Below are 72,089 nucleotides of genomic sequence, written 5' to 3' on the forward strand. Positions count from 1 at the left end.
GCCACAGCGGTGAGCAGCGCTGGTGCCTGCTGGGGCTTGTGATTTTGGTGGTGGTGGGGCAGCCATCTTGTGCCCCCCTTCATGTGGCGCCCAGGGCACGTGCCCTGGCTGCCCCCCCCCCCCCGGTTACGCGTCTGCTGTAAATGGAACATAGGCGGCAATCCAGATTGGAACCAGAGCAAGGCATAGGGGACTTAAATCCCAGTCCTGCCATAGTCCCAATGTGAATTAGGCCTCATGCCACACTTGCTCTTTCCTAGAACAGCCTAACAGAACTTCCCAGCTAACTGCACTGGTGCAGTGGGGAAATGACAATTTTTATGCCCTTCCCAGGAAGCCCGCTGTGTCATCCAAAAAGTGTCCTGGAGGGTTGCACAGCCCCCAGGCAGAAGTGCACCTAGGTAATTTTAGATCCTGGACCTAAAGGCCTTTGGAGGCCCCCATGCTGCAAGTTGTTGTTGTTGTTGTTGTTGTTGCTGTTATTTATTTGATTTCTATACCGCCCTTCCAAAAATGGCACAGGGCAGTTTACAAAGAGAAATAATAAATAAATAAGATGGATCCCTGTCCCCAAAGGGCTCACAATTTAAAAAGAAATATAAGATAGACACCAGCAACAGTCACTGGCGGTACTGTGCTGGGAGTGGAGAGGGCCAGTTACTCTCCCCCTGCTAAATAAAGAGAATCGCCATGTTCAAAGGTGCCTCTTTGTCAAGTTAGCAGGAGCTAAGCATCATTTTTAACACGTAGGATCCTGAGGGCACAAACCACACCACCTAGGGCAGACTAAAGAGGATTGGGGCAGCCCAGGGGGGGTGGAGGCCCTGGACTTTGGCCCCAAAGTCCAGGGGAATAAAAATGGTCAGTTCCCCTTTCTGCACCAGTACAGTTAGTTGGGGAGTTCTGTTAGGCTGCTCTCTTGCTGCATCCTTGCTCTGTATGTCAGCCAGCTTCTTGGAAGAATATTCTGAATTTCATGTTGTAGAACTGTTGGTTCCAACCCTATCTCAAGATCACTCGCCACCCCGCAAATAACCAGGCCACCTCAAACCTCCATCCCTTATAAGATCCATTCTTAACTTGGCTGCCTGGAGTGATGTGTAAGCATAATCAGATATCCCCATAATGGTAGGATATGGCAATGAGTTACATTTATTACAGAAAAAGCTTTTGTGGTTTCATCATGATCAACAAGGGGTGCCATCATATCATCATGGGAAGTTCAAATTATGTTCACAAATCTGTCCAGGCAGTCAAGGTTAAGAATTACTGCCTCATTCTTTATATATATCATGGGGTATGATATGAAGTGGTCTGGTTATTTGGTGGGGCTGGTGGATAGAGGCAGAACGATATTGAGCTATGTACTGCAGAAATTGTCTTTCTTGGGTTATATATAGGTAATCCCAGGAAGGGATAAGGAAATGTTTAAAAACTATTCTACTACTGCATGGATAGTACTCTTGTAGTGCATCACAGCACTACAAGAGCAAAAATAAATGGAACATTGAACAAAGGATGAAAAAACCTTGGGGCCCTTCCAACATGGTATAACTGACTGGTGGACACCTAGGAGGATAACTTGGGCAGGGGGGTGTCTCATATGACTGGCACAGAACTCATTACTCTGGCATAAGTAATTAGTAGTAGTAGTAGTAGTAGTAGTGTGCAAACAAGAAATAATAATAACAGCAGCCTATATTCTGCGACGATATCTATAATAACAACAAGAACAATATTGATAACAATATTCTGACATCCCAGGTCCTTGGAAAAGACTCGATGTCTGGATAAAACAAATCAGTCAATAACACCTGCCTGACTGTGTAAACAAGAAATAATAATAATTAATACACTTTATTTTTTAGCCGCCCCATAACAAATCGTTCTCTGGGCAGCTCAAACAGAGGATTAAAACATACAATAAAAACACATAACACATTAAATCATAACAGAAAAAAAGATAAAAAGATAAAACAATACAAAACACCTTTAAAACTCATTTTAAAATTAGTTAAAAATCAGAACAAATCTGAAAACCCAAATTTAAAAACTCAAATTTAAGAGGCATCTTACACGGCATCTTTACAAAAAGCATCTTTACATGGCATCTAAAAGGGCAAAGTGATGAAGCCAGGTGAAGCTCACTGGGGAGGCTATTCCATAAATGGAGTGCAACCGGCGAAAAGACCTTCTCCCTAGTAGCCACCCCCAGTCACCTCATTTGGCAGGGGCACTTGGAGGAGGGCCTCCAAAGGAGATCTTAAGGTCCAGGCACTCTCTCAGGTATGCCGGTCCCAAGACATTTAGGGCTTCAAAGGTTAAAACCAGCACTTTGAATTGGGCCCAGAAACGGACTGGCTGCAGTGCACTGGCATAATATGATCAAAACGTCCAGCCCCAGTTAATAATCTTGCAGCCCTATTTTGCACCAGCTGCAGTTTCTGGACCATTTTCAAAGACAGCCCCACATACAATGCATTGCAGTAATCCAGGCAAGAGGTTACCAGAGTGTGAGTAACTGTGGCAAGCTATCTCTGTCCAAGTAAGATTGCAGTTGGCATACCAGCTGAAGCTGATAAAAGGCGCTCCACTCAGCTAAAAATTCCCTACTTACTAAATTTGATAAGCCATGAAGGGCAAGGGTTGAGCATGCACATGGTCGGCTGAACCTGACTAAACACCTTGTCCACATCCTCAAGGACCAATAATTGATAGTAGAGATGACACATCAAATGGGGCCATATAGCTCAGTGGTAGAGCATCTGCTTTTCATGCCGAAGGTCTCAGGTTCAGTCCCTGGCAGCATCTTGTAAGGCTTTGAAAGACTCCTCTCAGAAACCTTGGAGAGCCAAGGCCAAACAGTGTTGACTATATTGACCTATATAGACCAATAATTTGATTCAGTGTAAGGCAGCTTCCTATATTCTTATGATACGGTTTTAAAAATTGTGTTTGGGAATATACTGCTTGATCCTGTAGCATTCTGGACACAGAACTCTGAGAATGAATTTTGCTCCATCATTTCCAACTGATTGCTCGATTTGCTACTGTTTGATGATCATGATGGGTTTTCTTAATTGTATAGTGCTGATCCCTGCCTTATCTTCCAACAAAGGCCTGAGAGATTCTGTTAATCTTTCAGTATCTGACTTATCCATGTTACTCCACTGTAGCCAACATACTAGGAAGGTGCATGGAATCCAATTTGCATTCCATTCCTAGCTCAGAATGGAACACAAATGTCCAGAACATTCTGTCAGAAAAACTGGTTGAGCCTGTTGTTCCGACGGAAGGAGCTCGGAACATTTCGAGTGTTCCCAGCACCATTTTGGCGGGCTGTTTTTTCCTTGCTAACTTGTGTGTATACATACTGTGTGTATACACACACACACACACACACACACACGACAATGCAAGTCATTTACTGGTACTAGAGAAAGACAAGTATTTATCCCTGCTAGATTTGAATTGGCATTTTGTGTAAATAAGAACATAAGAATAGCCCCGCTGGATCAGGGCCAAGGCCCATCTAGTCCAGCATCCTGTTTCACACAGTGGCCCACCAGATGCTGCTGGAAGCTACAGGCAGGAGTTGAGGGCATGCCCTCTCTCCTGCTGTTACTCCCCTGCAACTGGTACTCAGAGGCATCATGCCTGAGGCTGGAGGTGGCCTGTAGCCCTCTGACTAGTAGCCATTGATAGACCTCTCCTCCATGAAGTTATCCAAACCCCTCTTAAAGCCATCCAGGTTGTTGGCTTTCACCACATCCTGTGGCAGAGTTCCACAAGTGGATCACGCATTGTGTGAAACAATACTTCTGTTTGTTGGTCCTAGACCTCCTGGCAATCAGTGTGTGTGTGTCTCTCTCTGTGTGTGTGTGTGTGTGTGTGTGTGTGTGTGTGTATGCAGAGATTCCCACAGAAAAAGAAATATGTTAGTCCTCTAATATTTCAGATAAAGCCTGTCCCTTTTAGAATTATAAATATTACTAGCCAACTGGCTGTTCCCTTCTCCCTCCTGCCCCACTCTCCATCCCTCCCTTCTGCCCTACACTCTTGCCTCTCTTCCCCTCTCTCTCACCCCACTCTCTCTTGCCCTCCCTTCCCCTCCCTTCCGCCCCACTCTCTCTTGCCCTCCATCCCCCTCCCACCCCTCTCTCTCACCCTCCCATCCCTCTCACCCTCCTGCTCCAGTCTCTCCTGCCCTCCCTCCCCTCCCCCTGCTCCTCTCTCCTGCTCTTACCCTCCCCCTGCTCCTCTCTCCTGCCCTCCCGCAGCTCCTCTCTCCTGCCCTCCCCCTGCCCCACTCCCTCTTGCCCTCCCCTCCCCCTGCCCCACTCCCTCTTGCCCTCCACCCCCTCCCCCACTCTCTCTTGCCCTCCCCCCTCCCCCACTCCTTCTTGCTCTCCTTCCTCCCCCGACCCACTCCCTCTTGCCCTCCCCCCTCTTCCCTTCCCCTGCATTTTTAAAAATTCTACTTACTGGGCCGCCGCTCCTCCTCCCAGGTGGCGAACAGGAAAGTCCCGCCACCCAGTTCCCTCCCACCCCAGTCTCCCACGGGCCCCTCCTGGCCTAGGTGGCTGGTCCCGACGTCGCCTGGCCAAGAGTCACCTTCGCAGCCTGTCCCGCCAGCGGGCCCACCACGCCAAGTGCCACCTCCATGGCCTGTTGTGCCCACTGCCGCCACTTGCCAGTCTTTGTGGCTAGCCGCAGGCCAGCCACCTCTTCCCCCACCCCCACCTTCTGCCCCAGTATCGGGGCCCGCCACCTGGCTGGCCGCCGCCCACCACCTCACCGCCTCAGCCCTTGGCTGGGCCTGCCACCGCTTCGCCATGACCGGGCCGGGCCCGCAGCCACCACCCATTGCCAGGCTGGGCGATTCTCCTCCTCCTGGGTGTGCCAGCCAATCAGGCGCCTCCGCAGCCCAGCCAATCAGCTGGGCTGCCGGGATGCATTTTCCCTGGCACACCCAGGAGAAATATATAGATAGATAGATAAATGAAGTATTCTTTAAAAGGATGATTTCTATAGTCAGTATACATATTCCATAAATGTTTAAAAAGCAGAGATTCCCACAGAAAAAGAAACATGTTAGTCCTCTGTAATATTTCAGATAAAGCCTGTCCCTTTTAGAATTATAAATATTATTGGAAATTAAATACAAACTCATTAAGGTGAGAGAGAAGGGAACGGGAAGATACAATAAATGCCAACTGAACCATTGACCTGAGTTAGAAATGTGATGAAGTCTTCGCTTCTACCTTGGCGAGGTCAGAGAGGAAGTTGCTAATGCCCCAGTAACAGCTATAATACCCTGGATTTCCTAACTATTTCACATGAAAAGCCATTACTTTTTACCAACCTAACTCGGGGGCAGGGAGGGGGGGATATAGCATCAAAAATAACCCAGAAGTTCTGTCAGAAGACAAAAGAATAGGTCCTCTATTACCTTTAGAAGTCCACGCACCGCCACTTCTGTTAAAACCCCTAGAACAGCCATACACAGGCCATGTTGTTGCCTCTCCCCTCACACACACCCCTACAAATTATCCACTTGCTTATTAGGATGAAATGCAAATAAACTGGAGGCTCTCTTGCATGCAGTTATGGTTTTTGTTAAAGCATAGTTCCGGGAGTCCCTTTCGGCTGTGGTGGCAGCACCAAGCCCCCTCAACTCTCCCACCGCCCTGAGAAAAATGAGGAAGGAGCCCGTCGGAGCCAGCGCTCACCTGAGGAGACAGGCTCCATGTCTCTCCTCCTCCTCAGCACACAAACACACAGCAGCCAGACGCCCTCCCTTCCTATGAACGAAACAGTGGCCAGAAAATTAAACCTACAGCAAGGCGGGAAGCCGGGAACAGAAGCCTCGATAATAGGGTGTGGGTATCCCTCACACACAGCAATCTCTCTTGCTTACTCTTTCTGCGTCCACATGCGGAGAGCTCCAACACATCATGCGTCCACCCACCAACCAATGAGAGCCCTGACCAACACCAGAGAAGGCAGGCTGGACAGGGCCAGGATGGGGTCGGGAAGGAGGAGGAAATGGAGATGGGGAAAGGAGGGAGGGGTCTCGAGAGAGAGACAGAGAGTGAAGGAATACCTCCGGAACACCGAAGGAAGTGCAAGGGCTGGGGAGCCAGGACGATGATCACGTGACTTGCCTCGGGGGGGAGTTCGAGGCAGTGGGCCCAGAGACAAATATCTCCCCTTGCCCAACGGTAGTTATGCCCTGACTCAAATGGGGTTAGGAGAGCGCTTACTCTCCTAAACCCGTTTTGAGAGGAGGCTTCATAGGCAGGTTTGCTGCCATGATGCCACTAGGAGCAGGTCAGATCTCAACAAGTTCACATGCACCTACAAAACCAGGCTGCCTCCCTTAGACTGTTTTTGCATGCACGTGTGAATAGCCTCATTATCTAAGGAAGATGGAAGGGAAGCATCCCAGAAACTGAAGCTCTTGAGCAATATAGTGTCTCAGGGAATGAATAATTCCCCATTCATGCTGCGCTCCCCTGGGGACGGGACGGATTCTGGCTAAAACATCATGTGACAGAATTCATCTCATGGCTTTTTTAATGAACAGATGGAAGAAGGAAACTACATGCTGGATGGGCAGATACATAGGAACGGAACATAGGAAGCTGTCATATACTGAGTCAGACGATTGCTCAACCTAGCTCAGTCTTGTCTGCACAGACTGGCAGTGGCTTTTCCAGGGTTGCAAGCAGGAATCTCTCTCAGCCCTGTCTTGGAGATGCTGCCAGGAAAGGAACTTGAATCCTTCTGCTCTTCCCAGAGCTTCAACATACCTGAAGGGGAATATCTCACAGTGCTCAAACATCATGAGGCTATTCACACGATTGTAGAAAATTGGACTAGCCTCCACTAGCCCAATTTTCTACAGTCGTGAGAACCACCAGGCTCAGCTGCGAGCCCGGTGGTTCTTGAATGGGTAACCCACTCAAGTAGCCCACCCCTTAAACCGGGTTTGCGGAGCGAGTGCTCTGCAAACCCAGTTTTGGGGATCGTGAGTAGCCGCAACGTGGCTCTGCGCTGTGGCTACACACAAGTAGGCCCCCGGCGGGAGGCTGAAAAGCAGCCTCCCAGCTCAGGGGTCTCCCCAGTATGCCCTGCGCACTCATGCAGGGCATACTGGAGTTTCCGGGGGCCACATGGCTCCCGATCTTCCCAGCCCCGCCCTGCTTGTCTGTGGAGAGAGCGGGCTTAGCCTTCCCAAACTTAGCCTTCCTGCTTATCTTCCCAAACCGGGTCTCACTGATTGTGAGACCCGCCTCCATGTCTCCCATTCATATGGAAGCAGGGCAGACCCTGCTTAGCTAAGGGGACAAGTCATGCTTGCTACCACAAGACCAGATCTCCTTTCCAAGCTCCAAGGCAAAGCAGTTGCCACTGACCTCAAGCTGCCTGAGTAGCTGATTTTCACAAAATGTGCACCTCTGCTACCAACACAATTAGAGGAGGATTTGTAAGAATTTCAAGGAAAAAGCTTCATAAGGCATTTCCTCCGTGATTTACACATCTTTAGATTAGCCACTCTGTTTTACATACAAAAAGGTTTGGGCTGATTTGTGGGTCCTGTTTAGGTAAGAATTCCAAAGACATGTAAAAGAATTTCTGTAGGATTAGCAAAATATCTCCGTGTGATCTTGCATAGTGAAGTGTGAACACTATTTATTATTTTATTATTTTTTACATTTATATCCCACTCTTCCTCCAAGGAGGCCAGAGCGGTGTGCTACATACTTGAGTTTCTCTTTCACAACAACCCTGTGTGGTAAGTTAGGCTGAGAGAGAAGTGACTGGCCCAGATTCACCCAGGTAGTTTCATAGCTGAATGCGGATCTGAACTCGGGTCTCCCCGGTCCTAGTCCAGGACTCTAACCACTACACCATGCTGGCTCAATTTGGGATCACCTCAGTATTTATGAGTCTTTCCAGCATTTTTTTTTTCCGGTGGGGGGAGATCATCTGTTTCTGATAGTTCTCATAAAGTTGATGTATTCAGATTGATGGTACCTGGTACATAGGGATGTGCGGTTCGGTTCGGATCCGGCGGCTCGATCCCGGACCGAATCGGGCCCTCCCGGGGACCGAGCCGGACCGAATTCGAGCCGGTTCGGTACCGAACCGGCTCGGGTTTCCCGAACCGGTTCGGGAATGAAATTGAGTCTCACTCAGTGTCTCTTTAAAGTGTGTCCTCCATTTTGTGTCTCCTTCCCGAAACTTTTGCTCCTCCTTGCATCCATTTTGTGATGCTATTTCCAGGCATTGTATTGGCTGCGCTATTGATCCTTGATTGGCCAGAATGAGTCCTTTGGTCTGGTAGGCTGCTTGGCTGTTGCACTGTTGAGAGCTGGCACCCTGTTGGCCGTGGGGGGAGTGCAAAGGTGGGGGCTCCCAAAGGAGGGAATTTCAAACCTATATAAACCCAAGCCTCTTCTCTGGAAACTTCTCTTGGCTGCAGTTGTGGGATCATCTCTGAGACCTGCTTGCCCTTTGCTGGCTGCTCTGGTGTCTCTGTGAGTCCTGACTGTGTCCTGTGTCTCTCTGTGTGTGCTCTGTCTAATCCTTTGTCCACCTGCCCTTTGTGACTCTCTGTGTGTCTCCTCTCTCTGTCTGTCTCTTGTCTGTATACTGTGTGTTACTTCACTTTACTTTCTTCTTAATTTCCCCCAATTTTCCCTGTTCCTTGTCTGTCTGCTTTTCTCCCCCCCCCTCCCCCATTTCCCTTCTCATCCTTTGGGCCTACCCTCCCCCTCCCCCACTCCCACCCACTGCATCCTCATTGCTTTAAATCTTCTTCCATTAGTTATTGCTCTTTGTCCTGCCTTGTTGTTGTCCAACTTTTTGATTTTCACATTGCATTCCATTGCTTTCAGTTATATATTGCTTGCTGGTTTTGCTTAAATTGTACCATTTTGTTTGTTTCTGCTGACTGCTGCTGCCCTGCGAGTTGGTTCCCTGAATCCCTCCCCCCCACCCCCAGAGGATTCTGTTGTTGTTTCTTGTTGTCCCATATAATCAGTTTTGGTTCCCTGCTCCCAACTTGCCCCTCCAAGTCCAACCACACCCCACCCCAACCCCACCCCATCCAGCCTTCTCCCAAGTTTGCTGCTGCCAAACCGAGTCCAGTTTTCTTTGCTTGGTTCCACTTATTCATTTGCTATTATTAATTTGCAGCAATTGTGGTTTCATTGTCTCTGTTCACTTAGTGGCCCCCCTCAGAGTCTGTGTTTGGTTCCCCCTCCCCACACCCCCACCCCCAAGTTTTTTCTGCTGGTTATAGTCTTTCTTTTAATTTTTTTTTTAAACTTCTGGCTTGTGTTCTCTTGATATATATTGCTTTATATATTTTGCTACCCTCCTCCTCCTCCTCCCCCCCCTGCCTGCCCCCCCACCCTCCCTCCTCCCAGACCCTACCCTAGCCCAGGCCCAGCTCCTCCCCCAACCACCCCATCCAGCCTAATCGCTGCTGCTGCCCGAGTTGTTCCAGTTTCTCCTTTGCTGTTTGTTGTTGCCCCCTCCCCTTCCCCCCAACACCCCTCTGCCACACACTAGCCCCCAACCACACACACCCTCTCTGCTCCCCCCACCCCACCTCTTTTTCTCCTTGCCCCTGACTCTCTCCACTCACCCCAGGCCCCCTGCCACACACTAGCCCCCAACGACACACACACCCTCTCTGCTCCCCCCACCCCACCTCTTTTCCTCCTTGCCCCCGACTCTCTCCACTTACCCCAGGCCCCCTGCCACACACTAGCCCCAACCACACACACCCTCTCTGCTCCCCCCACCCCACCTCTTTTTCTCCTTGCCCCCGACTCTCTCCACTTACCCCAGGCCCCCTGCCACACACTAGCCCCCAACCACACACAGCCTCTCTGCTCCCCCCACCCCACCTCTTTTCCTCCTTGCCCCCGACTCTCTCCACTTACCCCAGGCCCCCTGCCACACACTAGCCCCAACCACACACACCCTCTCTGCTCCCCCCACCCCACCTCTTTTTCTCCTTGCCCCCGACTCTCTCCACTTACCCCAGGCCCCCTGCCACACACTAGCCCCCAACCACACACACCCTCTCTGCTCCCCCCACCCCACCTCTTTTTCTCCTTGCCCCCGACTCTCTCCACTTACCCCAGGCCCCCTGCCACACACTAGCCCCCAACCACACACAGCCTCTCTGCTCCCCCCACCCCACCTCTTTTTCTCCTTGCCCCCGACTCTCTCCACTTACCCCAGGCCCCCTGCCACACAATAGCCCCAACCACACACACCCTCTCTGCTCCCCCCACCCCACCTCTTTTTCTCCTTGCCCCCGACTCTCTCCACTTACCCCAGGCCCCCTGCCACACACTAGCCCCAACCACACACAGCCTCTCTGCTCCCCCCACCCCACCTCTTTTCCTCCTTGCCCCTGACTCTCTCCACTTACCCCAGGCCCCCTACCACACACTAGCCCCAACCACACACACCCTCTCTGCTCCCCCCACCCCACCTCTTTTCCTCCTTGCCCCCGACTCTCTCCACTTACCCCAGGCCCCCTGCCACACACTAGCCCCCAACCACACACACCCTCTCTGCTCCCCCCACCTCTTTGGACCGCTGCTACTGCTGTGTCCTCCCCCCACACCTGAATCCCCCCTCCCTGCTGCGCTGCGCTTCTCCTCTCTCCTCTTTCTCTCTATCATCTCTCTTTCTCCTCTCTCTCTCTTTCTTTTCTCTCTCTCTCCTCTCTTTCTCTTTGTCCCTGCCCCCCCTCTCTTTTCTCTCTCTCTTAGTCTTTTCTCTCTCTGCTCCCCTTCACTTTCCACCTCCTCTCCCACAGCTGCAGCCGCACACAGTAGCCTACCCACCTGGCGGCTGCCATCGGTTTGTTTTTTTTTTTTATAGTTTTTGGTTGATTTTGTCTCTGCTTGGGGGTGAGTTGAGCGACACAAATAGTGTTGTCTCCTCACTTCTGCCCCTCCATCGTTGTTGAACTACCCTGGTTGCCTGTGTGCCTCGTGCGGCCGCCCTGCTGTGTCTCAGCCCAGGGTGGCTGGCTGGCGGCGGCGAATCCGTGACCAGCAGTGAGCGGCAGGAGAAGGACCGGAAGAAGAGGGGTTAGTGCGTGTGCGATTGTGCACCTTTTGTTGCCCCTTTCTCTCCCTAGCTGGCGGTTTTAAATAGGGACACCCCTATTCTGAAATGCATTTGGGTGTGGGGAGGAGGGAGGGAACCTTGGAGAGGAGATGTACTGTTGTAAAACTTGTGTCTTCATGCCCATGCCCAGTAAAGAAATTGCTGCTGTGTGTTGCGTTGCATTGCATGCGTCTTGCAGGTGGTTTTTGAACAGGTGCCTTCCAGAGTGCTTCCTTGCCTCTGGGGCAGTCTGAGTGGGGTCCAGGGTTCTGATGCGATGCTGCCACTACATGCTGGGCCCATGCCATGCCAGAGTGCTTCCTTGCCTCTGGGGCAGTCTGAGTGGGGTCCTGGCTGGGCTCTGATGCTGCCACTACATGCTGGGCCCATGCCATGCCAGAGTGCTTCCTTGCCTCTGGGGCAGTCTGAGTGGGGTCCTGGCTGGGCTCTGATGCTGCCACTACATGCTGGGCCAATACACACGTATGATGATGATCATGATGTTCAATCCATGAGGCTGCCATCAAGTGTTTGCTGCTGCTTGCTTGCCATGGCATTGGGCAGGCAGAGTCACAGAGTGGGTGGGTTCAACCTCTGTGTTGGTGTGACTGGGTTCTGGTTTTGGTTGTGTGCAATTTAGAGTCACTAAATAGGCTGCATTGAGTTTGATGCTCCCCCCACAGGAGCATTACTTGAGAACCACCCCCCAGAACCCACACTTTGTGTTCCAGTTCACTAAATAAGGGTTTCCTCCTTTGATCTGCAGGTTCCCAAGCGTTGACTGCATCCCTCCCCCACCCCCGGTAGGTGCTGTGCCCTCCCCCCATCCACTCTCCCCCCCCAAAAAAGCTAAAAACTTGCCACCCACACCACAACTACTCCACCCAACTGCCCGTGCCACCCTCCCACACCGGGGTTCCACCCTTTAACCCCCTATTTTTCTAAAAAAAAACCCTCCCAGACCCATCTCCCCAATTGGCTTGGTGGTTGACTCCCAAATTCAAAAAGGACACCCTCCCCCTCACTTCGATTGGCTTCCCCCCCATATCAAAAAGTCTTCCTTTCCCCCCAATTGGCTTCCTTTTTTGAAAACAAACTTCCCCCCCGCCGCCTCCAAATCAGCTGCCTTTTTTTTGGCCCCTAAGCCCCTCCAAATTATTTTTTTGACCCTGTCTGGCCTTCCTCCTAAAGTCTCCCTCCTTCTGACCTAGCAGCATGTCTGAGCGCCGTGTGGCGGGCAGGGCTCGCTCAAGGCTGGCAGGCAGAGGTGGGAGAGGCCAGGTGCGGGGTGCGCCTGCGGCACGGGGAGGGAGAGGACGCGGGGAGCCTGAGGACACCCCAGTTCTCCCCATTGGAGAATTCTTTGCTCCGGCCCCATCTTTGGTGCGCAGGATTCAGTTCCCCACGCCTGCTGCCGCCAATCGCGGCAGAGGCAGAGGCACTGTTAGGGCTGTGGCGGGTCCCTCCTCGCCGGCGGCACCAGGTGCTGCTGAGCTACCGCCAGTTGTTGAGGTGGAGGAGACTGTGGAGTTGGAAGAGCAGGTAGAGGGCGGTGAGGACCGTGCGGCTGGCAGCGATGCAGCCAGGTTCTCCCTCCCTCTGGGGCCCCTTCCCCCTATCCTTTCGCCGCTCAGTGGGGCCCCCCCTCGTGAAGCCCGACACTCTGGTGGGGAGCGGTCTGGCGAGGTGGTGGAGGAGAGGCCTGCCTCTCCGATGCCAGTTGAGCCGGGCCCTTCCTCCGCTGTGGAGGGTGGAAGGGGCGGGTTGGGTGGCAGCAGTGGGCAGGCAGCGGCGGCCGCCCCCCCCCTAGGACTGCAGCCACCCTGCGAGAAACGGCCTAGGACGGCGCCCAGGGCGCAGGAGGCCAAGGGCAGTGGTGCATGGGTGCATTTTGAGGTCCCTCAAGATGCCCCATTCCACGCCCGCTGTGTCCACTGCAGGATGCTTGTCAGCCGTGGAAGGGACCCTGCGCACCTGGGTACGACGCCTATGTGGAGACACCTAGAGCGTCACCACCCAGGTCTCAGGGGACAGGCTGGCAGCGCTAGTGCGCCTTGTGCATCTGCCACTAGGGCGGGCAGCGGCAGTGTGCCAGCCAGCAGGCAGGCTACACTGCCCGTCCAGCGGTGGACGCAGTCCTCGGGCAGCCAGCGTATTGTTCGCGTGGACCATCATCACCTCACCCGCCTCATAGGGGAGATGATTTCCACCGATGACCAGCCGTTTCAGGTGGTCGAGAACAACGGCTTCCGCCGTATTCTCCAATACCTGGCTCCCGAATACGTCATCCCCTCAAGGACGACGTTCAGCCGGAACGTGGTCCCCTCCCTGTACCGCCGGTGCAGGGAGCTCGTGTCGGCCGAGCTGCGTGCAGCTCCGGCCGGGACAAGCGTGCATTTCACGACTGACCTCTGGACCAGTGTCAGTGGGATGCACGCTTCTTTCCTGGCCCTCACTGCCCACTGGTGGGGACCGGAGAGTGAGGGGACCTCCGCGGGCGATGCTTCCGGGTCTGGCGCGGCTCCCGATGCACTACGGCACAGGTGGGCCGTCCTGCACGTGGAGACGATGGACACGAGGCACACCGCGGAGGAGGTGGCGGCCGTACTCGACCGCCAGATAGAGGAGTGGATTGGCGGGTGTCCACACCTCTCCCGCGGCTTCATTGTCACCGACAATGGAGCCAACGTTACCGCCGCTGTCGAGACAGTCATGGACTGTGTGAACATACGGTGTATGGCACACACGCTCCATCTGACCGTCAGGGACGCCCTTGGCCTTAAGGAGCTGAGGGCGTCCCAGGAGAAGGGGGCCCGCCCCATCGCAGGTGCTGTTGCTGCCACGGCTACGCTTGTGGATAAGTCCCGCAAGCTGGCTGCCCACTTCCACCGCAGCAAGAAGTCCAGGAGACTGCTTCGCCAGAAGCAGGATGACCTTGGCCTTCCTCGCCATCTCATCCCTACGGATGTGGAGACGCGGTGGAACTCCACCTTCCTCCTGTTCCAGCGCCTGTTGGAGCAGGAGAGAGCCCTTGTCGCCCTGGCGAGGGACGAGTCCTTGGATGTCTGCGACTTCTCGAACGCAGAGTGGAAGCAGATGTCCGAGGCGGTGTCGGCACTCGAGCCCTTCCAGCTTGCCACGAAGGGCTTGTGTGGCGACACCACTCCCTTGAGCCAGGCGCTGCCCACAGCTGTTGGTCTCGAGAAGCTGATGGGTGGACTCCATATCTCTCTGACCACGCCAGAGGGTCGTGCTCTGGCTGGGAGGCTGAGGTCTGGGGTTGACAAGCGGCTCCTTGATGTGCTGGGAGACAGGGAGGAGTATGTCCTCGCTTGTCTCTGTCACCCAGCCCTCAAGGGCAATGCCGTGAGTGCCGACGACTTGCCCAGGTGGAAGGGCATCCTGGTCGAGAAGGTTAGGGAGGAGGAGGCCGCTAGGGCCCGCAGAGACCAGGGTGTTGGTAGTGGTGCGGGGGCAGCCCTCGCGGCCCAACCCGCACCCAGCAGCAGCATGGGCGGCCAGCCGGCGTCAGCTTCCCCTTCCCCTCCCTCTTCCCAGTCCAGCAGCGCGGCATCCCAGGCGGCGCCATCGCAGCAGCCATTTGCTACCGACTCGAGATCCGCCCAGTGGTTTCAGCGGTTCTGCTATGGCGCCATGCCTGGTATGCGGGAGGCTCGACCTGCCAGGCCCCCCTCCAGTGCTGAGCAATGCGTTGCGCAGTACTTGGAGGAGCCTGTGGAGGGAGACGGCGTGGACTGCGCACAGTTCTGGGCGAGCCGCCGCCAAGTCTGGCCGGACCTGGCGGTGGTGGCTGTGCGCCTCCTCTCCTGCCCCCCAACCAGTGTCCAGAGCGAGCAGGTGTTTTCACGTGCCGGGGACGTGGTGACACCCTCTCGCTCCCGCTTGGACCCTGGTCTGGTGGAGCAGCTGGTCTTCCTTAAGGTGAACCTCCCCCTGTTGGGCTACCCCAAGCTGCAGTTTGAGACGGGCGAGTGATTACCGTGGGTTGCCCCATGGTTGGTCACCTGCCTGGCTCGAACTCTGTGCTTATCCCTACCCTCCCCCCTTCCACCTCTAGCTGAGCTGACGTGACAGATGCTGAGCCGTGCCAGCCAGTCGCAGTGTGTAGTGTGCCCACACAGAGATGCAGTTGTAGTAGTAGTTGTAGTGCTGCGACTGGCCAGATGTTTACAATGCCCACGCCCACCTAAAAAGAAACCCAATGCTGACCAGCACAGGCCCTTTATCTATCCACCTGTCAGCATTTGGGGACCTGGCGTGGGCACGGCACACCCCCCCAAAGTAGCACAGCCCACGGAGTACTAGACTTAGCGGCAGCGGCGGGTATACGTTCAAAAATGCAGTGTAGATATGTAAATACTGTATGTAAATAAACATGTAAATAATTTTTTCTTTAAAAACCCCATGTCAAAATCAAGCCTCAAAATTATGCAAAAGAAAGAAAAAAAGGTGACAAAGGGAGAACAAAATGATGAATGCCAAATGAATTGATTTTATTGAAAATGTCACCAGAAATCATGTGTGGGGGGCTTGGTTTACATGGAGAAGATGATTGGGTGATTTTTTGAAATGAAACGAATGAATTATTATCATCTTATGTTCATCTTGATTGTGGTCACTGTTGATGTTGGCTGATGGCAAAAAACCCAAAACCATCAGAATAGCAATGAACTGGCTGCCAACACAACATATTGATTGATAACTGTGCAGGGGGGGAATTGGGTCTGTGTGTGTGTGTGTGGTGCAGGCTCAGTCTGTCTCTTCCTGTTGTGTGTCTGTCTGTCTGTCTGTCTGTCTGTCTGTGTGAATGGATGCCTAGCACTGTCTCTGTGTGTGGATGCTTTCTGTGTGTAGTGTGGTGTGTGTCTGTCTACATGTTTTTTTTCCTCCCCCCCATGCCTCCCTCCATCCTTCCCCTCTCATCCTCTCCCCTTCCTCTTCACCACCTTCCATCCTCCCTCCCTTCCAGCCCACCACCGCCTCACCTGCCCCCAACCCCGGTCTGGCAGATGATGAGAGTCTGGTCTCTCCCACCGAAGCACACACGTGAGCACGTGTGTGCACAAATATGTGGCTGACCAACTCTGAGCCGGACCCTCCCCCCTTCAATCCCCTCTACATCCCTCTCCCCCTCCCCTTTCCTCCCCCCTGCCTCCCAGCCTCCCTCCCTGCCTCCCTCCCCCCTCCTAGCTAGCAGCGCACACATACACACACAAAACACCTGTGGTGGCAAACACCACCAGCACACATGCACTCACACTGGTGCCACCACCTCTGCCTTGGGCCTCTGTGTCCTTGAGCAGATATGTGGTGGTGGACCAGAGAAGCATTTCTTTCCAGCAAGGCAAAAGGCATGCACTCACTGCACACACACACACACACACACACACACACACACACACACACACACGAAGAGGTGAAGACGAGAAGAGGCAACTTCTAGAACCAGCAGCAGCAGGTGAGTGTCGTGTAATTGTGTTGCTTCCCAAGGCCACTGCCCATGCTCAATGCTCAGTCTGCTGAAACTAAAGAACTAGCTACAATCACCCTTCCTCACATGCAGCTCAGCTCAGCTCAGCTCAGCTGCACAGCACACTGACTAACTAGACACTACAGCTGGTGGTAGAAAAAACAGAAGTCTAGATTCTAGAAGATGTCCTGGTGGATTTTAAACTTTCAAATCTGTGCTAGGATTGCCTCGCCCGCCTCCTCCTCCTCCTCCTCCTCCTCCTCCTCCTCCTGCCTGTAATTGTGCCCTCTCCCCTTGCAGTTGCGCCGTCGTGATGGGTTGGTGATGTGCGTGCGCCGTCTACTTGTTAGCTCTCTCCTCCTCATGTTGGCTGGGCTTGCCAGGCACTGGCTGGCAGCAGCTGTTGGCTGTGTGCTAGGCTCAGGCTGTGGCGCGCGTGACTGGACTGGGAATGTTATTGTAGCGGCAACACTGGTTGTGGTGGTAGCAGTAGTAGCTGTTGTTGTTGCTGGGCTGGTGGCTGCTGGCCTGTGCTGACTCTGCGCACTTGGTCTGGTCTGGTCTGGTCATTGGGATGCAGATGTAGGGTGTGTGTGCATCATCCATGGGGAGCATCAGAGCAGAGCAGAGCAGGTTGGCTGGCTTCTGTCTGTCGGGCCTAGTCAGTGGCAGGCACTGAGTGAGGCGGTGGTTCCTTTGGGCATCACGTCACCCATCATGCAGAGCGGCAGGTCTGCTGCTCTGCTGCTCCGCCTCCTGCTTCTTCTCTGTGTGTGCTGCTCTTGTGCTTAGTGTGCTGCTCCGCTGCTGCTGCTGTGCTGGCAGGCAGCACAGCAGTGGCCTTTTTGTTAGATCAGAGAGTGGGTGTTGTCTCTCTGAGTGTCCTCCTCTTACTTGCTTGGATAGGAGTGGTGGTAGTAAGTAGGCATTAAGATGGACTGACTAGGTGTTACGTGTTAGGGCGCCCAGAGAGAGGGGCCAAAAAGATGGGGTGGCAATTGTTGGGTTGCTCCTAGTATTATTGGTGAATTTCTGAAGAAAAATTTTTTTTCCATTGGCTAGAATGGGGGTTCGGGGCTGCCCCAGACCCGCCTCTGTGGGGTGGCAGCACCGCCAAAGTGGGTCCGGGGCCATGGCAAAAATGCCCTCAGTCCCTCCCAGCAATCCCCGTAGAGATAGGAGTGATGGTTCTGTTGTTTTTCTGAGGTGTTCTGAGTGAGTGTGGATTCTGTGATAGCAAATGAGAGTGGATTCATGGTGTCTCATTGGAAATCTCATAAGCTATCATAGAATCTACACTCAGAATACCTCAGAAAAACAACAGAACCATCACTCCTATCTCTACGGGGATTGCTGGGGGGGACTGAGGGCATTTTTGCCATGGCCCCGGACCCACTTTGGGGGTGCTGCCACCCCACAGAGGTGGGTCTGGGGCAGCCCCGAACCCCCATTCTAGCCAATGGAAAAAAAAATTTTCTTCAGAAATTCACCAATAATACTAGGAGCCACCAATTGCCTTGGGATTTTTGGGGTGGAGGACACCCATGGGTGGCTACCACCCACCCCAGCTTTTTTGCCCCTAAGGGCTCCACATTGTGAGTTATGGGCAAAAATTTATTTTTTGAAAAAAAATTGTAAAATATCAGAGGAAGGTCCAATCGACTTGAAATTTGGGTGGCAGGTAGAACACAATGTCCCCTTCAAAACCAGCCACTTTTTGTGATCCGAACCGGTTCGAAACTGAACCGGACCGGGGGGTGGTCTGGCAAAACCAAAACCGAACCACCCCGGTCCGGTCCGGACCCGGTTCGGACCCGAACCGAACCGGGAGAACCGGTTTTATGCACATCCCTACTGGTACATTCACCTTATCATCTTGCCCCCTCATTATTGTAGTTTCTAGTACCAGTTATTGTGGGGAGCTTCTTGGAAATTAAACCACATTGCCCTCCTAGCAACATAAACACTCCCATTAGCAAAAAAGAATTTTAGATTTGGATGTGAGACAACAGCCACATAAAACATTTGGGGCGGGGAACCAAGAGAAGTGACTCAAGATGCTCACCAAGCAAAATGCTGCGTGGTTAAGTGGTCTGGTCATGTACTTCACAGCAATCAATGATTAGAGTATGGGGGAAACATTAAACAACTTTAGCACATGTGCCTATGAAGCAGCCAAGTTAAATGCTGATCACAGATATATGCAGGGTCCTGTTTGTTACTCCAAGCTGGAGAAGACATTTGCAGGAAATGGTGCTTGATTGGTAATGCATGGGAGGATAGCTGGTCTTGTGGTAGAAAGCATGAATTGTTCTCTTTGCTAAACAGGATCTGCCCTGGTTTTCATTTGAATGGGAGACTACATGTGAGCACTGTAAGATATTCCCCTCAGGGGATGGAGCAGCTCTGGGAAGAGCACCTGCATGCCTGTATGCAGAAGGTTCCCGGTCCCCCCGCCCCACTGCATCTCCAAGATAAACCTGAGAGAGACTCTTGCCTGAAGCTTTGGAGAAGCCACTGCCAATCTGTCTGTGTAGACAATACTGAGCTATATGAGCCAATGGTCTGACTCAGTAGAAGGCAGCTTCCTATGTTCCATCTTACATCATGAACAGCACAGATTCATATTCTGAACTAGGTGTTTACTAATTACGATTACATCTCACCCTTTTTTCAAAGAGTTCTGGCTGGTATTTATCATCATTCTCCTTCCTCATTTTAGCATCACAATAATGGCTGACATCTAGACTAATGCTGTTGCATGAGTGGAAAGATGTGCTAGCTAGCTCTGCTTGCGTTTCAGACCAGTCCAGGACATATTGGTGCAACAGGATGCACTAGTGCAACAGGACACAACTTGTAGCATGCCATTTACTATGAAATCTCTTCCTCAATCCATATATGTTGTAGAAAATGATGCAAAGCTATCCATTATGCTGGTTGCACAAGCAAAGACTGAGCAACTTGGAGCTTCTGCTCAGCTACGTGACCTTCTTTGTTTGTTTGTTTGTTTGTTTGTTTGTTTGTTTAACATATTTTTATACCACCCCAAATCTACGTCTCTGGGCAGTTTACAAGATTAAAAAAAGTAAAGCATTAATTAAAAACAAAAACAAAAAATTTAAAAAGAAATTTCAAAGACAACTTAAAATTTTTAAAACAATATTCTAAAAAAACAACATTAAAACAATCAAAACAATATCAGTTAAAAGCCTGGGTGAACAGATGCATCTTTAAAGACTTGCATGGGTACATCTTTCTTTGTTGCACTAGTGCAGCATTAGTCATCCACTCTTGTGAGGTTGAAAGATATTGAAGATCTTCTCATGATTAGTGAGAAGAGCTTATTCTGGGCTTGCAAGGAGAGCAGGCTTAGCCCACTTTCCCCATAGACAATCAAAACGCAACCCTGGGTGGCCAGATTGGCCGCTCACACGACTGCCGGCTCCGTCACAGAGCTGGTGGGGGCTGTGGGTATCGGGGGCCATGTGGGCCTCAAAAGGTCCAGGATGCCCCACACGAGTGCGCAGGGCATCCTGGAGAGATCCCCAAGCCCGGGAGTCTGCTTTCAGCATCCTGGTCAGGGGTCTACTCATGTGTCACCGTGCACCACAAGGCATCATGGAGAGACCCCCAAGCCCAGGACGCTGCTTGCAGCTTACCGGTCAGGGGGTCTACTCGTGTGTCGCCGCGCGCCACTCGCTCCATTAACCTCATTTAAAGGGAGGGGGAATTAAGCGGGCTATGCACCTTGGGAGCACCAGGCTCACCTGAGAGCCTGGTGGTTCCCACGATCCCTGGAAAATGGGCTAAACTCCCTTAGCCCACTTCCCAGGGATCGTGGGAATAGCCTCGGTGACTGCCCCAAAGTCACCGAGGGCTTCATGGAAGTCTCAAGGAGCTTCATTGCTAAATAGGGATATGAACCTAGATCTCCCCAGCCCCAGGCTGGCTTTCTAACTACTACACTTCACTGGTTCTCCGTTATGAACCTTGGCACCATCTCTAGTTCTGTACATCTCCCACAATATATTCCACCCAGAAAGAAAATACAGTAGAAACAGAGGTTTCTCTGCCTTTGGATACATTTCCAATAGAGTCAAAATAGCAGGTAAGCCAAGGTCTATTGGCCCCGAGGACTCACCACCATTTAAAAGCATGAGAAGATGTCACTGCATACACTACTTGCCAATTCCACTCAAGGAATTCTTGTCACATCTAAGCAGTGACAGCCAAGTTTTTGGAAAGATGGGATTTAGACTTAGAGACTCTTTATCTCCAACTCTGTGTCTGAGCTCTGATCAGTCTCTTGTTCTGTTGCCTACGTGACAACTCAGTGCTTCAGAAATATATTAAGTACATTTTTAAGATTCATATTTTGGGTTAACAGAAATGGCATCCTGAGCAGGTGCACTACATCAGGTGTTGTTGTTGTTTGTTTGTTTGTTTGTTTAAAAGGGGGGTGGGGTTCCTTGCACCTTTACACTTCTTCTTTAATTGGAACCTGTCACATTTCCAATAGGAATTCTAAGTAGAGTTCCTCCATGCCAGCCAAAGATCCAAGGAGCTCTGAAAGCAAGATTGATGGAATCCTGGGTCCCATGTTAATTTCATTAATATATTGGAGCCATCACTTTGGGAAGAATGAGAACAAATCTGTAGCACTGGTATTTCTTTTCTTTCTTTCTTTTTTGTGCTTTAAATTTTTATTGATTTTAACAATATCTTGAACATCTCACTCCATCCAATTAAACAAAAATTGACTTCCAGCTCACCAGTCAGCGCGAATCACTAACTATACAATTAACCCTTGCTATAATAATTCAAAACATATATCCTATATCTTACCAAACTCGATTTTAATCTACTCAACCTGCTAATATTACTAAATTTCAAACCCTGTTGAAAAACCAATATTAGGAAAATAGTTCTTTAGATACAGTAAGAATGATTTCCAATCTTCTTTAAAACCTTCCAAATTTTGATCTCTTATCAGTACTGTAAGTTTTGCCATCTCCGCATATTCCAAAATTTTTATCAGCCAATCTTCTTTTGAGGGCAGTTCATTGTCCTTCCATTTCTGTGCATATAATATTCTGGCCACCGTGGTTGCATACATGAAGAATGTTAAATTGCTTGTAGAAAACTCTCCTTGCGTTATTCCCAACAGGAAGGATTCTGGGCTCCTAGGAAATGTCATTTTAAAAAAATTTTTTAACTCATTATATATCATGTCCCAAAAGGCCTTTGCCTTCCTACAAGACCACCACATATGAAAAAAAAGTTCCTTCACAATGTCCACATTTCCAACATTTGTTTGAAACATTTTTATACATTATCACCAATTTTTAGGCGTCAAATACCACCTGTACATCATCTTATAATAATTTTCTTTTAAAGTGTAACATGCAGTGAACTTTAAATCAGTTTTCCATAATTTTTCCCAAGCTGCCAAATCTATATTATGACCCACATCTTGAGCCCATTTTATCATAGTCATTTTAACCACTTCATCTCTTGTCTCTTCCAAAAGCAACAGCCTATACATCTTAGACACTAATTTTTCATCATTTTTACATAGCTCCTTCTCAAATCTCGACATTTGATCCTCAAATCCAAGTTTGAAATCCTTCTTAAAAACTTCATTTAACTGATGGAACTGAAACCAGTTACTAACCAGATTTTGTACTTCAATTAGATTTTTTAACTTACAGCCCTTTTCTTGAAAACGCAACAGATCCCTATAGGTACCCCATTGCGATTGCATATTTATCTCTTTACGTACTAAAGCTTCAATTGCGAATAACCATAACGGAGTTTTAGGTTCCAGCCATTTTTTATATTTTACCCACACTCTCATTAGACTCCTTCTTACATAGTGATTCAAAGCACTGGTATTTCTGATATGCACTGTTGTATCACTCATCCAAAGGTGTGGCATATGTGCCTTATGTGGGGAAATCACCTGGTTGTGACTTTACCCCTCTCCCCATACTCTCCTAAATCCCCATTTTGAAGAATTAAAAAAAGACTTTGTGGCCAAAGGCCAGGAAAGGAAAACAATAGTTGTTGGACAGCTTGTGCGTCTCAATCAAACTCCCCCCACCTTTCCCTTCCACCCTTCTCAAGTCTCCCTTGCTAGATAGACTTGCTTTGTGGAGAGGTTATAAGGATTACTCTTTGCTTACCAGGACCCAACATTCACTGTAATTCTTGAAACCTATTTCCTCAAGTAAACCTAGAAAAGACATCCCTGGTCTGTTTCCATGTGTCTCCTCACACATCCACTGGCCAAGCCCTCCCTGGTTTTGATAGCACAGGGGTGCATTGGCACATCAGAGTGATCTTTTGGACTATGGGGTGACAGCACATTTACACCTGGTGCACGGGAAAATTGACACAGTGGTCTCTCATACCAAAATATCCTGCAGTGAATAACACAAGCATAATGGAATACAAGTGGGACATACGTGTGGACAGAAACCTCTCACATGGGAGTTATTCGCACATGGAGGCTATTCTCATGACCGCAGGAAAGCAGACTAAGGGAGCCACACCCACTCCCATATGGTCATGGGAACTGCCAGGAGCTGTGCGTCTCCCTGTGATGAACCCTCTTAAGTTCCACCCTTAAATGAGGTTAGTGGAATGAGCACTCCGGTAACCCCATTTTAGCAATCGTGAGTCACCACGGTGCAGCACCATGCTCTGGCGACTTGTGAGGAGACCTCCACCGGGAGGCTAAAACAAGCCTCCCAGTCTCGGGGGTCTCCCTAGGATGCCCCATGCACTCGCGCAGGGCATCCTGGGACTTCTGGGGGCCAGGCGGCCCCTGATCCCCGCAAACCCAACCGGCTCCATGACGGAGCCAGTAATTGTGTGTGTGGCTGATCCAGCTGCCCGGGGCTCCATGGGTGCTCGTGTTTGGGGAGAGCAGGCTTGGCCCACTCTCCCTGCCTAACCCCATCCAACTCTCCACACTGCTTGTGTGGAGAGCCTCATGGCTTCATGCTGTGGCATAAATGTTGAGCAAAGCCACCTCGAATTACACTCATGGCATTGAGGGAAGTAGCCCCTCCCCCTGCTCCTGGTTTTTGTTTTTGCAAGTTCCCATGGGATGCCTCCATCTTTTCCTTCTAGCCAATGAGGCGGAAGGAGAGAGAGAGAGAGAGATTACTAAAGAGCTATATCTGTGTTTCAAAGACAGTATCCATCTTATCATGCCAGTGATTCAACGTCAGTGCCTCTCCCTATTTGCTCCGGTGTTTTCAGAAAAAGTAGCTTAAACCCAGCATTTTAAAAACCTGGAACTAACTCGAGAGAAGCTAGAATTCTCAAGACGAAGCCCGATTTGTGTGAAGAGTGGGTCTAAGGATCTTGAAGGGACTTTGGGGTAAGTTCAGGCGTGGCTCGTGAACGCGCCTCTGGGGAGGGCGGCGGGAGGCTTCTTTAAGGTAAACGGAGCCGGTGCTCCATGCTGCCCAGCAGCCCCTGCGGCGGGGAATCACGTCCGCCACTCACCTGGCTCCTGCGGAGGCCAGCCCCCGCCAGCGGCCAGGTGAGTAGAGGAGGTGATTCCCCACTGCGGGGGCTGCTGAGCGGCACGGAGCACCGGCTCCGTTTGCCTTAAAGAAGCCACCTGCCCCCGCCCCCCCCCCCCCGGACGAGAGTTCACGAGCCGCGCCTGGGTAAGTTTGTCTGGTGTGTGAACACACACACTCTCTTCTGAAGGTGATTCGTGATAGAAGCCCTGTCTGTAAAGCCTCATGAAAATAAAGTTGCACATAAGCCCTCATTCTTCTGATGGGAGGATGGGGAAACTGAGGGAGATTGAGGGAGATTGATATATGTGTGGTCAAAAATGCATTCAACTATTTGTGTTACTAGGGCTTAATGTGTGTGTGCACAAAGCACTGCAGTGTCTCCATCTTGTCCTTCAATTCTTTGCTGAGGAATGTAGGAGGTCAAAAACATGCAGGGGAAAGCAAGCTTGCCTGAATGTGGCTCTGTCCCTTTAAATGCATGAACTCTAGGGATGTGGAATCCCTGTTGCCAAGCAATAGCAGGAGGAGTAAGGAGACGGCAACAGGTGAAGCATTAGCTCCAAGAGGAAGGCAGTGAGAAACATGGCTGACCTAGAACTGGGGCATTTCTTGGCTGCTCTGAGCCAACCTCTATGGTTGCAGGATGAGTTTTCGCACAAAACCCAGGTTACAATGGCAGCAGAATTTGTACAATACAATGGTGCCTTTGAACCTCAGGTTTCAGCATTGAAACTCACTACTAGGGATGTGTGAGCCAGCCCAAGGTCAAGCCAAATCCACCGGACCAATCCAGGACCGGTTCGGGTTTTTAAAAATGAAAAAAATGGCAGACTTACAGCCATTGTGGGGCTTCTGTAAGTCTGCTACTGTAGATGAGGGGAAGTCTCCTGAGATTTTCCCTCCCGCTCTGGCCTCCCCTCGGTCTTAAATGGCCCATTATGCAAATAGCCAGTGCACATGCACAGCAGCCTACAAAATGGCTGCTGCCAACTCAGAGAGGCATGGAATGGGCCCAAAACAGCCCAAAACTGACTGACTGAGATCAGGGGAGGCTGGCAGTGGGAGAGGTAACCTCAGGAGAGCTCCCCTGGTAGCAGCACCCCTGAAGCACTGCAATGGGGTAAGTCTGTCATTTTCCCCATTTAAAAAAAAAATTGTCCCCCCGCCAATCCAGGCCCAAACTGGTTCAGACTCAAGTCGGACCGGGCCTGGCTCTAGTGTGCACAGAACTGGACCAGACCTGGTTAGGTTCAAGTCTGGTTCTACTTGAATCGAACCAGTGTTTCTGGTTTTGTACACACCCCTACTCACTACAAACTGAGGATTCAAATTCAGATTTGGAGATGAAAATGGAGCCATGGTTGGGTGACGAAACCACAGCTTTACGCATTTGGATGATCAAAATCTCAAAACTATTTTACCTTTACCTCTGGTTTGTTGTTCTGTCCAAACAGGGTTGGAGTTTAAGCTTGCACTGCTTACACAAGTGAAAGCTGATGAATACAAGGGTGGTATGGATATTTCTTCAATTTCTATTTCTGTCCAGGAGGAAGAGATGGGGAAATATTAAGCAAAAAAGAAAGAAAGAGAACTGTTATCTTCAAAGTCAGAAATTGGTAGGCAGGTGTCTAGTCACTCTCCTTGGTATGGAGGGCAGTGTGAATGAGTAGAACTGCTTAAGGCAAGATGGCATCTAGACAAACAACTTAGCAGATGGTGCAACCCATTAGTGAAGAAACATTTCAGAACTAAACAAGTACAGAAGCAAACCTAGCCTTTCCAGTTTTAGTAAGTGGCATTCTCCAATAGGCATTGATATAAATATATGTGGTTTGTTTTATCCTGAATTTCCCTCAACTATTTAGCTTAGATATAGACATCTGAATTTCTCTTCAGGGCTCTGGAACAGATCTTAGATTCCAGGTGTCAATATCAGTTCTGTGATAAGACAGTGAAGGAAATTAGTGTCACCACTGAATTTGACCCAGAGCATATTTAATTTAATTCATTCATTTATTATATTTGTACAGCACCCCAAACCTATGTGTCTGGGTGACTCACAAAAACATTAAACAAGTCAAAACAAAAATTACAACATTAAAACAATTTAAAACCACAATTCTAGTTAAAGGTCTGAGTGAATACATGAGTCTTAAAGACCTTTAAAAGCCTGTCAGAGATTTTGAAGGAAATGTGGAGATTTCACTCAAGTAAAACTTGAGCTAGAATTAGAGGGAAGCTACATGGATTTTTATAAGATTAGTGAGATTTCCCAGGGTTGTTTTTTGTTTGTTTTGCAAATATCTAGTTTGCCACTAGCTTTCACTTAAAGTGGGGCCTTGAAATGAATGTGATGGTTCTGATCAAGGGAACATCAGAGAAATTTGAGTCCAGGTGAAAGAATCAGAGATGGGACTGTACTTCAGCAGTAGAGCATCTGCTTAGGATGCAGAAAGTCCCAGGTTCAATTCCTGATATCTCCAAGTAGGGCTGAAGAAAACTCCGGCCTAAAACCCTGAACTGCTGCAATCAGTCAAAGTAGACAGAACTAGCTAACTGGCCTGTGCTAACTGAGCAAAGAGGCACCTTTCAAAGTGGTGGTTCTCTTATATTTAGCAGCGGGGAAGCAGTTGGCCCTATCCAACCCCAGCAGAGCATCCTTCCAGTGGCTGTTGCAGGTGTTTACCTCATCCCCCACCTTGGGATGCATTATGAAAGGCGGTATAAAAACAATCAATCAATCAATCAATCAATCAAAATGTCTCTTTTTTAGATTGTAAGCCCTTTTGGGACATGGAATAATCTTATTTAGATGTAGTAGTAGTAGTAGTAGTAGTAGTAGTACATAGGAACATAGGAAGCTGCCATATACTGAGTCAGACCATTGGTCTATCTAGCTCAGTATTGTCTTCACAGACTGGCAGTGGCTTCTCCAAGGTTGCAGGCAGGAATCTCTCTCAGCCCTGTCTTGGAGATGCTGTCGGGGAGGGAACTTGGAACCTTCTGCTTTTCCCAGAGCGGCTCCATCCCCTAAGGGGAATATCTTCCAGTAGTAGTAGTAGTAGTAGTAGTAGTAGCTGCTAAATGGCCTGATTCAGTAGATGGCAGTTTCCTTTGTTCCTATGGTATATTAGAGGTGGGGATATCAGGGGGTATCATGCATCTATAAGGAAAATGATTTCTTGTCTATGTTGATTTGTAATTTGGTGGGAGGGATGCCGATTGGGAGGCAAAGGCCAACGTAACTGATTCTGTCCATGTGGTTCCAGTGTGTCATACCATGGGGAATTGGTTCCCGTGCCCCTGCAAGTGCATTTGCATGGGGCCCACATTTTCCCAACCACTACTGCCTGGTTTATTCAACCACTACTGCCTGGTTGATTCAAGCCCCACTTTGTACCATTGTAGCTATGTATATGCTTAGGAGTAGGTTGCTCACTTTGGTTGTTCCGGTTTGGGACTTCAGTCAAATTCATTCAGGTTGTTCAGCCAATGTCAATGAGAACTTTGGCTTGCCAAGCACATGAAATTGGATAAGTGTTTGTATCTCGATCTCTGCTGTTAGCATCAGTAAAATTCAACATGCTAACTTTTTGTTACAAATGTTTACTTTGGCACTGCCGCTCAGTGGAAATCTATGTCGCTTTCCTTTAAAACCCATGGAGGAATATGCCCTTTATTAATGTCAAAGACATTTAAGCGAACAGAGAAATGGAATAGGTCTAGGGCCCTGATCCAGCTCTAGGCATTCACCGCTAGCGGTATGAGACAACTAACGACCCCAGAGGGTGCTACGCATTCCCATTCATATAAAAAGACACATACAGAGGATTCCATTTCAACAGCACACCTCATTCTGTATGTTTTCTTTTGAGGGCTACCAAATTCACCTTCACCATTTTTTAAAAAGTGAATTTTGAATTAAGACCATGGCAGAAGCATGACTGGGTTTTCTTCATAACAGATACAAAAAATGAATCAGCATAGAGCAGGGATCCTCAACATTAGGCCCCCAGATGTTCTTGGACTTCAACTCCCATAATCCCCAGGCCCAGTGGCCTTTGGCTGGGGATTATGGGAGTTGAAGTCCAAGAACATCTGGGGGCCCAACAGTGAGGATCCCTGGCATAGAGGAAACAAACAAGGAGGTCGTTCTCACAACTGGGTGGGGTGGGTGGTGGAGAAGGCAGCTTAAACTAACCTTCCCCGTAGACGATTGCCAAGGCCTGCTGATTGAGCACCCAGACAGTCACCAGCTGTCCCAGGCAGTGTGGAGGTTTGGGGGCTGGGGCGGTTCCCAAAAATCCCACAAGGCACTGCATAAGTGCACAGTGCATTCTGGGGAACCCCACAGTGACAGATGGGCACTCATCAGTGTTACAGCACTAGATAGCAATAGCAATAGCACTTACATTTATATACCGCTTTATAGCCGGAGCTCTCTAAGCGGTTTACAATGATTTAGCATATTGCCCCCAACATTCTGGGTACTCATTTTATCAACCTCGGAAGGATGGAAGGCTGAGTCAACCTTGAGCCCCTGGTCAGGATCGAACTTGTAACCTTCTGGTTACAGGGCAGCAGTTTTACCACTGCGCCACCAGGGGCTCATTTTTATTTTATTTTTACTAGATAAAAACATATTTTATTTTTACTAGATAAAAACAGCCGGTGCTGCACATGGTCAGGGAAACATGGTCAGGTTAAGGGAGTACTCATTCCCTTAACTTCATTTTAGAGGTGGGCTCCCTAAGTGGGTTTGCTGCCAAGGCACCACTGGGAACCAGTTGGGTCCCACGGGTTCCCATAGGCAGCCAAGCTCAGACCTAGCTGCCCTACTCCAGTCTTGGTTGCTCATGAGAACAGCCTCATGGAGTTATTTATAACTTTTGTTGAAAAGCACGATATACATAGTAGCAGTAGTAGTAGTTGGACACCTGTCCATAAGTTTGCCAAGGATTCCCCAGGGTCTGTTTCCCAGCCTATGAACAAAAAGAGGGTGTGTGTGTGTGTGTGTGTGTGTACGTACAGTACGTACTCTGGGGTTTTGTTTTTGTTTTTTTAAAACCATTCTTTCAAACTTTGTGCACTTAAAACATCCTTGGTATGTTGAATTCTTGAATTCCGAAACATGGGTCTTTAGTTTGTAAAAAATAATATTATTAAAAGCATGAAGGAATCCACCAGCCCTCAACACCAGAGCCAACCAAACCCATAAATGCAGGAAACAAAGTATGGAATATACCTAACACGATGAGACACTTTAATATAAACAAAAGTAGTCCTGGCTCCAAATGTTTTGTTGCTCTTGGAAGACATATTGGTGAATATATGCGCTTCCTCCTCCAAATATGAAAATAAATGCATATATATATAATCACAGAAAGAAATGCATGCCTGTTCCCACTTATGGAGCCAATATTGGCTCCATCCGTTTGGATGACAGTTTAAACTGGTCACTCATATACTGAGCAGAGAAACAGCCACGAGCAAGAGAGGGCCTGCTCCAGATCTGCAGGGCTTCCCAAAGCACATCAGTGCTGCTGCGGAGGCAGGTGTCTCTGTCCCTACTATGTGTTGCTCAGTCACAGTTGTGACAGTATTTCCATTAGGAACTGCAATTGTGCAACATTCAGGAAACACTGAGCACTCTGCCTCTGCAGCAGCACTGAGAGGAACAGAGGAACAGCGGCAGCTGCCTTGGTCCATCTTGCTCAGTATTGTCTACACAGACTGGCAGCGGCTTCTCTAAGGTTGCAGGCAGGAATCTCTCTCAGCCCTATCTTGGAAAAGCCAGGGAGGGAACTTGAAACCTTCTGCTCTTCCCAGAGCGGCTCCATCCCCGGAGGGGAATACCTTGCAATGCTCACACATGTAGTCTCCCATTCATATGCAACCAGGGCAGACTCTGCTTAGCTAAGGAGACAAGTCATGCTTGCTACCACAAGACCAGCTCTCATCCATAATTCAATCTCAAGCGCCCCATCCATCTGTACACTTCATGGTGTCGAACCGCCACAGGCCCACCTGAGGAAATGACAGCGCACAGAACTTGCACTTGCAACAGCCCCTGAGGCGTAGATGAGCAGTGCAAGGAAACGGGGGAGAAATCTGTTGCAGGCAGAGAAGCCTGGTTTGCCAGGAAAGGCAGCATTGCAGGAACTGGGAGCAATATACAACATGAAAGAGAAGGGGGGAGTAGGAAGGATTTTTTGTGTGAAGAAGGAAGGATTCTTTGAAGCTATTTGCACAAGCAGCAAAAAACGGGCTAGGGAAGCTTGTGCCCCCAAACTGGGCTAAATGATCATGTGTCTGCTGCGGCTGCGAGCAGCCACGGCAAGCACACGGGCGGGGGGAGGGAGGGCTCCCAGTAATGCATCCCGTACTCGCACAGAGAATTATTGGGGCTCTGGGGGGCAGCGTGCCGCACGACAGTGCTTCCCTTCACCCGACCCCTGTAGCTGCCGGGTGAGAAAGCAAGAGAGATCACCACAAAATGGAGGTCTGAATCTACAAGTTTTTCAGGTCCAAAATCTGGGCAATTTGTTTTGGACCTGAATCTGGCCAGCTAGCATGACAGGGGTGATTTGTTTTATCACCCAAAAAAGGTAGATTTGGATAGAAATTGTTTTGTACACAGATCGATTTGAACAGCCCTAATTCCTATGCCACTGAGTGGGTACCTTTAAGCACAATGCATAGCAATTACATGGAAGACACACAAGAATTCCATTGCAGATAAACTGAGGTGGAAAAGAGTCCTCACATTGATAACATATTTCCACATTTCCTGTTTCTTCAAGCAGGAAGGGCATGTGTGTGTCTTCATCATGAATACCTGCTACCCAGGGCCATGAGGCACATATGCAGTGAAAAGTTGGAACTGAAATATCCCCAGTGTGAAATTCAAAAGCGAATTTCAGGGATCCTCCAAGGAGAAACTGAATTTTAGTTATTTCAGAGTTCTGCCCAAAGAAAAATATTGGAGAAGTTTCAGGATCTAAATGAGCTCTAGGAATCATCTGAAGCAGATGACGAATTCATTTGACAAAAGATACACATTTCAGTAAGGTCTAAGTATAACACATTTGCAAGGAATTCAAAAGTGGGAAAAGATTGGGATCCCCATTTAATTACTTTATTTCATCTTTCTGCCATAAATGCCAGGTTCACATGGGAGAAGGTGGTCCTTCAGAGATGATTATACACTAGGGAGGAAAAAAGCATTTTCTCCATCAACAACAGCATCACCACACACACACACACACACACACACACACACACACACACACGCGCGCGCACAGACATTCATTTCATGTATATACCACGCATCCCAGAACGGCTTAGTATGGTTTACATCAAAAATTCAAATTATTTAATATTTAACATAAAATAAAAAGCAGTTAAAATATTAACATTAACTCATTTTTAAAACCATTTAAAACCAATTCAATATTATTAAAAATCAGGCTGAAAAGATGGGTCTATGGCTCTCTTGAAAGTCTCCAAAGATTATATGCCTCTTATATGCATGGGGAGTGCAATAGGGATGGGCCCAGACCAGTCTGCAGGCTATTTAAAAAGCCTCCGGACTGGTCCGGAGCTGGGTGGTTCGGTCTGGGGGTTTACTTACCCCTCCCGCCGCTTTCCCGCTTGGTGCCGTAATCCTCTGTGTAATTGGGGCGGCAGGACACCTCCCTGCCGCCCCTTCCCCGACGTTATTTGCAAAAAAACCCAGCAGTCCTTTGCGCGCGCATGCGCACATCACAGAGACATGCGCACGCTCATCTCTGTGACGATTGCCAGCTCCGTGATGGAGCCGGTGGGGGCTGGGGAGCTCAGGGGCCGTACGGCCCCCTGAAACCCCAGTATGCCCTGCATGAGTGCACAGGGCGTACTGGGGAGACCCCTGGAGCCGGGAGGCAGCTTTTCGCTTCTCCCCCAGGGGTCTACTCACAAGTAGCCACAGCGTGGAGCTGCACCGCAGCTACTCATAACCAGATAGTCCAGGTTTGCGGAGCGCTCGCTCCACAAACCCGGGCTATGTGGAGGGCTACAGGAGTCGGTTATCCGCTCGAGAACCACCGGGCTCGCAGCTGAGCCCATTGGTTTCTCATGATTAGCAAAAATTGGACTAGGCTCTCCTAGCCCAATTTTTGCTGATCGTGTGAATAGCCGCTTTATACTTCACCCAGAAACATACTGGCAGCCTGTGCAACTTTATAAGAACAGTCCTGATCTGGTCTCTTCAAGACCCCAGAGACCTATTGCTTTATTTCCATGGAGGCTTGGAAGAGACCATGGCGGCATTCACACATAACATGGAACTCCCCTCCCTTAGCAGTTCCAGCCCCCTCTCCACCACTCTCCTATCCAAATTTGGATGTTCAGAAGAGCTTCCTCTCTTCAGTCTCATTGGCTGCAAGGAGGAGGGTGAACTGGCTGCCTGGGTTTCCTTCATTATTGAAGGACAGCCCCGGCAGCCAATAGCAGCTGGAGTGTGGGAGGAGCTTCCTCCCTTAACTCCAGTTGCAAAGCAACCAGACTGTGGTGTCAGCATTCGGATGTAACACTGGCACCGCGGAACCAGAGGTCCAGGCAGTGAACCTCGCTACAAACCGAAGGTACAAATCACTGTCCAGGGAGGGAAACCATGGGTCCATTTTCTTTCCTTATCTGAAGCCTGCATTCAGATGAACAAAAATTGAAGCTGGAGGCCCCTTGACCTCCAGTTTCATGTTACATGTGCATGTGGCCAATGAAAAGAAGTGGTTAGGCTTTGATCATGCTGGAGACCTGGAAGAATTCCGATTCAGCACCTCTTCTCCCCTCTCTGTTGCCCTACAAAAAGAGAACAAAGATTGGGCAGCAGCTAAGCTCCAGTCTTGCTGATAACCCAGCAAAATTGCAGCTTAGCACAGAAGCTTCAGTTATTTCCAGATCAGATGACTGTAATATGCTCTGCATGGGACTGACCTTGAAAAGTGTCCAGGAACTTCCATTGGTGCAACATGCAGCAGCTAGACTGCTGACAGAAGCCTGTTCATTTAAATCTGTAATGCAAATATTGCATTAAATTCATTGCCTCCTAATTTCTCTCTGGCCCAGTTGAAGATACTAGTTAACTCTTTAAACGCCAAATGGTTTGGAATTGGACTATCAGAAGGGTTGCATATTCCCACATGAACCGACCTGCCCACTGTAATAGTCGAGGAAGGCTGCTTCATGTCCTCCCACCAGAACCTAAGATGTAAAAAGGGCTCTTGACACTTTCTCCTTATATAACTCCCCAGGTTATATAATTCTTTGCCAGGTTATATAAAATGTGGCTATATGGCTTTTATTAGTGCCTTTCTCTGCTTTATTTTTTCTCTAGTTCAGGCTTGTGCTTCAGTTTTAGCACTGTTTGGGGAAGGTTTTTGACATTTTAAATGAATTATTCTATATGATATGATTGATATGATATGATATGATATGATATATGATATGATATACTATCAATAGTTCGCCTCCCTTAAGGTCCCGTTGGGATGGAAGGTGAGGATAGCCAGATTTTTGAGGAATAAATAAATCCTCCCTTCTCTCTTCTCCCATACATCCATTACTTTAGTCTTGAGTAAGCTTCCACTGGTCACATTCTAATTCAGTTCCTCTTCAGCTCATACTTATAACCATGAGAAATTTGACTTGACTCTTATGGTTCATCTGCAGAGAGGTAATATGTAAATAGGCTTGACTAGAAAGAGCTCACTGTGCCAATATATTTCCGACTTTGTTGGTTTTCCCACTGCACTCAGAGAGCAAATATTGTTATTAAATATTGATTTTTACATCTCTGGCTGGTTCTGACCCTGTGTCCTGGGGAAACCATTTGCTTTGCATGTAATGAATTATTATTGCTTGAACATTTTGAGATTGTAGGTGGGCTGGGTTTTCCTTTTGTTGAGGTCATCCTGCTTCAGCGTTCACTAACCTAAGGAGATCTATAGTAGTGTAATAGTGAAGCAACTGAGCTGCAAATGAGGATATTCTGGTTGTTTGCCAGACTGTTGACCAGAATGAATGTATTCATATCTATCTACACACACACACACACACACACACACACACACACACACACATGAACCCTGTTATCCATGGGGGTTCTGGTCTGCAGGGCCGGGCGCAGATAGCAAACCACAATAATGGGGCTCAGAGCAATGGGAATGGGGGGGGTAGGTTCCCCAGCCAGCAAAAATGTGTAAAAAGGGGGCAGAAAGTGGTGGTGGGGGAATTGGGGGAGAGTGCCCTACTGAGCTCTGTCTGTCCCCAGCTGTACAGCAATGCCCCTCAAGTGCTACAATAATCATTTTCCCATGAAAATTTGCAGTATTTGGGGGGTTTCTTTTACAAAAACAAGCCAGAAAATGGCTCCCTTACTCAAAATGGCAGGCGGAAATGACTTCAGAGGTCATTTCCACCCACCCTTAATCTGCAGATACGTGAGTATTTACCCCCCCCCCTTTTGCCTTTTTTCTTCTGCATAAACTGAGGTTGGGTGCCAATTACCTGATCACGGATTTTTGAAATTGTGGATGTCAGGTCCACAGATAATAGGGTTCTCATACACACACACACACACACACACACACACACACACACACACAGTATATATATATATATATATATACATACACAGTATATATATATATACACACACACACACACACACACACACACACACACACACACACACAGAGTCAGAAGCTCTATTCACAAGTTATGTTCAATGCACATACAACCTGCGTACAATGTACTCAAGTACTGATCTGAATGTATGCACAGTTAATTGCACAGTATGTATAATAGATCACTTCCTATCTGTTTCCTGGACAGACCTGTACCCAGATTCACTTTTTAAATGAATGCATGTACACACGGAAGTTCACAAATGAACACATATCTATGTGTACAGTCACCTGAACACACATACAACAAAATTTCAAAATAGGTTTAGAGTCTTTCTCCACATGAAGATAGATCTCCATAAGGGTCAACAGAGCCCCTTTTTTTGCCTGTCCCATCATCACTTATACCCCAATAGTACTCAGTTGCAATAATTATTGGACATACCCTATCCATAATGCCAATGGAACTGCATGAATGTATTTGAAAGTGCAAGGCCTTACAAGAGTATCTCAAGTACCACACAAATGCCATTGACCAGGTATGAAACATAGGCTTACATACTTCACACCTAGCCATGCATCCAAATGGTTCTGCAACACTGACCACCATGTGGATGCTCCTAGCAACAGCAGAAGAGGCTCCGTGCATCATAAGCCCTGCATCAGAGCAACTGTGACCTACTGCCATAATTCCCAATGAGTTGCAGTTGCTCTGGCACAGTGCTTAGAATGCAAGGAGCCTCCACCACCATCGCTAAAAGTGTCCACATAATGGTGAGTGTCCCAGAAGCAGCAAGCATGGCATGTAAACTATAGTCTTTGTGTCTGCAACACTTTTAAAAATTCAAAAAAGGAGATAGATTAGCTATGCATTTTAACGCTGGTAATTCACACACACACACACACACACACACACACACACACACACACACTCCAACAATTATTTCTAAGCATGTCTTTAATAGATATAATCACCTTGTTTGAGCTATGCTTCTGAATGTGGCACACGTGCATTCTCCACGTACAGCACAAAATCAGACAAAAGAGTTGTCATTTATGATTGATCTGTTGCCTGGAATCCATGCTGGAACGTTCATATAGGTAATTACTTGCGCAGCCCTGGACAGATGCACTGGTTTCCTGTGTGGCAAGAGGACAACTACAAGCATCCTGCCACATTTGTACCCATCACTCAACTTTTGTTGAAGATTGACCTTTCATTGACCTAGAAACCTAAAGACCCACCAGAAAAGTTAAAGCAACAGCCACAGCAAGCAGGCACTGTGTGCCAGAGAGCTGCGAGGAGCAAAATCTAATTTGTATAAAATTACACGTAATCACTTTTTGGCATTCCTTCCCGTGCAAGAGCAAATGTGGCTAGGCTACAGCTAGACAGGAACTAACATCAGCCTATTATTCATACAGTTCTGAATACACAAATATCTTTCATCACTGATGTTAATTATTCCCAGAAGAACTGAAGGTCAGTTGCTAAGTAGAATGTGTTGACAAAAGAAGCATTAGGTTCTGGTAACATCCACCATGGTGGATTCTGGCAATGAAGTTTTTTGCTTAACAAACAGGACTAGATGCTTTAATACTAATAGCATTCTTTCATCAGTATAGTGGGTTTCACACCAAATGAGTCCAAGTTCTTTCCAGACTTCACCTTGCACATCAGTTAGAGCTGCTACTGAAATTTCATGTAAAGCAAAACATGAAACAAGTGTTGAGGGTGGGTTTCTCCACAAGCCAAACATCTGAAGGGTATTGAGGGAAGCCAAAACTACTTTGAGATGTCTAGCAGAATTTCTCAAGTTGATTTCTGCTGATCCTGAGCTTGTAGATCAAGCCAGTATATATAGATAGGAAAGGTATTAATGTGCCCAGCCTAGCCCAGTCCAGGGCAGCACAGCCTGGCTAGGTTGCATGCGTGGAGCACCAGGACAGAGCCCGATATTGGCCCTGCACCACACCAGGCCCGGGTTTTGGACCTGGCATTTAGCTGAGGTTAGGTTTAGGGGTGTGCATGGAACTGGCTGGTCTAGTTCAGTTTGAGTCTGACCTGGACCTGAATCGGACCAGGACAGTTCGGACCGGCGCCCCCTCGAATCCCCCTCCCCAGTTCAGTTCGGTCCAGGGAGGTTCATGTGTTTGGGGTTTTTTTAAAATTTAATTTTTTTAAAAAAACTTACCTCCTCCAGGGGAGTAGTCCGAGGCAGTGGGGGGGGGGGAGTCTGTGGAGGATCCCCCTCCCCCCACTGGGTTCCCTCTTCAGCCACTATTCAGCCTTTCCCCCTTGGCGTGGTGGCCATTTTGGAGGCTGCCGTGCCTGCACAATAGGCCTCTGTGTGGCCTGGGTCATCCCCCACAAAAAACTCAGACAACTCCCCTGGAGATGGTAAGTTTAAAAGAAAAAAAATATTTACATTTTTTTAAAACTCATGAACCCCCAGGAGAGGGTTCGTTCTGGGGTAAGACTGAACAGGTTCGATGTTGAACCTGTTCGCACAAACAGTTAGGTTTCCTTAATCTCAGCTGGAGGCTTTTCACACAGGGCTTTTATTGTGAATCCACTCCTGACTAGAGTGTGCCAGTACACATATTCGCTGGATTTACCCCACCCTCCCTATGGGCTATCAGGGACCAGGACAGTCAGGGCTTTGATTTTCCCCAAATGGAAGCTGTGAATTCTGGCTTAGCCCAAAGTATGTCTGGTTTTAAAAAACCCTCTGAAAGAGGATTTTGAAAAAATAAGCCAGGGTTTGTGTTATGCCCCACAGTTTTCTCTGTTATGTTTGGGGTAGTCATGCCAGTAAATTGGGGTTTACAAAAATCAATGAAGGGGAATTTGACAGCTGTTTGGGGTATGGTCTGTTCTAAGGGATTTGCAATTGCAAGCGCTGGGAAGGGTGTTATTATAGATTGATGCTACTCTGTTGAGGGAGAGGGAGGGAGAAATTCCTGAGTTACACACAAGCACAGACTGCAAAATGTGTCTTGCTATGTTTTACATAGGCTTTAGATATGCAGAATAGATGTAACATGAGCCTTTTGTTGTCTTGGCTGATTCAATTAGGTGTGTGTTTGGCAGTGGGTAAACATTGGAGCTATTCTGATGATCAGTGGAAAGCAGGCTAAGGGTGCTTAGCCCGCTTTCCACTGATCGTGAGACTCACCGGGCTCACAGCTGAGCCCAATTGAGATAAAGTGGGTCTCCTGCTTATGTAGCCCTCCCCTAAGCCCAGGTTAGAGGAGAGAGCGCTTCGCTAACCGGGGCTTCCCAATCATGAATTGCCATGGTGCGGCTCCGTGGCACGGCTACTCACGAGTAGACTCCCCCCCCAGAGGGGAGGTGAAAAGCCGCCTCCTGGCTCCAGGGGTCTCTCCAGCATGCCCTGCGCGCTCGCGCAGGGTGTCAGCAATCTGACCACCCGGAAGGGAAGTCCAGGAAGATAGTCCACAATACAAACGGCTGCAGAAATGAAACACGGCTTGGAATAGTTCTCTATATCAGGCTTGGGCTGAAAGCTGTCCACACGAGGGTTGACAAATGTTGTCTTCCAGTGGCTAACAGAAAGCTGTTGACATGCTTTATAGTCCAAGCTGATAACTCTCAGCTGGCAGGGATTCAAGGCTTATTAGCCCTCTGCAAGAGGCATTTACTCCACCTGATAGTTTCCAGCTGTGCTCTTCGCCTTGTGACACGCCTTTGCTGTGGAGTCAGTGGGGGTTGCTTGCACAGCTCATCTTCTAGTCTGTCCTTAGCTGTCTCTGCTGCCTCAGACTGCTGTGCCTATTCTGAAACATCAGCCGGACCTTCCTCAGCCATCTCTTGGGAACTGACAGCCGGGCTCTGCCCCTCAGGCACCCCTGCATCGGCTGAAAGGCTGTCAGCTTCCTCTTCCTCCTCACTATCTGAGATTGAGGGCATGACACAGGGCATGCTGGAGCTTCTGGAGGCCGATCGGCCCCTGCTCCCCCCAGCTCCATTATGGAGCCAGCAGTTGTGTGGGCGGCCGGTTTGGCCACTCAGAGCAGACTGTCTGCTCGTGTGCAGGGAGAGCAGGCTAAGACCGCTCTCCCCACTCACCCTTACAAAGCGGGTCTCACCGATCATGTGACCCGCCTCATTATGTGATGAAGGCAGTCACTCACAAAGGCAAGGGTTAAGCATCCTGCTGTTTGATCCAGCTGTTTGACAACTTGTTCTCACTCTGAACTATTTAAAAAAGAAGCTCTCTCACCTCTTCCTCTGTGTTGGAGGGAAAAACCAGACCAGGTAGATGTGAACACACAGGAAAAAAGATCTGCCAGGGAGTGTGTGGAGGGGCCGACTGCTATGTGAACTGTCAAACTAATCCCCCGAAGTAAACATCTTGAGAATCTACCGCAAAGCAGATTTGCTCTTCAGATACCCTGAGGCATAAAGCCATGTTTAAAAACCTCTTGGCAATTGTCTGGGTGACCGCCGCCAGGTTAAATTTCTTCCCCCAGCCCAGTGCCATATCTAGCAGTGAGCTGAAAGAAGGAGAAACTGCACGCATGCCCTGGGGAACTCTGTGCTGCAGGAGGGGGGGAAGTCCTCCTGCTCCCAGCCTCCCCCCCACACACACACCACCACTCATGTAAGCATGTGGTGTGGCAGAGGGGAGGACCGTAGCTGCTCATCTGTTGGGGAAGGCAGGCGAGCTCCTGATGTCCCTGCAACCTCCCCACCCTCCCCAGCAAGGTTGTGTGCACAACCTCAGTATGGGTTTAGTTTTGGCTCCACCAGTGTCAATATGTTGATGCTAGAGATGTGCAAAACACCCTGAAGAAATGTCACTCATCTCAGCTTAATATTTCTCTCAATATTCTTATGGTGTCTTCCGTATGAAGGAAATTCCAAATTTGCTCTGAATTTTACTTTAGGCTGCATCATTGCATTGCAGGCTGGGTCAGCATAAGTGGGCAGTTGTCGGAGCCATCAGAAGGACTTGCCGCTGCTCCTTTAGACCACCTCTGTGACTACAGTTCTTGTGCAGTGGCAGTTAAGCAATTGCTGCGAGCAGGGATGGTCCTTCAAAGAGGCAAGGGAAGGTGTTGCTTTAGGAGGAAATTACTGGGGCAGGGGTGCAGAGGTAAAGTTTGAGCAGCAACTCCTCATTTTTTTTTCTTTTTACAAGACAAGAAAAACACTTCTGGAGAGAAGATATTGATCATTAGGTTTGGGGGGAGTTCAATAAAATAAGGGGGGAGCTTATCAAATGCTTAAGGGGGTCTGCACTCCTATATTGGGGTGCCAGCAGGGGTGTAAGATGTGCCTCACGGCCACCATCAGACCAGCTCTTCGGGACCAATATGACTCTTGCACACTTTGCCCGAAGCACCTTCAATCACACTCCTTGCAAAGTCCACAAGAAGCACCAGAAAATAGGGCTTCGATCAGTTTGAGCTCAAACCAGCCCAGCCCTCCAAAAAGGGAGGCTGGTCCAGGTCTAAGCCAAACAGGGCCCGGTTCGGACTGAACTGGTCTGAACAGTTCTGAATGCTTGCAAAGGGGAATCCAGTAAGGATTCCCTTCCACAAGCAAGGGAACCCTATGGGATTGAAAAGGGAGGCTAGGGTAGACGGGAGGTCACCTTTTGTGCCACAACAGTGGTGCGGCTCCTTGGCAGTGACAGTGGTTCCCCACCGGCGCTCCCCACCCGCCATCAGCGTGGGCTGGCAAAGACCAGGTTTGGGCCTCTATGTAAGCTCAGAGGCCATTAGAGTAACCCTCGCACATGTGGAGCATCAGTGGGTGGTGTGCTGATGGGGGTAGTGCCAGTGGGGCCTAGGAGATCCACCACTGGACTTCAGCCCCAGTCACCGAGGAGCTGCACCGCTGTCATGGCACATAAGGTGGCCTCCCTCCCATGCACCCACCTCATCCTTCCTTTTCAACCATATAGGGCTCCCCCCTTTGCTTGTAAAAGGGAATCCTTATTGGATTCCCTTTTGCAAGCATACAGAACCAGGTCAAACCAATTTCACCCCGTTCTAGTTCCCAAAATGAACTGCCAGGCAGTTCTCACTATCCGACTCACGGACCGGGCAATTCAGTTTGAGCTCAGTTTGAACCCGAACCGATCCACTCAGAGCAGTTCCGTGCAGATCCCTACAGGAGAGAAAAGGAGGCTGCTGGCAACCTTCCCTCCTCCCTGCCCCTGTGCCACTTTCAAAGCTTACAAGCATTGGTTTTGAAAGCAAGGCAGCATTTGGTGCCTCGCTATGGTACCGCCATATTTGAGGCCACCCCGATCTTGGGGCCTACCCAGGTTGGTGGGGGCACATGGAGGGCAGTATGTCAAAGTCCCTTGAAACCTGGAGCCAGCCCTGATAATAAAACTAAATCTATGGGCCTCTAATCGGTGCTTGATTTCTAGTGTGCGGAGACTCTTTATAGTTACTCCGTTGTGAAATACCCTTTTGCACCAGCTCGGAAGCACTTTAATCTGTTCCTAGTTCCACATGGTCCAGGGTTAAGTCCTAGCATTTCAGAACACACACTCTGATTAGTCCTGGCAGAAACTGAATCCCGTCTCTACCTATTTGTTTTAAATAAAATAAATGTGTTATATCACCTTAGCTGCTCTTACATGAAGTCTAAATTTGGTCCAACCACCTCAAAAACGTGGCAGCAACACAGTACCATTAGAAATCCCAGTTTTTCAGTCATTCACAGCTTGCCAATAAAAATCTATTGAGGGCTTAGATGTTTAAAGCATGGCACAGAGGTTATCAGCAGCGGAGCATAGTCTTTTGTCCTTGCGAATGGGTCGAGAAACGGTTTGGCTTTCTTAAGTTCCTTTTATGCTTAGAATTTGGTCCTACTTTTTGTTGTGATCAATGAAGAGTTATTGATTTCACTGCAGAAGATGGAATCTAGGGGTAGAAAAAGGACAGAACTGAAAACCACACCACAAGAAGTCTTCATTTCAACCTCTTCGCCAGAAATATATGGTATTTGGACATGTATCATATGCTACTTTGGACATGTTGGCTGAACAAATGGTTTTGCTAAGAACATACAAACCCTTCTGGGTTAATCCAAATATCTATCTGGTCAACTATCCAGTTTTCAGCCATACCCAGGCAAATAGAAGTTTCCTTCCTAGAGGAAACTCATAAGCAGACAACAAATGCAGTGGTTTTCCTCTGTTTGTTTGGATTTATATACCATACTTCCTAAAGTGGCTCAGGGCAGTTTACACTAAAATAAAAAATGCATAACAATTAAAATTAAAAAATCAATTAAAAAGAGATTAAAATTACAATTAAAACTAAATATCATTAAGAACTATGGATGTGCACAAATTGATTTTTTAAATTTGATTTGTACCCGAATCAAATCACCCCCAATTTGTTTTGGGTCCGAATCTGCCCCCAAATCACCCCCAATTCAATTTGTACCTGAATTTTCTGAATCCAGATCAATTCGGAGCAAAAAAGAGGGTGCCGGGGGCAAAAGAGTGGGGTGGGTGGTAGTGCCCAGTGGGTGGAAGCTACCACCCAATTTCCTAAAAACCAAATGGGTTTTGTTGTTTTCAGTGTCTGAGACATTTCCTATCAGAGAATCAACTCTTGGAACACCTCAGACATTAAAAACAACAAAACCCAGTGCCCTATGGGCTTGTCATTATGGGGGTGGTTGGTACCCTATGTGCAGTACACCACAACCCACTCTGGGCCACCCTGATGCCCCTATCCAGTGAGTTATAACTAAGGCTGATGAAATCCCCATTATTCCCCATGGGAAAAAGCTTAAAGATGCGTAAACTTCAAAAATCTTTTAAAAATCACCCCTTTGCCCAATTTCTTTGAAATCTAGGTGATAGCTTCCTTTTACCTATCGGGCAGTACCACAACCCTCTCTGGGCCATCCTGGTGCCCCCCACATGGAGCTATAAGTCTGCTGAAATCCCTATTATTCCCTATGGGGAAAAGCTTAAAGACACACCAACTTCAAAAGTTCTTTAAAAATCACCCCTTCGCCTGATTTCATTGAAATTTGGGTGGTGGCTTCCAACCATTGGGCACAAAATGGAGGTTGTGGCCAACATGTTGGCCACAAAATGGAGGTCCAAATCTCCAAATTTTGGGGTCCCTAATCTTGGGTGATTTGTTTTGTACCTGAATCTGTGCAATTGAGCACAGGGGTCATTTGTTTTGTCTACAAATCACCCAAATCAGCCAGATTCAAGAACAAATCATTTTGTACCCGAATCAATTCACATAACCCTATTAAAAACAAGTCTAAGGGGACTGAGGACCAAGCCCCAATGCTATTCAAGAGCAACAGTTTTGCAAGGAACATAGGAATCTGCCTTATACCAAAACCATTCATCCATCTAGCTCAGTATGGACTGGCAGTACAGACTGGCAGTAGCTTCTCCAAGGTTGCAGGCAGGAATTTCTCTCAGCCCTAAGTGGAGATGCTAGGAAGGGAACTTGGAACCTTCTGCATGCAGGCATACAGATGCTCTTCCCAGAGCGGCCCCATCCTCTAAGGGGAATAGCTTACAGTGCTCACACATGTAGTCTCCCAATGGGTGGACCCTGTTTAGCAAAGGGGACAATTCATGCTTGCTAGCACAAGACCAGCTCTCCTCACATCCTTCCCACTCAATATCACTCCTCCTCACTATTGCAGAGAAATTACTTATATTTTATAAGCAATTGAACAGGAAGCCAACTTTAACTGAGAAACAAGAGTTTGCTATTTATTACTTACTGAACATAGGCTAAGAAAACAATAAACAGGCTATCAGTCTCTTATGCAGAGAGAGAGGGAACCTTTCAGTTTGAATTTAAGTCAGCAAGTGAGGAGGAAACAAACACAGGGGCTGCTTTCAGACATAATGGGAAATTGTGGGTCCAACAGACCTGCGGTTTGCCCCCATTCCCCTCGCTGCACTCCCAGATGATCCCTATTGGGAGTCTGGGAGTCTGAAAAGGGGGCAAAACTGCTTGTGTGGGCTTCTTCTTCATGAAGGATAGCTGTGGCAGCCAATCAGAGATGGAGAGAGGGAGGAGTTCCTACCCTCAACTCCAGTTCCCAAAACTGGCAGCCTTCGAACGACATGCACCGCTTTCCAACCAGAGTTTTCAACAGCAAAACTGAGGAGAAACTAAGGGTGCCAATTCAGGTTTGTGGCCGGAAACCTTGGATTGCTTTTCTACCAGAACTGAGATTTCCTGCATTCGTATGACCACAAACACAAATCTCTGGCATGGTTTCCTCCGGTTTGGCATGATGTCCAAAGGCGGCCATTGACACCATCCCCAAGACAGTACACAGATACATTTAAAAAGCGAAGCATACCCCATACCAATTACTGAGACAATGGACCGGGTCTCATGATCAGTGAGACCTGGTTTTAACGGGTGATTGGGAAGAGTGGGCTAAGCCTGCTTTCCCTGCTCATGAGCGGGCAGGGAGCCCTGAGCAGCCGGACGGGCCGCCCACATGATGCCTGGCACCGAGACGGATCCAGAGGGGGCTGGGGAGATTGTGGGCCACGCAGCCCCCAGAAGCCCCAGTATACCCTGCGCGAGCATACCCTGAGCGAGCGCGTAGGGCATACTGGGGAGACCCCCGAGCCAGGAGGCTGCTTTTAAGCCTCCTGGCCGGGGGTCTACCTGCGAGTAGCCGTGGCGCGGAGCTGCGCTGTGGCTACTCACGAGCAGATAGCCCGGGTTTGTGGAGCGCTCGCTCTGCAAACCCGGGCTAAGGGGCGGGCTACAGGAGCGGGTTAGCCACTCCAGAACCACTGGGCTCGGCTGCGAGCCCGGTCGTTCTTATGATCACAAAAATCGGGCTAGGATTTTCCTAGCCCAATTTTGTGATCGTAAGAATAGCCCCAATGTCTATGGAAAAATCCCAACACTCACAACTATAAAAGCAGCCAGCTTCTCAACTACTCCAGTAATAAATGATGAAGCCCATATAAAACCCTGAGTTTCAAACCTTCCCCCTGCCTGGCTTGCAATAATCATTAAGCATAACACTGTTCTGAGCAGAGCTCCCGCCAAATTATGCTGCTCTATCCCAAAGCCAATTGTGCCAAAGCAAACATTTCTGGAGTCTGCACAACTTGAATATGCTCCTCTCCTCTTTGCGCAAGATCTTTTTAAAACTCCCTGATTCTCTGGACAGATTGAGCATCTCTCCTCATAAAATGGGGAAGTAGAAACCATATCCCCATCTTAAGGAAAAGAAAGGAAACAAATCTTAAGGAAACAAATGTGAGAAAAACTATTCTGAAGCAAATTATCCACTTAAATTTTGGAAGAAGAAAAATCTCGTTTATATTCTGCTTATTCCGATTTTTGTCTGTGTCCCCAGTGATGGATACTGTAAGATTAAGGGATTTAGGAATGTGGTAAATGGACAGACATTGCCAAATTGTTTTGTGAAAAATGTGGCAGCATCCAGTGCATCAGTGTAGCCCTACAATAGAAAGAAAGGAAGGATGGTGTAACAATTTATTGCTTGAAAAAGTCCTGATGCATTTCGAGCTAAGAATTTCTTCCTCAGGGAGAAATGTATATAAGTAAAGATGGAAGGAGAGCTGGTCTTGCAGAAGCAAGCATGAATTGTCTTCTTTGCTAAGCAGGGTCTGCACTGGTTTGCATTTGAATGGGAGACTACATGTGAGCACTGTAAGATATTCCCCTTCAGGGAATGGGGCCGCTCTGGGAAGTTCACCCACATTCTTGCATGCGGAAAGTTCCAAGTTCCCTCCCTGGCATCTCCAGATATGGCTGAGAGAGACTCCTGCCTGCAGCCTTGGAGAAGCTGCAGCCAGTCTGTGTAGACAATAGGGAACTAGATGGACCAATGGTGTGACTTGGTAGAAGGCAGCTTCCTATGTTCCTATGAAGACTTCTCTCCAACAGTTTCCCCTGAGGAAGACATTCTTATCTCGAAACATGTTGGGATCTTTTCTAGTTATAAATCCTTGCACCATCCCTTCTTTCTTTCTGCCTTTTGGAGAGAAGTTTTGCAACTTTACTTGTTTACAACTTCCCCCTCAGGAAGACATTCATACCTTTAAATAACAGCAGAATTAACTTAATGTATGGTTTGCCCCTTTTTCTACCATTGAACTTTTCCTATCTTGCCCTTCACTTTTCCTTGACTTGTTTATTTTCATTATTAGATCAAAACCTCTGAAATTAAGGTTAAAACTTTATCTGTTTTCCTTTGTCCATATTAACTCAAATATCCCTTTTCTGCTAAATGTGCCTTTTATGAGAGGGTATCTATGCACCCTTGGGGCTGACCAGTATACACATGGAGGAGAAGAGCGCAGGGCCTCCCCCCCCACCCCAGATTTTTATATAAATAAATGTATTTGTATTTTATCCATATTCTTATTGTGACAGAACTCCCCTCAAAATTGCATCTATTTAAACAGGGTGGGTGTAACCATGGGGGTGTGGCTGTTGGGGTGGGTGTGGCCATGGGGTCTGGCTGTTAGGGTAGGTGTGGCTATGACGGCTCTCATGGAGAGCACCTGCACTTCTGAATCTACAACTACACCACTGCAGCCCAGACAAGAACATGCTGAAACCCCCTGAGAAATTCCACTTATAGAAATTTGTTTGGCTTCTGTTGACAGTTCTCAGATATTCTGCCTTGGGAGGAACCCTGACATTTGCTTCACATTTTCCTTTCTGTGTGCAATTTCAGTGAAAACCCTTGGGATGTGCAGAACACCCCTGAGAAATGTCACGTCTTATGGAAACTCTTTTGGCTTCCCTTGAACATTCTCCAATGCTTCTCCTTGGGAGGACACTTGAAATTCACTTGAGATTTCACTTTTTGGAACGTTCACTGCCAACCCTAGCCCAGGCACCGGAATGGTTTGGATCTCATCCATACTGAATCAGAGCAGGAGGACTCGAAGGGTCAAATGTTCAATAGCAAAATGATTGATGCCCTCGTGAAACAGGACCGTGGCAAGGAGAAGATCTTCAACCCTACCTCTGACCATGGTCCCAATCAGTATCAGGGGCCCTACAACAATTTGCCACAGGAAAAAGTTATTGTTGGTACCAATGAAAGCTTTTATTTCTTGACATATAGCAGCTACGGGGCACCCAGTTTGAATCAGGACTATGTCAAGGGGTAAAGTCCCTAGGAGTGCCTCCATGATGGGGGATGCAGATATTGCTGCTATTTAACATAAAAATGCAAGCACATGCTTGCAAAGCACATATTTAAAGTAATGTTTAGTACTAAAGTTAGTTTAGTAGTAGAATTCCAGCATCCAGAACCCTCTCTCTCCCAGTTTTTCAGTGTGTGATTGGGAGGAGGAACAACAGAAATCTAACGGATGCAGGAGACAAATGTATTGACTCTACATGTATTAATCCAAATAGCTTTTGGATGGGAATACAATAAATAGAACTCTATTGTAACTTCTCTAATGACTTCCTGCACAGGAACTACTAGCCTAATAACTCTCACAAATGTAGCTAACTGATGACAGGGATGAAAGAATTCTCTCGTTCCATTCCTTTATTTTTCCATAGATTCACTCTGCCCTGCATTCTGCTGCTCCTGAATTCCAGCTTAACTAGAATAATTTCTAAAATTAATTCTAGAATTGGAACATGCACAAAAATCTTCAGTCCTGATCATTTCCATCTTTCCACCTCCCCCACCCCCATATTACTGGTGCAGGCCACCTAATGGCACAGCTGGGAAATGGCTTGACTAGCAAACCAGAGTTTGCCGGTTCGAATCCCCACTGGTATGTTTCCCAGACTATGTTTCCCAGACTATGGAAAACACCTATATTGGGCAGCAGCAATACAGGAAGATGCTGAAAGGCATCATCTCTTACTGCACAGGAGATGGCAATGGTAAACCTCTCCTGTATTCTACCAAAGACAACCACAGGGCTCTGTGGTTGCCAGGAGTCAAAACCGACTCGACGCCACACTTTACTTGGCCATATTACTGATGCACATGGATGCATTGATAAAACACCACACAAAAACTCAGCAATCATGAAGTGAAAGGATTGCATGAAGATTCGTTAAGTACTTTGCTTTATGGATGCACATATGCACTTATATTTATTTATTATTTACATTTACATACCACCCTTATGAAAAACTGGGCAGATTCACACAATTGTGCAGAAGTATGAACCAAGTAAGTAGGAGGGAACCGGACATTCCCAGGATACCATACGAAAATAAACTTGATGCAGTTGTATGTGCAATCACAGAAATATTGCTTCATTGTCAATCCATACCGTGCAAGTGTATGTCAGCCCAGAAACGTTAAATACATGCAAGGTGCACAAGTTATGCCACTTGCACCAATGCACAAAATTGCACAAATGACGTTACACAACATAAGCCAATTATTCCCAACTAGCTTAACCCACACAGAGCATCTGTGCACTAGTACTTGATTGCTCCCCTCACCCCCTGCCACAGTCCCCCTCACCTCAGAGATCTCCCCACCCTCACCTGAGCTGCACTCCTGCTCCTCCTCCTCCATCCCATAGCTTCCATCCTCCTCACCCCTCTTGGTCGCAGCTGCAGCGTTTGGCCAAGCTGCAGCTCCCTATCCCCAGAAACCACCCCACACTCCTGCACAGGAGCAGCAGTGGTTGACTGGGCCCTTCCTCACTGCCACCACTGCCATGGCTGTTCGTCCTCCCGCCTGCCAGGCCACTGACAGGCTCGTCTCCCCCCCCCCCCGCCCAGGCCACTGACAGGCCCGGGCCCGTCCCTTGCCTGCCTGCCTGCCTCCCTCCCTCCACCAATGGCCTCAGTAGCCCCAAACAGCAGCAGTGGTTGACTAGGCCCTTCCTTGCTGCCAATAGGCACCGCCATGGCCGCTTGTTCCCCCTAGGCCACTGACAGGCTCGGACCCGTCCCTCACCTTTCCTTCTTTCTCTCTTCCCCTTCCTTCCTTTTCTCTCTCCTCCATTCGCTCTTCCCTTCTGTCTTTCTTCCCATCCCTTCTTTTTCTCGTTCTCTCTCTCTTTCTCTCGCTCTCCCTTCCTGATTTAACAGGTCTTCTTCATCTTGTTTCCTAATTTAATTCAAACAGCAGCAGCCTCCTTCTCCTGAAGGGGCTTTTTCTTCTCTCTTCGCAGACTCCTGCCCACTATCCTTATATATAGATAGATTCCTCTCCTCTACAATCAAGAACATCTTCTGACCAGTTACAGCTGCACTCCAACTGACCTTATCCATCACAGGCTCCTCCTCCCTATCTGCATATAGAATCCCCACTGCCCAAGCACCATGGTGCCGCAGGCTCCTCCTCCCTATCTGGATATGGAATCCCACTGCCCAATCACCATGGTGCTTCTGCTTACAAACTCTCGCAAGAGCTGCCATGCACAGGATTTGCCATGGGTACACCTTAAAGAATTTATATATATATACAGTATATAGATATATAGATATATAGATATACATACATACATATATATATATGAGATAGATTTGCTCTTGGGTAACATCAGTTGTGTGCACAACTTACTGGGCCGATGTACCCTTGTGCAATATGGCAGCTACTGGCTAACACGATGCACAGTATTACAGAAACATAACACTGTTTATAATATGACCTATATAAAATAGATTATGAGTGCTTTTGGCTCATATGTTGGTAGCAGAGTGACCTCTGCTTATAGATATGTCTAAAAATAATGTATTTTCTGATGAATGTTGTACTACTCTGATGTTTTTGTTGGTTAAAACTCTTCCCTTTTTCCTCCTTGCTCTGCTGCATACATTTTTCAAGGAAATTTTGTTTGGAAAATGACAGTCTTGGGTCAAGCCATTTCACAAATTACTTCTCCTCTGATATCTATTTCTATTTAAAGTATGGTTCCTCATTTCCTTATTGCACAAAGCACTAAGGAGACATGTGGGCGATTGGACAAAAATTGTTGACATAGACAGAGGTAGCTTCACTTCACAAAGAAACCACACTTAATTTATCGTGTCATTGATACTGGTCAGTAGTCATAAATATTCCATTTCTCCTTAAGAATGGAAATTGGCGAGGTGAGGATTTGTGGCATGTAATCTAAGAACTCCTGTCCTCCTCCGTGTGAGCACGTACCTCCCATTATTGTTAATAAGCATTATGTGCAAGCTACTCTCACAAGCAGGCATGCTCTGGAGCTAGATTAACACATGACCATGGGAGCTGTTATGGTCTACCAGATCAATAATCTATTATAAACAAAATATATTCTAGTGACTAGATGGCACAGGGGAATTGTAAATGGCCGGCCGAGACTGCTTAGCTGCTAATTGGAATGCAGATGAGATCAATGGTGAATGAAAATGGTCATTTCTCTAAGGAACTCTGTTATGCAATGTAGACTCAGTCCAGAGACTGTTAGAAGTCTCAGAGGTCATTCACACAATCAAAAACTGTGTTCTACCTGGGTTTGGGAACTGTGTGTGCTCCCAATTTTTGCTTGTGTGGAAGCAAGTTAGGAGGAAAACCTGGGGAGCTTTTCCTCCTACTTTGCTTCCACACAATCACTTCTACCGAGGTTTTCCTCTTACCTTGCTTTCACGCAACCAAAAACTGGGAGCACACACAGCTCCCAAACCCAGGCAGAACACAGTTTTTGATTGTGTGAATGACCTCTGTGTCTTCTATGAGACAAAACTTACATTATGACTTGCTATACAGGGATCCTTGCAGCTCCAGTTCCAATACATGGATGCACCAAAGTGTTGTAGCTCCACAGTAACTCAGTACAGCCAAAACCAACAGGAGTTATTGCCCGTTACATCAGCCATCTTTTCATGATAGCGGCTTTTCCTTTTCCCCACACTACCCGGCTTGACACTGTGTTCTGCAGCACTATTAAAATGAATTAAAATGGTCACTGCAAGGAAGCAGCTCCATGGTGGAGTAGCTACTGCTGCAAGTAAGATACACTGGCTCAGATCCAGACTACTGAAGTGAGTGCATATTGCAGACACGTTGCACAGAGAACTGCAAACCCAAGAGTGATGTGGACTTGCTGCTTGTGTGCCACTTACCAAAAAATTACCACTCCTAGGGGTGCACACAAAATTGGGTTGCCTGGTTCGGTTCATGTCCAGACCTCAACATACACACACACACACACACACACACACACACACACACACACACACACACCCCTATTCAGTTTGGATTGGTGGGGGGGTTACACACCGCCACCACTCCGGGGGCTTCTCCAAGGCTGTGTGTGGGAGGGTGTCTCCAGAAGTTCCCCCTCCCCCTGCTGGCCACCATTATATTCCAAATTGCCCAGTTTGCATGGTCTTCAGCCCTTTCTGGGCCTCACCCCTGTGGCGGTGGCCATTTTTGAGGCCGCTGCGCATGCCCAAAAGGCCGCTGTCTGGCCAGGTCGTGCAGTTCTATTTCTAAAATAAATTGTTAAAATAAAATTTAACTCATGAACCCCCCCAAACAGGCCGGGGGGTTCGGCTCGATATAAAACTGGAGGGGGGGCATCCGGTTTAATATTGAGCCATCGAACCGAACCCATCCCGAGCACATCCCTTCTACAAGTGCAGGAGTGAGTGGCTCAGTGCTAAGGACACTATGTGTCAAAATAGTTGCACCCTGCTCCCAGCATTCCCAATGGCAGTTGGGCACATAGGAACATAGGAAGCTGCCTTATACCAAGTCAGGCCAATAGTCCATCTAGCTCCATCTTGTTTACACAGTCTGGCAGCGACTTCTCCAAGGATATAGGCAGGAGTCTCTCTCAGCCCTCTCTTGGAGGGAGGGAACATGGAACCTGCTGCACACAAACAAGCAGGGGCTCTTCCCAGAGCTGCCCCATCCCCTAAGGCAGGGCTGCTCAACTTCAGCCCTCCTGCAGATGTTGGCCTTCAATTCCCACAATCCCTGGCTATTGACTGTTGTGGCTGGGGATTGTGGGAGTTGTAGTCCAAACGGCTAGAGGGTCAAAGTTAAGTACCCTGCTCTAAGGGGAATATCTTATAATGCTCACATGTGTTTCCCATTCAAATGCAAACCAGGGTGGACCCTGCTTAGCAAAGGAGGACAATTCATGCTTGCTACCACAACACCAGCTCTCCTCCTGATCCCAACACATGGGACAGTGGCATAATCCATCTAAAACAAAGACCAGCTCTCCAGTTGCTCTGACATGCTGCATCATTAGCATTGGCCCTCCCTCCTCTGCGTTAAGAGTGGTGCTCTTAAGGTATTCTAGCCTTTGTAGAAGTGGAGTACCCCCCACTTGACAGTCAAAACGAACAGAAGAAATGAAGGTGTGCAATGAATCCTCATAGGGATTCATTATGAGAAATGGTTATTATACACCAAAGAATCCAGACACTTGAAAAATAGTGACCGCACATTTTGCTACATAACTCTGCTTCTACAAGGGCTAGAGCTTAGCTTTTTTTTAAAAAAAGAAAGAAAGCTGGGTGTCCATGTTAGGATTAGGATAGAATGGCTTCGAATCCCCATTATTTTCTATGGAGGAAATGTACAAAATCAATAAAAACTAAAGAAAATCATTAAATATCAACTAAGTGCTCCACTGCCTTGAACTTTGGGTGGAATGTGGCACCCATGGTGCTACCCACCACCTAAATGTGGTGCCCCTAGACCCCTAATAAATGGTCTGAGTCAATCCAAATCTGAATTGAATCAAATCCAATACAAATCGAATCTGGGGTGCTTTGTGGGGTGGGGGGTAGATTTGGACACAAAACAAATCAGGGGTGATTTGATTTGAGCACAAATAGAATCAAAAAATTGATTTGTGCACATCCCTACAATAATCCCTTTTGCTTGGCTGCACAGTGTGCAAGTCAGTGTTCTTAGCCAGTTCAGATTTTTAGAAACCAGGTCCCTTGGGCAGAAAAGCAAAGTGTAAATATTATAAATAAATATGAGGGTTTCAATAAGACTATTGACATTTTTTCCAAGGGACAGCTGCCTCTCTCTCATGCACTCACCTATTGGAAGTGCCCTTACAATCTGAGAAATGCAGAATGTAGAGATGGGACAAATCCTGAACTTGAGATTAAATTATTGCGCTTAAGACAGGCAGGCCTAATGAGGCAGTTGAATGCAAAGCTGTTATTAATATTTCAGTGAAAACCAATCCAATACAAACTTTGCAATGTAACCACAAATGCCGAGACAAGGTTATCTACAAGATCACCTCCTAACAGAGCAGGGGAAAGTTTCAAAACACTTTACTATCCTAGACAGCTGCTGGCGTGGTGTGCAAGGCTGAAGCAGACAGCCTGTTTGTACTAGAGGTATACAATTTCAAGGGGAGTATTGTGACAGCCTATCGTTAATTATTGCTTGCCACGTTTAACGGCAAGTGCACCATTACAAGCCATTCCATACTAAGTTGATCTCCATGAATGTCTAGTCTCTGACAATGGTTTTTAATGGTAGTCTGTTGAAGCCACAGCAACAAAGGGGAAAGATTTTTGATGTTTAAAATGTGAGAGGTTCTATATGAAAGCAGAACACGTCATTTTATCCCCTTCATGGCTTTCTCAAAGAGGAGAAACAGCCCTGGAGGAATTAGTCAAAGTGATTTTTCTTAAAGCCTCAAGAATGTTTTTAACAGCAGTCGGGAAAATGTCGGCATGAATAGTGTCTGAAAAACTTACAGGATGTGAGTTTCAGCCATGACGGCAACATGGGCAATGATGCATGTCTGGACCAAAATGGAAACTCGTGGACTTCCTGAAGGAGACTTATGCCCCTAAGCAATGAAACTACTGTGAAAGAGAACATCACAAAACATGGGATTTGATTACCACACCACACCATTCCATACCATTTGGCAGCTTGGAGTTCTTCTCGATCTAGCATTCCTTCTAGATATCCAGATAGAAGTAGATAGATAGCTGCAAGGGTGTGGGGTAGAGGGTGCCACATACCCAAGAGCAACCCAGCAGTGCGAACAGTGCCAGGTGGGTGACCACCCCACCAAACCCAGCCCCACTACACCCTTGCTGGGCTGGGTGGCTCACTGATCTCCAGAGAGTCTTCTAACAGCTTGACTAATTCTTGTCCAAGGGGCACGATGTGGACACACATTAGACGTCCTTTGCTATTTTGGTGCTCAGTTAAGCTCAAATTTTGGTTGAAGGCAGAGTCGTTCTTACCCCCAGACCTTGGGCCCTCGGTCTATGGCCTCCAATGTCCAGGGAGGCCTCCAAAGACCGAGGGCCTCATGCCGCCACCCCACTCTGCCGCTGCCCTGTTGCTGCACTGAACAGCAGCTTTTCGGTAAGTTTAGCCACCATGTGCAGGGGTGGGGGTGAGTAGATCCGGGCTGGGCCCCCCGCCGTGGTGGCAGCGGTAGGCGGAGCAGCCGCTGGGCCTATCCATCCGGCCTAGCGGCACACCAAAACTGTGAGGCGTACCTGCACAGTTTGAATAGATCGTCACAAGCCCGTGATGTCACAGGCTTGTGGCGATCTACTTGAACTGCGCAAGCACGCCTAGCAGTTTTCAAGGACCACTGAGCCAGACGGACGGGCCCAGTGGCTGCTCTGCTCACCCCCGCCACGGGAGGAAGGCCTGCACATGGCGGCTAAAATTACAGGGGCTGGGCCTCACGGCGGCAGCAGAGAAAGACCTCATGGTTGCGGGGGGCACTCTGGGCACCAAAATCAGCTAGCTGCACCACTGGTTGAAGGGACATCCATTCCCTGGGGATGGGGATATAGCTCAATGGTAGAGCATCTCCTCTGCATACAGAAAGTCCCAGTTTCTATCCATGGCAACTACTAGTAGTAATAGTAGTAGTAGTAGTAGTAGTAGAAGAAGAAGAAGAAGAAGAAGAAGAAGAAGAAGAAGAAGAAGAAGAAGCAGCAGCAACAGCAGCAGCAGAAGAAGAAGAAGCAACAGTAAAAGCAGGTAGAGTTGAGAAAGACTCCTGCCTGAAACTTTGGAGAGCCATTACCTGTTAGTGTAGACCAGGGATTCTCAACGTTGGGTCCCCAGATGTTATTGGACTTTCCATAATCTCCCATAATCCCCAGTCCCAGTGACCTTTGGTTGGGGATTATGGGAACTGAATAACATCTGGGGACCTAACGTTGAGAATCCCTGGTATAGACAATACTGAGCTAGATGGACAAATGCTGTAACTCAGAATAAGGCAACTTCCTATGTCCCTATCCATCTTTCCTGGAAGATTGCAGTCAAAATTATCTCAGGTCCTGTTCCATTTGATCCAGCTTTGGCTATATGGAACACAGCTATGTCTTATTGGACTCTTCCATAGGTCAGTTTGCCCTGGGCAAGAGACTGGCCTCTCCCCAGGAAGAGCCAAGCACTCGCTCACTTCTGCAGTTCTTAATTTATTCTCTCCACTGGTCTCTTGAGTACTTGAAGAGCAGAGAGAAGGTGATTTCAGTTAAGATTGCACTGCTTACATTTTGCATGGTGCCCAGCTGATCTAAGATAGGGGCATGCACACTAGCTCAGTGCATCCCAAACCTGTCAACACTTCTAGCAAGCTCGCAGAGGCTCCATTGCTACTACGTCACTGCTGCAGTGACAATTTATTTATTTATTTATTTATTTATTTATTTATTTATTTATTTATTGTGTTTATAGACCACCCCATCCAACGGCTCTATTCCCAATGGAAGAGTTTTCACTGTAGCAATGATGCAATCATTAGTATCAACTGAGCCTCTGCAAGCTTGCTAGCAGCATCCATGGGGTTTGGGGATGCATGGGGCTATTGTACGTACTCCACTCTTGGATTAGTGGGACACTACACAGTGAGGCTCTACCCCATGATCCATGGGTAGGGCCTGGGAGGGTTCTGCGGGGAGAGCGGGCTTAGCCAGATCGGCCACCCCCACGACTACCAGCTCCGTCATGGAGCTGGTAGGGGCTGCAGGGATCAGGGGCCACCTAGCCCCTGGAAGTCTCAGGATGCCCTGCGCAAGACATCCTGGGGAGACCCCCGAAACCAGGAGGCTCATTTTAGCCTCCCACCGGGGGTCTCCTCAAAAGTCACCGTGGCACAGAGCCATCACGATCGGGAAAATGGGGTAAGCAGAGCGGTCCATCCGCTAACCCCAATTAAGGGGAGGGCTCCTTTGGTGGGCTAGCTGCCGGAGAACCACCAGGCTCACCCGCATGCCCGGTGGTTCTCACAATGGGAGAAAACTGTGCTGGGGCTTCTCGGTTTCCTCCCACCGCGAGAATAGCCTCAGTATGCAAGCCTGTCTAGAGCGGGGCTGCACAACTTGAACCTACCAACTGTTTTTGGACTACAATTCCCATAATCCTTGGCCACCGTGACCAACAGTCGGGAATTATGGGAGTTGCAGTCCAACATCAGCAGCAGGGCCAAAGGCAGCCCTGGTTTAGAGCAATTTTTTCCAATATCTACACACTATGGTGAATGGATATGGTGCAATATCCATGCACTATGGTGAGCTAAGCTATTCCCAACTCACCAGCCATAGAGTGAATGTGCACACACACATACACACCAGGGGCGTAGCAAGGTTGGAGTGGGCCCAGAGACAAGATTTTAAAATGGCCCCCCCCAAAGTCCAGGGCCTCGGCACACCCCAGGCCCCCAAGGATTTAAGTCTGATATTCCAAAATAAGTATGCTGCCTGCAAATACATTTCACTGAATACACACACACACGTCACAATATATAGTGATATACATTGAGTACTATACATTTGTATTACTTTTAATGCCTAGAACACACTAGAAAGATGAATTATTAAAATGGGCCCCTCGCTGCAGATTAGCAAAGGAGACTTTCAACCATGCAGGGTGAACCTATGTTTGTTTTCTCAGAATTCTGAACAAATTCAGTCAAGTTTGATTGCAGGAGGTTTTTCACAGGAGGCTTTTAAAGCCCTTTAAGACACATCTCCTCTGGAATGGAGGTGCTGCATTCACATGTTGGCCAGATTTACCCTGAAGTCCCTGCAAGTTATTGGGGAGCAGTTCACACACAAGAAAAATAAAATAAAATAAAAGCACAACACATGCTTCACAGTTCTCACTCAGACCATAAGTGCATTTATAAATGAATGAATGAATGAATAAAATAAATATAATACTGTTTCTTCCATAAGTTTTTGTAATTTTCTACCATGAAACAAGCCACTTATAGGACTTTTTAGATAGTTTTTTTTAAGCCAGCAAATTTTCCAAGCTGTTTAAAAATAAATATTCAGAGACTTCTCAGTCCCTCCCCCCCATATCCAAGCCCTATGGCAAGCAGATCCCTATATATCCGGGTGGGGGGGTGGGAAGGTAACCACAAAAAGGAGTTCACACTCTACCTGGCAGCAGGGGGTCTTCTGCTGCAGAGACCAGTGGAGGCCTCTCTGGCTGCCTCCTCCTTCCTGGCTGGCTTGGGCCCTACTGGAGTTCAGGCTTCACTGCGGCCTACACGGAGGCCTCCGTGGAAGCCCCACCCAGGCACCCGCCGATCAGCTGAGAGGCGGGAGAAAAGGAGCTCTTTGCAGCTTGCCTGCTGCTTCGATTGCGGGCCAGCAGAACAAGCAGGAGAGACGGCGAAGAGGGCAAGTGGCTGAGAGGCTATGGGGCTGGGCAGGGGGCAATGGGGAGTCACATGAGGTGCCTCTGGGGTGCCCCTCCAGGCAGTGGGGCCCCCAGACAACTGTCTCCCCTTGCCCTATCATTGTTACGCGCCTGATACACACACACACACACTTATGTACAACAGGAATATCAATCTGTAAAGCAGCCATATCTGTAGATGAGGACAGGCTATCGTGCTTTTTCCATGTGCTTCTCTTGAAAGAGTGATGTCATGGGGCCAAGTGAAAAAGAGATGCAGACAGAATTCATAGCACATAAAATGCATTTAGGGAGTGCTTTAAAAAAGGTAATCTGAAAAAGCTCATTATGTTATCTTTACAGCTCCAAACAGCTTCCAAAAGTCCCCTTTGCCAATGGCTGGGTAGTAAGAAAAGCAACGTTTTCCATTTTTAGCAGAAATTCTCTTTCTCGTCTTGTGAACATGCTTTCCTCCTCTTGGCAGAAGGAAAACATTATGCTGTCCAAGAGGGGAGTTGTAAATTCTGCCTCGCAGCGAGATCAGCGCACACGCAAAACCTGGCAACTCTGCAGAACCAATGAGTAGATAAACATGCAATGGCTCCATCAGGACATACATCAGCAGAAGCCTCCGCCTACCTAACAGCATTCTGTCAGCCAGCTCAGGGTTTGTAGTAGGGGAAGAAACCTGAGAAAACACACAAATGAAGTAAATCATAACCAGTAAAAACAGCCACATTTTCTTGCCCCAAACCATCTTTTGGATGGGTATAAAAATCCAAGGGTATGTCATAACCACTAGTCTAAGGACAGGCAATTGGAGGCCTAAAAGGGAATCATGAAGTTGCCAAAGGCTTCCCTTCTGGCACCAAGCATAACCTCAACCCCCAAGACTTCACCAGTACATACACACGATTATGCACCTTAACCACTTTCCCCCAAGCTGAGACTGGCATCAACTAAGAATCCACTAACACTGCCCATCTTTGTTCATTTATAATCTTCTTTGGTGCAAAATGATGAATGAACATAGATGGAATCCACTCTCATTTCCTACCAAAGAAACTACTCTCAGAACACCTCAAACATGGAAAACAACAAAACCCAGTACCGCATGGGCTTGTGGTCCTGGTGGTGGTTGGCACCCTATGTGCACTACACCACAACCCACTCTGGGACACCGTGGTGCCCCTCAAGTAGAGTTATGGGGCTGCTGAAATCTCCATTATCCCCTATGGGGGAAAAGCTTAAAGATGCAAAAAATGGTTAAAAATCACCCCTTTGCTCAATTTCTTTGAAATCTGGGTGGTAGCTTCCTTGCACCCACTGGGCATGACCACCCATCACATCCCACTCTGGGGCACCCTAGTGCCCCCAAGTGGAGATATAAGGCTGCTGAAATACCCATTATTCCCTATGGGGAAAAGCTTAAAGATTCATGAACTTTAAAAAAAATGTCAAAAATCACCGCTTTGCCCAATTTCTTTGAAATATTGGGCACTACCACCCACCCCACTCTTTTATCCCCAAGCCCCTTTTTTGCCCCAAATCAGTTTGGATTTGGATTCAGAAAATTCGGGTACAAATTGAATCTGAGGTGATTGGAGGGAGGCAGATTCGGACCCAAAGCAAATCGGGGTGATTCGGTTCAGGTACAAATTGAATCCAAAAATCGATTCATGCACATCCCTACTAATGTCTAAAGCCATCATCATATACCAGACTGTACAAAGTCTTTACAGATTATATGGTCAGATTATATGGCACAAAAGATGGGCACCTTAACTGGCAATTTCTATTCTTTTTAGGGCATGAGTGAAATATAAAGCAGCTTAACTCTCATTTTAAACCAAAGGTTTTTGGATTACTGAATATATGTGTGTGTGCATGTGCACTTATATTCACATACTTGAACCTGTGCCAGACATTTGTCAATTAATATAGCTAATAGAAATGAACAGCAATTCTATTTCATGGTGTTTGTATTCTATCCAGTAATCTTTTATGTTCTGTTCTTTAGAAGGTTGTCCCAGTAGGGATCCTGTAGAGAATATTAGGGGTGGGTGGGGTGGAGTCAGTAAGAAAAAGAGGGGGAAAGGAGGAGGAGAAAAATGGAGTTCTTTCTGAATAAATTCTTTGTTAAATCTACATTCAATACTTTGTGTTTGTGAGGGAAGCCGCTATAAAACATTTGGCAATGAGATTTTGAACCAGCTAAAGGTGTTGCAAAAAATATCTTGGTATTGTTAAGGGTGTGTGGGAGGGAGAGCCAAGCAAGGTACGATACGAAGTCCAACTCTTCGATAAATTCAAGAACCAATTGCACAATAGTAATGTATGCCATCACTTAATGTCTGCCAAGCTTTATGTTTGTGCCTATGGAGGCAGCAGTATTTCTAAGTTAAAAGACAGAAGGGGGGGGGCCACTGTGCTGCCTTCAGGAAAGCCCACCCCCCAAACACCAAATTGATTTAAAGCATTCTGCAGTACTGGATCAATTTGATGGGGGCACCACCCCCGAATGTACCATCAACCCAATGTATTTGATCAGGATCATGTTTATTGAGTATTATCGATAATTATTGTAACCTGCTTCAAATGATCTATTCTTATTCTTATTCTTCTACTAATACTACTACTACCACTACTACTACTACAAATATTTATAGACAACTTTTTAACAAAAGTTCCCGGAATGGTTTTCCTATATAATAAAAATAAATTTTAAAAGATGGAACCCTATCCCCAAAGGGCTCACAATCTAAAAAGAAACATAAGATAGACACCAGCATCAGCCACTGTGTGGGGTTAGATAGGGTCAGTTGCTCTCTCCCTGCTCAATAAAGAAATTCACCACTTTTAAAAGGTACCTCTTTGGTTGTCCAGAGATTTGTATTTTGGGTGGTATATAAATGTGAAAAATAAATAAACAAACACTGGAGCTGATTAGATATGATCCTGGTCATTTTGGTAATGCACAGTTTTAATAGACACCCTTTGTCTGCAAGGACTGCCACATTCATTTCAGTGGGTGAAGCTAATCTCTTCTCTACATACAGGAATCCCTGTCTGGCTCTTCTTTTGAGACAATATGCTCGCCCTCCCCCGCACACACACAGACACTGCAAAGGCAGCATAAACATGTGAAAAATAATAGAGGATTGAGAAGGGCATTGAGTAGAAAAAATGTATGTGTGTGAGTGTAAAACGCACCAGATAATTTTTGCACTTCTCCCTAACACGGTCATCATTAATTTATTACGGTCCACAACCAGCATGTCTAACATGGTCGAATGTTAGAAATAACTCCTTCTAGAAAACAATTTCATATTAAGACAGCCGAGTGGCTGCAAAAAATAAAAGAGAAAGAAAAATAGAATAAGAAAAAAGCAAAAGAAATCCATCTGAAACAATCGTACAAGTATTATTTTACAGTCTATTGAACTAATTGCTTCTACAGGTATTGGAGACATCTCTCTCTCTCTCTCTCTCTCTCTCTCTCTCTCTCTCTCTCTCTCTCTCTCTCTCTCAAACCGCCCAGAGATGTAAGTTTTGGGTGGCATAAAAACATGTTAAATAAATAAATAAACTAGTCTCTCAAATTAGTCAATTTCACAAACATTTGCTCAGGAAAAAGAAGGTCCCACATCTATTCTGAAAGCTGTTTGTAATGTATAGCTATCACATCTGGTCCAAACAGTGTTACTTTTATTAACAAAGGAGTTCACAAGAGCACATATTTTAGGTAGTGTCCATCTTGGGGCTCACAGCTCACCCACTGAAGAAAGAAAGACACTGATCATGCTCAGCCCACCAGACGAAGAGAACCCCACTGAGCATACTCAACAACCCAAGACTCCTAAACTACAAAAAAACCCTACACTGATCACAAAATTAAGGGCAATAGGTAAGGAACTGTTGATGTGAATTGAAAATCCCCCTGGTACACAACTGTATTGAGTGCAAGATAAATAAATAGCATATGGAAAGTTTGTTGTGTGATCCAATAGCCCTATTTAATAAAAAGTACAAAGTCACTTAATGTATCAGAAAATACATTAGAACATTTCAAAATTGTACTTACAAAACAGATAATTTCTAAAACTTGGTTTTAATTGGGTTCCAGCTTTTAGCTAGTTTTTACCAACTTTTTACTGCTCTGCTGCCTGTTTATTTTTACTTTCCATGTTGTTTTATTGCGGTTTTATTACTTTTGTGAGCTGCCCTGAGCAGCATATAAATATTTTAAATAAATTCATACATGCATCAAATAAGCAGCAATAAAGCATGGATTGCATAACTCGTGGCCAATAATTACTTGCTACAACACTCACCCACACATACTAGCCATCCAGGAATGTATTTATTGCTTCTCATTCATAGGTACTAGTTAATGTCCATAAATATGTAGTATGGTCATTGGATCAAATTGAATATTGATTGATAGATAAATATGGCTGCCATCTGTATCATGGAAAATATATTGGAGAAATAAACACAAATTCTCTTTATTATACATACAGGTCTGTAGTAATAAACCATACAAATTTCCCATTTCAAGTTGGAGAAGGACCATAGCTTAGATGAAAAGCATCTGCTTTTGTATACAGAAGGTTCCAGGTTCAATCCAGGCTTGGAAATATCCATCTGAAACCCTAGAGGGCCACTGGCAGTCAATGTAGACAATACTGAGCTAGATGGACCAATGATATTGTAGGGGAAGAATGGCAGTTCAGTCCCCAAATAGCAAAGCAAAACCAGTTTGGTGAGAAAGCAGCAAAGCAAGGAGGTCTTGAGACAGTTCTTTAGTACTGAAGAACTACAAGGATTTGTTTAAAGAAAAGCTTACAAAAAATGTGAAAAAGCCTGCAGCTTAATTTCAGCTGTCGCTCATGGATGAAGAGAGAGACCAAAACAAACAGCCATCTCTGGAGAGACAAAATGGAGACTAACACTGGGAGAACAAAGAGGGGAGGAGTCCAGCACTTTTATCCATGACCCTAAAACCCCCCAGTGGTCACTATGAGACATTGCAGCTGAGAGCTGATGCTGCCAGGGTCCTAGCTCCAACAGACATAAGGCAGCTTCCTATGCAGCCTAATCTCCTTCTTCCGTTTCCTAGTACATAAGAACAGCCCTGCTGGATCAGGCCCAAAACCTATCTAGTCCAGCATCCTGTTTCCCACAGTGGTCCACCTGGTGCCTCTGGGAAGCCCACAGGCAAGAGATGATGAAGGTTTGCCTTCTCTCCTGATGGTGCTCCCCTGTAACTGCCTTTCAGAGGCATTATGCAATCAAACCTGCAAACCCCCACTGTCTCTCTACCAGTGCACATACACCCTCCACATTCAAATTTACTTCTGTGTATTTTTCTCCTGGAGCTCACAGTTCTCATTATATATGTTATTCACATCACAGCATGGGGTGACTTAAGCTCTCATTAATGCTAATTAGTGCCGTATGTTCTTTAAGTGTATATAGGCTTTACCTTTTCAGACTATCATTGCTTGGGTGCCCTTGTTTTCCTTGTCATCATGCAGATAACCACCTGAGTAAACATCCACAGTGGCTCCTAAGTTTGGGGAAGAAACTTTGGATGCATAACTTGAAGGTGCAGGAAGAGGGAAGCAACATCACTCCTAAAGATTGTGGTGGGAGCAGAATAACATAAGAGCCTGCTAGATCAAGTCCACAATAGCCAACCATATGCCTCTGGTAAGCCCACATTCTGGAGATGAAGGCATGACCTCTCTCCTGCTGTTGCTCCCCTGCAAGTGGTATTGAGGGGCATCCTGCCTATGAAGCTGGAAGTAGCATATAGTAGGCCTGTGCAAAGTCGGATTGGCAGTGTTGGAATTGATCCGACATTGCTGCAATAGGTAAAAAATCAGCCAAATTCCAATCAAATACCATGTCCCCAATATTGGATTGGAATTGCCAGAATTCATGTCAGAATGTCATAGTTCATATTGGAATTTATGCCGGACAGTTGGAACCAGAAAATGGCAGAAACTGCCATTTTGAAACACAAAGAAAATTGGATTGTTCCCTATAGAGGTCAATGGGGAAACGGAGGGGGGGGGGATCAGGAAAAATAAAGGGCTGGGCCTAGGACTTTGGAATGGTATTCTTGCACAAGAATACCACTTTGTCAGACTAAACAGGTATTCTTGCAGAAAAGCGGGGGGGGGGGCAGCCTTTTCCTCCTCCTCCTCCTCCTCCTCCTTTATCATTTTCTCATTTACCTCTATGGAGAGAAATCCAATGTTAAGTCAGATTGCTGACCAGAAATCCAATGCTGACCTGACGGCTGACACCCCAGGGGCCCAAGAATCCATCCAATTCCAATATTTTCAAAATCAGATCAGATTTGATTCAGATACAGTCCAGGGGTTTTTGTACATGCACAGCCATAGCATCTATCCGTTCATTAGCCACTGATAGACTTGCCCTCCTTGAACTTGCCTAAATCCTCATTTAAGCTAGTGGTCATCACCACATCTTGGGGCAGTGGAAGTCATAGATTAGAATTCATTGTGTGAAGACATACTTCCTCTTCTCCATCCCAAATCTTCTGCCAATCTGTTTCTCTAGATGAACCCTGGGTCTAGTGTCATGGGAGCAGGAGGAAAACTTCTTTCGGTCCATTTTCTCCACACTATGCATCACCATATTGGCTTCAATCATGTCCCACCTCAGTCATCTTTTCCCTCCACAGGCAGGCTTCTCTGAGTCCGCCTGCCTCCCCAAATGTTGTAGCCTTTTCACATAAGAAAAAGTGCTCCAGCCCCCTGATCATTCTGGCTGCCCTCTTCTCTACCTTTTCCAGCTCTTTAAGAAAACAAGTGAGTTTATGAGCACATCACATCAGTGCTCTGTCAGATCACATACTTGTGGAGAGCTGGTCTTGTGGTAGCAAGCATGACTTGTAACCCATAGCTAAGCAGGGTCTGCCCTGATTGTATATGAATGGGAGACTTAATGTGTTGGCACTGCAAGATATTCCCCTCAGGGGATGAAGCCACTCTGGGAAGAACAGAAGGTTTCAAGTTCCCTCCCTGGCTTCTCCAAGACAGGGCTGAGAGAGATTCCTGCCTGCAAACTTGGAGAAGCCGCTGCCAGTCTGTGAAGACAACACTGAGCTAGATAGACCAATGGTCTGACTCAGTATATGGCAGTTTTCTATGTTCCTATACTTCAAGGGGGAGTCTTTTTAAGGGGGTCATCTTAAATTTAGAGTCATCTTTCTGCAGGGGGAGAGCAACTGGCCCTATCCAACCCCAGCGGCTGTTGCTGGTTTCTACCTTAAACACCTCTTTCCTTTTAGATTGTCAGCACTTTGGGGACAAAGAAAAATCTCCTTCTTTTTCTCTATAAACTGCTTTGAGAACTTTTTTCAAAGTAGTATATAAACATATTTTGTTGAAAATCACTATATAAATATATTTTTGTTGAAAAGCAGTACATAAATAATTGCACTGATAGCATGGTAATACAGACACATGTTCTCTCTTCTAAATACAACAGAATACAACACTGAATACAACCATGCCTAACTGGATGAAACTATTGTCTGGGCAGCCTTGGTAAGGATGCTGGATTTGAGGAGAAGGGACCTTTATTTTATGAGTATACAGTTACTCTTTTGTTTATTTATTTTTTAAAAAATTATATCCCACCTTTCTGTCCTCATTGCAGGATGCTGAAGGCAGTCAATAGTATTAAAAGCAAAACAATAAAATACAAAGCAATTCAAATGAAAACATTAAATACAATTTAAACATTAAATACAAACTCCACAGCTGATACAAAGCATGGGGTAAGATGGCAGCTTAATTCATGACTAGAATGTGAGGAAACCATCTAAAAACATTCTCTGGTGTTTCTTCTTGGAAGAAAAGCTGAAATTCCTCTTGAAGCTGCAGGATTTCCTTGGAAGTAACTCTGAAATTCCTCTTCAGAGTTCAGGTTCTCCTTGGAAGAACCCTGAAATTACCTTTCAGATCTCACTTTGGAGAAACTTTGGTTCCAGCCCTAGAAAGGAAAGTCTTCATCAGTTGGTGGAACTGAGATGGATGGGGCTTGCCTGATCTCACAAAGCAGGGAGTTCCACAGACTGGGTGCCACTACCAAAAAGACCCTCTCACACTTAACCACCAAAAGAATGGCAGGATGTGCAAAAAAGCCTCATCAGAAGATGTTAGGAAGGGCAGACAAATATTGCGGGGGAGGCAGTTACTTATGTATCTTGGTCCTAAAACATTTATATGACCCATATGGGGGAGAAAGCCATGCATATAGGTGGCCCTCATTATTAATGGGGTTCAATTCTCACCTATAAGCATGAATAAGGAAACTGTGAATAAAGAAAACTTACCCCTATGGGAATCCCGGGGTCAGGTTTCTACACAAAAAAGGGCTAAAAAAGCAGAGGTGGGAATAAGATAAATAAAATACTGTCCTTGCTCTCCAAGTCTCCAGCTCTCCAATAATGTCCCCCCACTCTATTCCTCTGATTAAAAAAAGTCTCCAGCTCTCCAATAATGTCCCCCCCCCCCTCTATTCCTCTGATTTAAAAAAAAATCATAGAAATTATTATTTTTTAATTTATAAAGTGCTACAAAATGAACTTTATTTGTTTAGCTGCCACATAATAAATTGTTCTCTGGGTGGTGCACAAAACAGCATTAAATTGCTGAGTAAAAATCCATAAAACACATGAAATCACCACGCGCACACACACACACACACACACACACACAATATAAAATACAAAGTACAGTACAAAACAATTTAAAAACTTCAGTTTTTAACCATCAAATTTAAAAATCTAATGTAAGAGGCCTGAGTGAACAGAAAAGTCTTTACCTGGCATCTAAAAGAACAAAGTGATGGCCTGGCAAACCTCACTGTGGAGACCATTCCATAAATGGGGTGCAACTACCAAAAATGTTACCAGAGCATGAGTAACCGTGGCCAAGCTATCGCTGTCCAAGTATGGCCTCAGTAGGCATATCAGCCAATGCTGATAAAAGGCGCTCTGAACCACAGAGGCCTCTTGCTCTTTTTCCTCATTGCTCTGCTGCATACTTTCTAAAAGGCAATCTGATTTGCAAAATGATGGTATGGGGACAAGCTGTTCCACAAATTACTTCTCCTCTGATATCTGTTTCTATTTAAAGTACAGCTCTTCATTTCTTTATTGCACAAAGCACTAATAAGACAACATGTGGAATACCAGACAAAAATTGTTGACCTAGACAGAGGTAACTTGCACTTAAAATATTTATGCACAAACAGCTCCAACGAAAGAGTCTGTTGCTGTTTAGAACCATCCTGCTATATTTAAAAGCAATGAAATGCTTTTAGATGGGAAGAGAATTTGAAAATAATTGGGTAAGTCGCCAATGAAAAATAACTCATGGTTTCACTTTCATAAACAGGATGCTGAAGTTATAGTGCGGATTTAAGCACAGCAACAAAGACTTGTTGACCAACGTGTGCTGGTGGGTCTTGTTGGGAGTGCCATTTTGAGTCCCAACAGAAGAAATCTATGGATTGATTTTGCTATACAGGAGGCCCTCATTATTATCTGTGGTTTGGTGGATCATGGTTTCCTGTACAGATCTCAGAGACTCAGTTTCTTTATCTGTGGTACAAAAAACAGGCTCTTTTCACTTATCCATGGTTCCTGAGTGGCTGGAAATGACTTCTGGTGTCTTTTCCAGCTGCCATTTTTGAGCAGGGAGCCATTTTGTGGCTCTTTTTAAACAAAACAAAAATCCACAAAAATTCACCAAAAAAAAAAAAAAAAAAGAGGGGGCAGAGGGGGTTATGAGGCATTGCTGGAGAGCAGGGTACTGTGCTTTTCTTCTCTTATTTCTGCCCCCGCTATGCTTTTTTGGCCGTGTGTGTGTGTGTGTGTTTGGTGTGAGGAACCTGGCCGCTGGATTCCCATAGGGGCAAGGTTTCTTTATTTGTGGTTTCCGTATTCATGCCTATAGGTGAGAAAGGAAACCCTGTGGATAAAGAGGACCTCCTCAACTCTGTGTACATTAATTCATTTTCAGCTCAGTCCTATGCATTAGCTCAGAAGTACCTCCCATTCAATTCAATCGACCTTATTCACAAGTTAAGTGTGTTTAGGATCAGGGGCGTAGCAAAGTTAGAGTGGACTTCAGGACAACAAGTGAAGATAGGCCCCAGCCCCTCTTCAGAGAGGCAGGTGGGGAAGAGCAAAGAGCAAGGTGTCTGCTGGCAGGACCCCTCTCTCTCAGGGACTCACATTTAGGGATGCTTACACACAATAGCATGGGGACCCATTTATCTATGGTGGAGTCCCACAATGCTCTAGGAACATATGTAGGAACCATTTGAGTGGAGCTACTTTAGGGTTGCCACATGTCCAAGATTGGCCTGGACAGCCTATTTTTATAGTCTAGCGAATATTTTAATCATTTTGGTAGTTTGTTTTAACTTTTGTGTGAATCACCTTGAGATTCTTTTAATGAAAGATGGTATAGAAATTTAACATTAAATAAATAAATAAATAAATACCACTTCTATTATTACACGAAGTAGACACACAAAACAGGTTCCTTTCATTTCTCACCTGTACTTGTGCCCCCCCCTTTTTTTGTGCAAATTTGGTCGTAGTTATTGAGGTGAAATGCTCCTAATCCTCTCACATGCAAAGAGGGAAACATGTATGAAATAGCCATGACGATCCAATGTCAAGCACTCTTTCCACTCCTGGCCAAAAAAGTTGGGTTTTAAAATTCGTGCCCCTCCCCACTTTCCATGGTAGTGTCCAGGAATTCTCTCTGATGAATGTAGAAACTCTGGATTGGTTGCATAATGGAGACCTGAAAATGTGGTGGTAACTGTGAACTGAACTCATGTAAAAAGAGATTTTTAAAAAAACTTACACACAAACAAGGAGAAAAAATAGACATTCTGCTTATTTTTCTCTTTCATTTTTCTATCTCCCACCATTCTTCGAGGCAAATATTGTGTTGAGTCTCTTATCAAAGTCTCTGCCATGGACATAAAAGGTCTGATGAGGTTTTGAAGGTTTAGGATATCTTTTTTATTGTTTTTTGTTGCACTTCCAAAGTTCAAAGTAGCGCCTGTTCTGTGGATATTGCAATCACTTTCGAGTTGGACAGAAAAGTGTGCTCTCATATGCGTACGCAGAAAACCTTTCGCTAAAGTTCTAGGCAGCACCAGGATCAAATTCCTCCCATTTTCTAGGTTGCTGTGGCAACTGATCAGCTCCGCTGACATTTTTTTTTAAAGGCACGTTTAAATCGAATGCAGAGCACAGTCCTTAGCATGAAAGGAACTAACAGCTGAGGGCTGGTGCAGTGTGTAAGCTGACATGTCAGACAGTAGCCAGACAAAGCGACGCAGGCACAGTCTGACCAAAAAAAGAGGAACAACTGAATGCAGTCAACAAAGTTTGCAGTGCAGGCCAGCTGTTCACTCTCATCATAACTAAAAAAAGCAAGACCAAAATTCTAAGGATGAGGATTAAATTTAAGAACTGAAGCGGGGCGGAAGGGCTTTAATGGAAAACTGAGTAGTATTTCAGACAGAACAGTCCCTGTGCAGAGGCCTTAATCGGAAATAGTTTAGCTTTGTATTCCAGACAAAACTCACATCCCTGAGCAATGTAGCTTATGAAAAGAATTGCCAGACTCTTGCCAATTTGCTTGTATAATTCCATTTTTGTTGGTTAAATGTTACATTTCAGAAGAGAGTTAAGCTTGATTTACGCATTAGGGCCACTTACTCCCATAGGAACCTGTCTGATCATTAACATCTTCTCAAAGTGTTCCCATATTTGGAGATGAGGCAGGTGGCAGATTGAGACAGGGCCTTTTCTGTGTTGGTGCCCTGGCTGTAGTTATATTCAACTTTTATTTTCTCAGATATGTACAGAGCTATGTATAGATACAGTATGTACAGAGCTTTGAGAACATATATATATATATCAAATACTGCAATGTTATGCATGTGGTGGGACATACTTTGCACAGTTGCATAAAAGCACAAAATTACAGAGTTGTGCAACAGTGCAGTCATCTATATATCTATATATTTAATTCTCTTGGGACATGTGTGCCCAGGATTTGGCGGCGGAACTCTCGTGACACGCTACGAGAGTTCCGAAGTGAGGACCGAGGAGGAGAGGGGGAAGAAAGTGCCGGCAGTGGCCACCGGCTGGCGGGTGGAGGAGGGGGGAGGGAAAGGTTGTGGGCGGGGGGGAGAGAAAGGCAGCGGGCAGGGGGAGAGAAAGGCGGCGGCAGGCAGTGGGGGGAGAGAAAGGTGGGCAGCGGGCGGGGGAGAGAAAGGCGGTGGCGGGTGAGGGGAGAGAAAGGCGGCGGGTGGGGGGAGAGAAAGGCGGCGGCAGGCAGCAGGTGGGGAGAGAGAAAGGCTGCGGCAGACGGGGAGAGAAAGGCGGTGGATGGGGGAGAGAAGGGCAGTGGGTGGGGGGGAGAAAGGCGGTGGCGGGTAATGGGCAGGGGAGAGAAAGGCGGTGGCGGGCAATGTGCGGGGTGAGAAAGGCAGTGGGTGGGGGAGAGAAGGGCAGCGGGTGGGGGAGAGAAAGGCGGCAGTGGGTAGTGGGCAGTGGAGAGAAAGGCAGAGGTGGGCAGCGGGCGGGGAGAGAAAGGCGGTGGTGGGCAGCGGGCAGGGGAAAAGAAAGGTGGCGGGTGGGGGGAAAGAAAGGCAGCGGCAGGCAGTGGGGGGAGAGAAAGGCGGGTGGGGGGAGAGAAAGGCAGCAGCAGGCGGGGGAGAGAAAGGAAGCAGAGGGCCGGGGAGAGAAAGGCAGTGGGGGGCGGGGGCGAGAAAGGCGGGGGTGGGCGGGGGAGAGAAAGGCGGCGGCAGGCAGCAGGAGGGGGAGAGAAAGGCAGCGGGTGGGGGAGAGAAAGGCAGAGGTGGGCAGCGGGCGGGGAGAGAAAGGGGGTGGTGGGCAGCGGGTGGGGGAGAGAAAGGTGGCAGGTGAGGGAGAGAAAGACTGAGGTTGGCAGTGGGCGGGGGAGAGAAAGGCGGCAGCGGGCAGCTTGCGGAAAGGAGGGAGAAAAAACGGCGGCGGCAAGGCCCTTCTTGGCCGGCCACCGCGGCTCTGTGTGTGGGGAGGAGCGGGAGGGGAGGAGGGCTGGAGAATGTGGGCCGGAGGGAAGGGGAAGAGAGGAGAGACCGGGGCAGAAGGAAGAGCGAGGGGGAAACAGCCGGCCCCAAAGTGCCTCACAGATGCTCTGTGCGGGGTTGGCTAGTGTGTATATATACATATATGGCATACCTGTTGCTAATCCAATGCGTGGCAGCTCTCACGAGAGTTCGCAAGTGAGCTGCTGGCAGGAGAGGGGAGTGGCAGCAGGCAAGGCGGGAAATGAAACAGCAGCATTGGGGAGAAAGTGGTGGCGGCAGGAGGGAGGAAGAAAACGGTGGCGGCAGTTGTGGGCAGGAGAGTGGGTGGGAGGGGGAGAAAATGGCAGCAGTGGGCGGGTGGGCAGGGAAAGAAATTGGTGGCAGCAGCAGGCAGGGGAAACTAGAGGTAAGATGCTTTGCGCCCGTCCCAGCTAGTTGTATGTAATGGCTGCATTGTTGTACAACTCTATTTTTGTGCCCATGCAACTGTGCAATGTTATGTCCCACCGCATACAGAACATTGCACAGTATGTCAGCCAATAATAATAATAATGGAACTCGCTCCCAAGGATAGCACCAGGTTCCAGGGGGCTCTGGAGTAAAGCCCTACACACAGAGAGAGAGTCAGCATTCCCAATCCCTCATGGTTCACCTCTCCAAATTACCTGAATGGGGGAAGCAAGGGGGATTCATAATTTTCAGTGGGCAGGTAGAAACAGCAAGCAGGCCAATGGGCTTTCCCCATCGTCCTCGCTGGCACAAGTGGTGGTTCTTCCTCCTAGGGAAGTGCGAAACGTTTCGGGTACAGAACGATCTGTACCCGAAACAGCCAATTTTGGGTGATTCGGATCCGAACCGAATCACCCTTCTGGTCATCCGAAATTTTTCGTAGCCGAACCGAATCACCTCCATTTCGGCTCCGAATATTCGGATTTTCAGATTTTGATGTCTATTTGAATTTCCTGCCTTTTTGCCTCCAATTGACTTCAATGCAAAAAGGTCTGAAATTCTTCTACTCTAATTTCGGGTCCCAGGGGCAAAATAGTGGGGTGGGGTGGTAGTGCCTAATGGGTGGAGGCTGCCACCCCAGTTGCAGAGGGATTGGGCAAAGGGCTGATTTTTGGTGAATTTCTGAAGTTTATGCGTCTTTAAGGTTTTCCCCCATTAGGTATATTGGAGGGTGTATCGCTTCACATCGGGGGGAAAGGGGTGGCCTCGAGCGGTGTGGGGTTGGTGGTAGTGCTGTGTAGGGGCAAGGAAGCTACCTGAATTTTTTCAAAGGATTTGGGCAGAGGGCTGATTTTTGGTTAATTGTTGAAGTTTACGCGTCTTTAAGGTTTTTCCTAATAAGGTATAATAATGGAGCTTTCAGCAGCCCCATAAGTGCACTTGGGGGGTGCTGGGGTGGCCCAGAGCGAGTGGTGGTATAGTGCACATAGGGTGCCAACCACCCCCATGGGTTTCTAACCCATGGGATA

The 72,089-nt window shown here is 47.4% G+C and overlaps 2 long non-coding RNA genes across 2 annotated transcripts; both read right to left on the minus strand.

Moving 5' to 3' along the window:
- Nucleotides 1-21,313: 21,313 nt before the first annotated feature.
- On the minus strand, nt 21,314-32,066 carry LOC128349129 (uncharacterized). The gene is made up of 3 exons (XR_008318570.1): nt 31,321-32,066; nt 25,611-25,721; nt 21,314-21,825 (listed from the first exon to the last, which is right to left on the minus strand). It is a non-coding gene; the product is annotated as an uncharacterized LOC128349129 (long non-coding RNA).
- A 110-nt stretch (nt 32,067-32,176) lies between these two features.
- LOC128349130 (uncharacterized) lies at nt 32,177-37,265 on the minus strand. The gene is made up of 3 exons (XR_008318571.1): nt 35,826-37,265; nt 33,160-33,236; nt 32,177-33,024 (listed from the first exon to the last, which is right to left on the minus strand). It is a non-coding gene; the product is annotated as an uncharacterized LOC128349130 (long non-coding RNA).
- Nucleotides 37,266-72,089: the final 34,824 nt, after the last annotated feature.

The sequence above is a fragment of the Hemicordylus capensis genome, chromosome 3, assembly GCF_027244095.1.
Source record: "Hemicordylus capensis ecotype Gifberg chromosome 3, rHemCap1.1.pri, whole genome shotgun sequence".
NCBI classification, from domain to species: Eukaryota; Metazoa; Chordata; class Lepidosauria; order Squamata; family Cordylidae; genus Hemicordylus; species Hemicordylus capensis.